Here is a 72,089-nt window from a genome sequence, read left to right on the forward strand (position 1 = left end):
AACCCTAAAGACTCATCCACAAAGCTCCTAGATTTGATAAATGAATTCAGCAAATTTCCGGGATACAAAATCAGTGTACACATATCAGTAGCACTGCTATATGCCAACAACCAAGCTGAGAATAAAATCGAGTACTCAACCCATTTCATAACAGCTGCAAAAAAATAAAATAAAATATTTAGGAATATACTTTACCAAGGAGGCAAAAGAATTCTGCAAGGAAAACTACAAAACGTTGCTGAAAGAAATCATCCGTGACACAAACAGATGGAAACACATCCCATGTTCATGGATGGGTAGAATCAAAATTGTGAAAATGACCATACTGCCAAAAACAGTCTATAAATTCAATACAATTCCCATCAAAATACCATCATCATTCCTCACAGAACTAGAACAAAAAATACTAAAATTCATATGGAACCAACACAGAGCCCACGTAGCCAAAGCCTGACTAAGCGAAAAGAACAAATCTGATGGCATCACATTACCCGACTTCAAACTATACTACAAGCCTATCATTACCAGAACAGCATGGTACCGGTATGAAAATAAGCAGGTAGACCAATGGAACAGAATAGAGAACCCTGAAATAAAGCCAAATACTTACAGCCAACTGATCTTTGACAAAGCAAACAAAAACATAAAGTGAGGAAAGGACACCCTATTCAACAAATGGTGCTGGGATAATTGGCAAGCCACATGTAGAAGAATGAAGCTGGATCCTCATCTCTCACCTTATACACAAATCAACTAAAGATGAATCAAATACTTAAATCTAAGACCTGAAACTATAAAAATTCTAGAAAATAACATTGGAAAAACTCTTCTAGACATTGGCTTAGGCAAAGAGTACATGACCAAGAACCCAAAAGCAAATGCAACAAAAACAAAAAATAAATAGAGGGGACCTGATTAAACTGAAAACCTTCTGCACAGCAGAATAAATAAACAGCAGAGTAAAAAGACAACCCGCAGAGTAAAAAGACAACCCACAGAGTGGGAGAAAATATTCACAAACTATGCATCTGACAAGGGACTAACATCCAGAATCTACAAGGAACTTATAGGAATCAGCAAGAAAAAAAACAAATAATCCCATCAAGAAGTGGGCAAAGGACTTGAATAGACAATTTTCAAAAGCAGATATACAAATGGCCAATGAGCATATGAAAAAATACTTAACATCCCTAATTATCAGGGAAATACAAATTAAAACCACGATGAGATACCACCTTCCTCCTGCAAGAATAACCATAATTAAAAAATTGAAAAATAACAGATGATGGCATGGATGTGAGGAAAAAGGAACACTTTTACATGGCTGAAGGGAATTTGAAGTAGTACAACCACTATGGGAAACAGTATGGAGATTCCAAATAGAACTACTATTTGATCCAGCAATCCCATATATATATATATGGCATTCCTATATATACCATGGAATACTACACAGCCATAAAAAGGAATGAAATAATAGCATTCACAGCAACCTGAATGGAGTTGGAGACCATTATTCTAAGTGAAATAACTCAAGAACGGAAAACCAAGCATCGTATATTCTCACTTATAAGTGGGAGCTAAGCTGTGAGGATGCAAAGGCATAAGAATGATATAATGGACTTTGAGGACTTAGGGGGAAGGGTGGAAGTGAGGTGAGGGATAAAAGACTACACATTGGGTACAGTGTACACTGCTTAGGTGATGGGTGCACCAAAATCTCAGAATAACCACTAAAGAACTTTTCCATGTAACCAAACACCACCTGGTCCCCCAAAACTATTGAAATGAAAATAAAAAGTCTAAACAACAACAACAAATCCTCACTTTTTTTTTTTTGAGATGGAATCTCACTCTGTCCCCCAGGCTGGAGTGTCATTGTGCAATCTCGGCTCACTGCAACTTTCGCCTCCCGGGTTCAAGCGATTCTCCTGCCTCAGCCTCCTGAGTAGCTGGGATTACAGGTGCATGCCACCACACCCGGCTAATTTTTGTATTTTTAGTAGAGGCGAGGTTTTACCATGTTGATCAGGCTGGTCTCGAACTCCTGATCTTGTGATCCACCTGCCTTGGCCTCCCAAAGTGCTGGGATAACGGGCGTGAGCCACCGCGCCCGGCCCTTCGCGTATTTTTGAGGGCACAATTCAATCCACAGTAGAAGGCATCAAGAAGGAGGAACTTGTAAACAGTGTAATATTCCATTAAAAGGGAAAATATATAAGGACTGCGAAATGTCTGTTGTGTTTGGCAACAGTGGGGCCATTAGGACTTTAAGAAAACTGATTTGAATGGAGTAGGTTACTCCTGGGACACTGAGAACACTATGACACAGTCTGTACTTGGCAGAGCTCAATCTAATGAAGAAACCAAGCAAAGAGTTAGAGAAAGGCTTCACACTTTGCCTTCAAGGGTCACAGAAAGCTTCCTGGAAGAGACACAATGGAAATAGGTTTTAAAGCAAAAATAAGTCATTCAAAAGGGAGGGGGAAGCATATCAACCTAGAGGAACAGGGTGGTCAAAGACAAAAAGGGTGGAGAATCCAGGCATGGTGGCTCACACCTGTAATCCCAACACTTTGGGAGGCCAAGGCAGGCAGATTGCTTGAATTCAAGAGTTCGAGACCAGCCTAGCCAAAATGGTAAAACCTTGTCTCTACAAAAAATACAAAAACTAGCCAGGGGTGATGGCACACACCTGTGAACCCAGGTACTCCGGAGGCTGAGGTAAGAGAATGACTTGAACCTGGCAGGAATAAGTTGTAATGAGCCAAAATTGCACCACTGCACTCCAACCTGGGCAAAAGAGCAAGACCCTGTCTAAAAAAAAAAACAAAAAACAAAAAACAAACAAACAAAAAAAAACAAAAACAAACGGAGGGTGGCGGGAGGTAGGACAGATAAACCACAGTTTGTGAAGAGCCATAAAATAATTCAGCATGGCTAAAGAGTAGAGAGAGCAGTTAGTAGAGAGCAGAAGGTAAGGTAGAAAAAGATTAATCCAGAGAAGGCATGAGCAACCAGGTTTCAAATGCAGGACTTATGAATTCTGCCTTCCCACTACTAAGCTTCTTAGCATTTTTTTGTCCTGGCCCAATTTAGAAAACCATTTTGTGGGGGTCCCATTAGGTTCAGCTTTCAGTTGCTGGAAGAGCATGGACTGACATATGCCACAAAGCAGGTCAGAAAATGACTTTCTGTCAACATTCATCCCTACTCCATGCTCCCCACCCCTACAACATTAACAAGAAAATGAGAACGCCTGCCCAGATGTCCTGTTGGATGTCACTGGGTAAATTATCTTTTATTAAGAATCTGTAATTGTTCTTCACTGAGCCGTGACCTAAATTTAGCGGTGCTGAAGAGTGAGCCCCAGCCAACAGGATTTCCCTGAGAACACGATGAAGTTCCTGTATCAATTCGATTCATTAACTAGAAAGAGAGAACAAGCAGCCAGCTTTTTTTTTCTGCCCCCATTCTTTAGTGAATCATTTGTTAGTTTGACCAGAATTTTTCTGGGATCCAGTCTACAATTCTGTAAGAAAAAAAAGACAGCAAAGCTCATTCAAATACTTCTTGTGACATTAATTCTCAGGCAGAAACCAAATTACATTAAGCGGATCTGATTGTCTTGCTATTAAAGACCTTGGGTTTACTCACTGAGTGTTTTCAGCCTGAGGAGAAGAAATGCTCTCAATTTGGGCAGGGTGTTTGGTAACTCGGGATAAAATGAATAAGAGCCAACTTGGCTCACAAGTGGATTTAAAAACAGGAAGAAAGAGAGAAAAAAATAAGAAAAAGGCAAATACAATACAAACCTAATACAAACTTCCAGTGGAAATCTGCGTGTTGTAATAAAGCTTATAAGAAGGAAGAGAACCAATATAAATGTTTGCTATGTCTAAGAACGCCTATAATTATGACAGCCCAGTTGAGGTCCAGAGAGGGACACACCGTTTCTAAAGAACTGAATCAAAATTTAAAGCTACATCTTCTGACTTAAACTCCAATGTTCTTTTACCCTAACAGTAATTTTTGAATTTTGACAGTGTGAACTGCTGACTAGTGATCAAGCATGTCTTGGAATCTTATAGGCTGATACCTGCACAGGTAGAAAGCAAACAGACCTCAACTCGAGTATCATTCCTCATTTTTTGACAGCAATCCCCAAAAAAGAATCATTTCATGGCTCCATCTCCTGCTTCCCTGGCTGGAACCACCTGATGGCTAAGGTCTTATTGTTTACGCATTTCATGCGTCCTTATGTGAGAAGTACAAAAGCACCTGGAATAGAGAAGACAGTCTACAACATACCCTCCTGAAGCTCAGTCTTTAGTCAGGAGGCTAAGAGACATACACATTCTGATATTAATGTATAGTGACATCATGCTTTCACTGACTTCATCTCAATGGAGTCTCACAGCAAATTTGTAAGGTAGTCTGAACAGGTGACATTATCCCTATTGTATAAGTGAAGAAACTGAGGTTTAATGGGTTGAGTCACTGGCCCAATGTCACAAAGATAGTGAGTGGCAAAACCTAGCATGAAGCCCAGAGTATGTGGCTCTGCGCTAGTATTTCTCACAGCCCACTGTAATGAATGTCAGGTTGCTTTTAAGATTATGAAAGTCCTATATTGAATTATGATTCGAATTGAGACCTTGAAGTCTGAAGACGGAATTACTTGGGAAGAAGCATCACAGTATCTTAGAAGAGTGTCCCTCCCTGAAGCAGATTTGGGGTCTCATTCCGTTTCTGTACTTACATTAATGGACCATGTTAGGCAAGTCATTTAACACATTTGGACCCCAGCTTCCAAATCTATACAATGGAAGGTATAATTGGAGAGAGTATAAAGCCTTTAGTGCCCACTTTACTTGAGAGATTTTCAGAGCAGTCAATGAGACTTTAGAAATAAAAGTGAACTTAAAACATAAAGTGCTTTATAAACCCCAGCATTGCCTGAAACCCTGAGATTGCTTGATGGCCCATTGCGTATATTCACAGGCACTGCCCCAACTGACCCTTACTACAACTCTAGAAATGACAGGCATTCATTCTCCCAATCCACAGATGAGGCAACTATGAAGTGTTATTTTTAACCCCTCATTTTTTAAGGAGAAAAACTGAGCTTGAGCACATTAAAAAATGTGGCCCAGAGTCAATATGGTATATGTTGACCTTGGAATTCGAGAAAAATCTTCTGTCACAAGAGCAGAAGCCACAAACTCAAATACTTTTAGGGTTATGTTACCAATTGTGGAACACATGTGCATGAAATGAGCTGAGTAAGATGCCAAATGACCTGGTATTGGAGAGGCAATAGGGAGTGGTGGGGCCTGTAGCAAACTAGAGAGAGCATGGCTCAGTTAAAAGAGAGTGGCAGCAACTCAACTCCAGCCAATTGTTGCCATACAATATTAAGCCCAGGGATTTCAGAACTTCTAGCTAGAAAAATAGAGGCTAGATATGTATATTCCTGTTCAAAATTGCCTCAATTAGAAGATATTAGCAAGTAATTCAAATGAAATACATTTTTGTATTATCACTATACTGGTCCACCTAATAAGGGGACAGTTTGCTTCCTGCTCTCACAAAGTGTTTCAGACTAAGTTATGACCACTTAAGTATGCAAAGACAAAACAGTGTATCAGTAATGCAGTGATTGTGAGCATGTACTTCAGAAACAAATGATCTGGGTTCAAATCCTGGTGTTGACATTAAGTAGTTTAATAACCTCGGGCAAGTCACTTGACTTCTGTATACCTCAGTTTCCCTATCTGTAAAATGGAAGTGATAAGAGTACTTACTCCTTTCAGTGGTTGTGACTATCAAATGAATTGACATAGGTAAAACAATTAGAACAGTTCCTGACACACAGTAAGAGTCATGTAAATATCAATGCTTATGAAAGCTCTCATCCCAGGATAAGCATCTCCTAGAAAACATCTTCGTCCATGTACCAGATTAATCATATTTATTCTGCAGTTGATATTTATGCCACATGTTCTTTCTGAGTAGAGAAGCCTGAAGTTATTCTGTTTATCCTGACCTTGGAAAAGACAAAGCAGCTCATGTCCCCAGGGATCTAAAAATTTCACTGGGAATGATCACCCAGTGTCTCCAAAACCTCAGCCAGCATTTCTCTATTCACAGCTGCACTGAAGAGCTTCCTTCCTGGCTTGTGTCTCCAAAAAGGGATACGATGGCAAGGTCTGTAAGAGGAAGGAAAGGGGACCTTTTTAATTAGCTTTCTCTTTTGAATGACGCCATCACAGATCTGATTCATTTCCATGAATTGAAAAAAAAAAAAAGCAGGGTAGGTGGTAAGCACTCTGTAAGGAATGAATGAAACTGTCAGGAGAGCACAGATTAGAGGAAAGCTGAAGCTGGAGAAAACAGCCATGTGAACTTGGCCCTCCACCATGACCCACGTTTAGGCCAGGAGATGATGTCAAAATCTAAATTTAAAATGGAGGTGGCAAAAGGTTTGCTTCCATGATTGGCAAGGAGAGGCCAAAAGAGAGATGGAAATGTTGGTCTGATTCTCTGTGTTGTAGAAAGTACCAAATGGGCTATCTGGAAACTTTTATGAAAGGGTCTCCTGTTTGCAGATCTAGTTCTGTGATATTCCACAGGAAGATTTTCTGCTTTCAGGTCACCTTATGGGGTGTGTGTGTGTGTGTGTGTGTGTGTGTGCACATAATACATTTACATGAAAGTTCACAAGCCTGAGGCAGCCTACTAATTGCATGGCATGGTCTTTCCTGCAGACATTTACTCGATGATAAGCCAATGTGCCTCTTTGGAGACTGAAGAACAGGACTCAGATCTATGGAATCTGGAGACAGCACCATTTCTCCACTAGTTTTCATGTTGTGGGCTCAGTATTAATGTCCTTATTACATGACCTCATCTTTCCTCATGTCAGTCCTTGGAAGTAGATATTAATTCTACACGATAGATGGAGAAACAGGCCCATAGAAGTCTACTAACTTGCCATAGCTACATAGCTACTGAGTGGGATTTTGGTTAGGTCTGACTTCTTCAAAAGCCTATGCTCTTTTTACTGCCCCCATGCGATCTTCAAAAGAATTACTTGATAAACAAGAGGTTTTTGCACACAAGGCTATTAACCATTCTCCAAACCATCACTTCCCTCCATGCCATTGAGTTTCTTTACTTCTGCTGGGAAACTTCTACTGTCATTTTAAGACCTAATTCAAAAATCCTGTCCTCAGTGAAGGTTTCACTGACCTACCATTCCCTCAGCCAGATACCATCTTTGTCATTTCTGGGATGTCACAGCCTATAGTATAGGGTTCAGCTGTGTCAGTGATTATACCAGATAATGGGCAGGAATGGCTTTCTGAAATTTGATGAACCTCGTCATGTCTAGGCCAAGTCATGCTCATCATCGACGTCCAGTCCAGTGCCTGACTCATGGTGTCAACAAACCTATCTTGTATGTGTTTGTAGAAGGAAGAAAGGAAGGAAGGAAGGAAAAACCAAAGGAAGGGAGGGAGGGAGAGAGGCAGCAGGCATACAGATATGATTTCATTTTCATAAGCAAAAGAGACTTAAGTAAGAATCATTACTCTTTTTACTGAAGTAAAAAGTCTTTTAGATTTTGATTCAACAAATTGATTCCTGGTCTAGGCTCCACTACTATATAATAGCTCATACAGAGCATGTATGTATGTATGTATGGACCTCAGTTTCCCTCAACTGACCAGAGTACATTGCTTGTCTCCAAATGTTCATTAAATATCCTGCAAAGCCTCGCACTCATCAATTCTGCTAACATTTTATTGTATCCTGGCTAAAGTTAACTCAACTCTGGCAGCAAGGAAACCAACTCAGATGGGAGCAGATGGCTTTCATATACATTATTTGCTCTGTTGTCAATTTGAATTCTTGCTGTTTGTATTTGTTTAGTTCTAAAGCCTTCCCCAACCCCACCTGAAAAAAAAATGTTTCTATCTGGGTCAACAGGTGTCACTGTTGAGCAATACAACTATGCCCCCCTACACCCCAACATTTTGGTGCTGAAAACCCTGGCTGCTTACAAGGCCCACCCTCTGCTCAGTCCTGATGTTATCAAGTGAGTGAAATCTATAGTCACTGTGTCAGTTGCCTGAACAGACCTCCAAGGAGCACCAGTATAGATTTTTCTTAATGATCTAATTTCTGAATGCAGCTGTAGACCTTACTACCCAGAAAAGGAGGCAACTAGGAAGAAGAAATTATAACTGTTTCCATTTGCAAGAGGTAGCATTAGTGGAGGAGTCTTGTTGCTCCATTTAGAACGTCTAAACTTTAGTGCTTGCACTATCCCAACCAGCTGCCTCTGGTATAATGGGCTCAAGCCAGAGGAGCCCCCACAGCAAGTTGGCACAGGAGTGAGATAGGTTGCAGATCACCAAACAGACCAGATTATTAGTTTAGATCATAGATCTTCCAGGACACCCAGAGTTATTCAGGAAGAATTTAAGGGGAATGTATTCACAGAAAGTAGGTGGGGATAGAGCAAAAGAAATGCGTCAATTGCTACCTGTTTATTACTCTCAGGCTGATGTGGCCGGGGAGATGTGGAATTGTGTAGAATGGAATGCGATGGAATATGAAATGGTGTGGAATACACTATAGGAATGCAAACAGAATGAAATCAAATGAAATGGACCAGAACAGACCAGGACATAAAACAGATTATTGTGTCAAAATTATGAAATGAAATACAGAATGCAACAGAATTAGATGGACTTTTTCATTAAATGCTTTGAGACATGTAGAGATGTGTTTAATTGGCTTGAAAGTCATTAGCAAATTCAGGAAATTGTCATTATAGTTCCAGGCCAGATGATTTAGCTACATAGGGACCTAAAAGTCTGGTGCTTTTCTTGAGTTATTCTACTTTAAAATTAGCACAAGTGGTCACCTGTCATGGCCCACAACTGGCACTCTGTTGTCACAACTAACATTTATTGCCTCTTTGCTGGACCCTTTGTATGTATTATTTCATTCAATTATTCTGTCATTCAAATGGCTGAGGTCCTATTTTGATCTCCATTTTATAGATGGGGAAATCGAGGCACCAGAAGGTTAAGACAATTGCCCAAGACCACACGGCTGGAAAGTAGTGGAATCAGAATTCAAACATCAGGCAGTTTGGCTTGAGCTCCTACATGCTAAACCACCACACACACTGCCTCTTATCATGCCAGGGGCTCATATCCTATGACACTTAAATATAGAAATATTAAGATCTGCGTATTCTGTTTTAGCCACAAAATATTACCTGCCAAAAGGCTGGAAAACTTGGGAGAGTCACTGCTCTGATACAGAAACGATAACACAGCAGCACTTAACTCTTCTGCCATACTCAACGCAACCAACACCACACTGGTCCCTTCTATTTTTAAACAAGGTTTCATTGGAGGCTTCCCTGATCCTATTAAACATTCCTAATCCTGATACTCATTTGCTCAGCAAACATTTCCTAAGGGTCTGCAATGAATGCAGGCAATCCAATCATTCATTTACTCATTTAACATTTGAACACCTATTCTTTCTCCTTAGGTTTCCTTTTTCTCTCTCTCTCTTTTTTTTTTTTTTTTTTTTTTTTTTTTTTGAGATGGAGTATCTCTCTGTCACCCAGACTGGAGTGCAATGGCATGATCTCAGCTCATTGCACCCTCCTCCTCCTGGGTTCAAGTGATTCTCCTGCCTCAGCCTCCCAAGTAGCTGGGACTACAGCCGTGCACCACCATGCCTGGCTAATTTTTGTATTTTTAGTAGAGACAGGGTTTGCCATATTGGCCAGGCTAGTCTTGAACTTCTGACCTCAGGTGATCCACCTGCCTCGGCCTCCCAAAGTGCTGGGATTACAGGCGTGAGCCACCGCGCCCGGCCCTCCCTTAGGTTTCTAAGAAAGTGGATTCAGTTATTGTAAAAGATTCTCAGCAATAATTTTTAAAAAGACAATGCAAGAAAAATATAGAATTAATAATTAAGTAACTAGGATCTCCCCTAACTGAGATCCTAGAATGCCCATTTTTTAAAACGCCCCACTGAGGCTACTGATAGCTGCCTTAGTTAAGTGTTTACTACTTGAGAGAGGCTGTACAGTCTGCTCACTGAGAGAGACTGCCTGAGCTCAAACCCTGGCTCTAACACCAAATAGCCTTGTCTCCTTGCGTGAGCTACTAAAGCACTCTGTACCTCAGTTTCCTCATCTATTAGATGGAGTTAATAGTATAGCTTGAAAGATAAAACAAGTTAATGTACCTGAAGCACTTTACAGCTTAATACAAATTAAGAATTTCATAATGTCAGCTATTATTATTTTCCAGGCCTTGCATCATGTACTTAGTAGATATTATCTCTTTCTTTTAACACTGAGTAACAAGGAGTTTTTAAAAAATAAACTTACTTTTAGGGAATATTTAGATTCACAGTCAAATTGATCAGAAGTTACAGTATTCCAAAATACCCCCTGCCTCCATTCACGCATAGCCTCCCCCATTCTCAATATCCCCTACCAGAGGGGTGCGTTGGTTACAGTCAATGAATCTATATTGACACATCATTATCACCCAAATTCCATGGCTTACGTTAGGTTTCACTCTTGTACATTCTGTGGGTCTGGACAAATGGATAATGATATGTATCCTTATTATAGCAGCATACAGAATAGTTTCACTGCCATGAAAATCCTCTGTGTTCCTCATATTTATCCCTCTCTCTCCCCAACCACTAGCAATCCCTAATCTTTTTTACTGTCTCTATAGTTTTGCTTTTTAAAAATTGTAACATAGTTGGAATCATACGGTGTGTAGCCTTTTCCTGTTCAGATTGGCTACTTTCACTTAGTAAGATGCATTTAAGGTTCCTCCATGCTTTTTCATGAGGCTTTATAGCTCACTTCTTTTCAGTGCTGTATAGTATTCCATTGTCCACCATACCACAGTTTATTTATCCATTCACCTACTGAAGGACATTTTGGTTGCTTTCAAGTTTTGGCAATTATGGTTAAAACTGCTATAAACATCCATGTGCAGGTTTTTGTGTGCACATAACTTTTCAACTCCTTTGGGCAAATACCAAGGAGCACGATTGGTGGATTGTATGGCAAGTGTATGTTTAGTTTCATAAGACACGGCCAAACTGCCCTCTAAAGTGGCTGTACCATTTTGAATCCCCACCAGCAACAAATGAGAGTTTCTCTTGCTCCACATCCTTGCCGGCATTGGTGTTGTCAGTATTCTGCATTTTGGCCATTCTAATAGGTGTGTACTGGTATCTTATTGTTGCTTTAATTTGTATTTATCTGAAGACATATGATATGGTGCATCATTTCACATGCTTATTTGCTATCTTATATCTTCTTTGGTGCAGTGTCTATTAAGATTGCAGGTCCGTTTATAAGTAGGATTGCTGGTTGTATTATTGTTGAGTTCTTTGCATATTGTGAATAATAGTTCTTTGTCAGATGTGTCTTTTGCAAATATTTTCTTCCAGTCTGGCTTTTCTGCAAATTCCTTGACATTGCCTTTCATGGGGCAGACATGATTAATGTTAATGAAGTCCAGTTTGTTAATTATTTATTTCACAGTTTGTACCTTTGGTGTTGCATATAAAAAATTATCACTATACCCAAGGTCATCTAAGTTTTCTTTATGTTATCTTCTAGGTGTTTTATACTTTTATATTTTAATTTAGGTTTACGTTCATTTTGAGTTAATTTTTGTAAAGGGTATAAGGTCTATGTCTAGATTGAGTTATTGCATGTGAATTTTCAGTTGTTCCAGCACCATTTGTTGAAAAGATTATCTTTGCTCCATTGTAGTGCCTTTGCTCATTTGTTGATTATCAGTTGACTGTATTTATGTAGGTCTGTTTCTAGGCCATCTATTCTGTTCCATCTATCTATTTTCCTATTCTTTTGCTAATATCATGCAGTCTTTGTAGTAAGTTTTGAAGTTCAGTAGTAATAGTCCTGCAACTCCATTCTTCTTCATTATGGCTATTCTGTGTATTTTGCCACTCCATATAAACTTTAGCATTAGTTTGTGGATATCCACAGAATAATTTTTTGAAATTTTTATTGGGATTGCATTGCATCTATAGATCAAGTTGAGAAGAACTGACATCTTGGCAATATTGAGTCTTCTTATCCATGAGCATTGAATATCTCTCCATTTATTTAGTTCTTCTTTGATTCCTTTCATTAGAGTTTTATAGTTTTTCTCATATGTATCTTGTACATATTTTGTTAAGTTTATACATAAGGATTTCATTTTGGGGGTACTAATGTAAATAGTTTCGTTTTTAATTTCAAATCCCTCTTGTTCATTGCTTGTATATATGAAAGTAATTGACCTTTGTATATAAATCTCATATCCTGAAATCTTGCTATAATCATTTACTAGTTTCAGGATTTTTTTTGTTGCTGATTATTTTGAATTTTTTGCATAGAAAATCATGTCATCTGCAAACAAACACAGTTTTTGTTCTTATTAACATAACTTTTTTTTTTTTTTTTTTTTTTTTGCTTATTGCACTAGCTAGGACTTCCAATATATGATGTTGAAAAGCATTGGTGAGAGCATACATCTTTGCCTTGTTCTTACTCTTACTGGGAAGGCTTCTAGTTTTCTACCATTAAGTATGATTTTAGTTGTAGGTTTTTAGAGATATTCCTTATCAATTTGAGGAAGTTACCTTCTATTTCTAATTTACTGGGCATTTTCATTGTGAATGGGTGCTGGATTTTGTTAAATTTTTTTTTCTACATCTACTGATATGATAATGTGGTTTTTTTTCTTGAGTCTGCTAATGTGATGGATCACATGAATTGATTTTCAGATGTTCAGCATGGTTTGTATACCTGAGATAAATTCCAATTAGTCATGGCATGTAATAATTTTCATACATTGTTGAATTCAATTTGCTAATACTTTGTTGAGGTTTTTGCATCTAATTCATCAGATACTGAACTCTGATGTGTCTGTACCTCTGGACTGTGAACTTCATGCCTGCTTCTCAGGTTTCTTCCACTTCCCCTTTATGTGGGACAAGATAGCTGAAGTGGGCTGGAGTTGGGTTTTCTTCTCCTCCATTTGGAAGGCTGGAGCTTGCTGGAGTTGAATATTTCTTTTCCTCAGGTCAGTTAGGTTCTGATAAAACCCTAGTGGGTTAGGCTCTGGTTAGACAGCTTCCCCTGAGGGCAGACCCTGTTTAAAAAAAAAAAAAGAATGCATTGCTCTATTTCAAAATGCTTCCTTTTTTTCTCCTCTTGTCAAAGCATGAGGAAATTTTTCTCAGATATTCAATGTAAGAATGTATTAGAGCTCCCAGAGGTAAAACTCATACAAGTATGGTACCCCTTATTTCTGGATCCTCTGGGAGATTTATCTCTGACTTGTTGACACTGAGCCTCCAGAAATAAATCAATGTATAGTTCAGGTTTTCCTACCCTGGCACTGGTTCCAATGGATGTTTCAGCCCATAGGTTTCTGCTCCAGTAAGTTGTGATTCTCTTTATCTGCCTATCTGTCCCTCCAATTCTGGGGGCAGTAGTTTCCCTTGTGATCTTCCTTCACTTATGTATCTAAGAAGAGTAGAAGAGTTGTTGATTTTTTTTTTTTTTTTTTACCATTTCTTCAGATATTTACTTGTTTTTACGATGGAGTGGGGACCTTCAAGCTGCTTCTATGTCAAACTAGAAACAAGAAATCCCTGGCATTTTTAATCATGATAACCATCTTATGAAGTAGATGTTATCATAATTTCTACCAGTTTACAGGTATGAAAAATCAGGTACCAAGAAATTAAGTAATCAGCCCAAAGCCTCGAAGTTAGTAGGTAATAGAACTGAGTTTCAAATCCAAGCCAGTCCAACTCAGAAGCCAGTGCTCTTAACCATTATGCAATAATATCTCCTTTTCAAGCTGTTTGGAGGTCTAATAGAGTATAGGGAAGAACATCCAGAAGTTGGGCAGAAATGAAGGGTTTCAAATGGTCCTGAAAGAAGGAGGGTCATGAAAACAGGAGAGGAGTACATGGGTAGAAAGTGGTGAACTTCAGGCAGAAAAATATAAAAACCACTAGGCCATCAAAGAAATGTGCCAGCTCTTCCTGGAAATAGCTCATAGCTTCCTGAGGGCCCCACCCAGAAAACCACATTTAACTTCCTCCTCTACTTAATCTATACCTGCTGTTGCCTCCTGTCTTTCTCCTACCACAGCTCAATTTAGCCTTTTCTGATTTACCAACTACCGCCATGCCTACATGACAACTAGGTACTAAGGAAGATCATAGAAATTAGTGCTTCCAGAATGGCCCTGCAATATTGGCCTATCTAATGTGATGACACCCTGGTCCAAGCCACTGTCTTCTCATTCCTGATCTCTATAGTCATTTCCTAGCTAGTTCCCCTCATTTACACTACTCCTCCCCAATCTGTTATCCAACCTATAGACAAAGTGAGCTTCCAAATCATAAATCTATTTATCTCACTGTGTTGTATAATGTAATGCTTGCTTTTAATCATTCTTAGATCACATCCAAATCCTTAACAGGAGGCATCTTGTGCAAGGTCTTTGTGGGGAGAGGTGACGTGGTTAGCAGGAGAATAGAAAACAAAAGGGACAGTGGAGGATATGAAATTGGAAAGTTACAGGGTCCAGCATCTTTCGACATTAGCACTCATCCAGATTTGTAATTTTAGCCTCCATTGAGAAATTCTTTGATTCATGTCAGTAAGGGACAACCTCATTCATTCTGAGGTTCATATGAAAGCTTTGGAGTCATCTTTGAATTCTCTCTTCCTCTTACACTCAGAATTTGATCTTTCTGTATATGTGACTGCTTAACCTTCACAATATCTTAACCAACATTGCTGTCAGCAGCCTGGTCCAAACCACCTACTTCTTACATGGAAAATCATCACAGAGGCCTTTCTAATGATATTGCTGCTTCCCGCTGGCCTCATACAGTCTGGTCTCCATATGCTAGACAAAGCAAATCTTTTAACACCTAAGTCAGACCACATGACTCCTCTGTCCAGAACTTTCTAGTATATTATCATCTCACTCAGAGTAAAATTGAAAATCTTCACCAGGGCACACAGGGCTCTACTCAAAGCTGCCCACTGCTCTCTGCTCCATACCTTGTCTGATGTCACTTCCCTTTTTCTCTCCACTCCAGTGCACTGCTCTCTTTCTTGCTTCTCAAACACTTTAAACATAATCTTGTCGGCACCAGGTGGCACAGCACTCCGTCTGTAGGTGTCTCTGTCAGCTTCCCCTCTTGTGAGTCTCGCAGGTCGCTCACCCTCCAGACCTTTAGGCCGAGGCCTGCCAGTCTCTGGACGGCTACGGCGTAGGGTGGCAGGCACAATCTCCGGGGGCAGATGAAGGTAATCAAGGAGATACTGGATACCCTCATTGGTAAGGTACCAGTAGAAATGTCTCCAGGCAAACTGTTCCTTCACGTAGCCTCGGGACTTGAGAGACTGCATGGCCTTCATGACATGAAGGTTGGGCACATTCTTGTATGCCAGCTCCGGGTGCTTAGGCATGTGGACATCCTTCTTGGCCACCATGACTCCCTCCTTAAAAAGGAGTTCATAAATGGCAATCCAGTTCTTCTTAGGCATCAACATAATCTTACCTTCAGGTTTATATCCTTGCTGTTCCTTCTCAGAATATCCTTGCTGTTCCTTCTCAGAATATCCTGTTCCCAGATATCCACACAACTTTCTTTCCAGTTTCCTTCAAGTCTCAGTTCAAACGTCACTTTATCAAAGAAAACATCCCTGATCATCCCGCCTAAAATCATCCCCCTCATTGCTCCTTTTCCCATTTTTCTGCTTTAATTTTCCCATTGTCATATCCTACCACCTGGCACATCATTATTTTGTGTCTGTTGCATACCTCCCCAACCTACCCCAGTACGATGTAAGCTGTAGAAGTCAGGGACTGTATCTGCTCATTCTCTACTGTATCCTTCATTTTAAGAATCATCCCTATTATGACCAGGTGTGGTGGCTCTGGCCTGTAATCCCAGCACTTTGGGAGGCCAAGGCGGGTGGATCACGAGGTCAGGAGATCGAGACCATCCTGGCCAACATGGTAAAACCCCGTCTCTACTAAAAATACGAATATTAGCTGGGTGTGGCGGCGTGTGCCTGTAATCCCAGCTACTCAGGAGGCTGAGGCAGGAAAATCACTTGAACCAGGGAGCTGGAGGTTGCAGTGAGCCAAGATCACACCACTGCACTCCAGCCTGGCAACAGAGCGAGACTCTGTCTCAAAAAAAAAAAAAAAAAAAGTCCCTATTACATAGAGGGTGCTTAATAAATATTTGTTGTCAATAAGTGAACATCTGTCAACTTTAAGAAGCTACAGCTTCATAAGACTAGTGTTGTTCTCCATTAGTTCCCAGTGCATGGCAGAGTCTGGCTCATAAAAGACACTTAAAATATTAATAGAAGAGTGAATGAACAAACAATTAGGGTAGCTTATTGACTGTGAGATGAGGATCCTAAAACATGTAGTGAAAGGGTCTGGAAATGTGAGGCAGGGTGATCTGCCACCTATGGAGGTCATTTGAGAAGAACAAGTCAATACCCCATTTTCAGAGGCCCAAGGTTAGATTCTGGGCTGGAGGATAGACACAGGGTTGAGGGAACATCCTGGAAGTCAGAAGTGTGGCAAAGTTGGGCCTGTAGGAGTGAGCACTTGATGCTTTATCCCAGGGCATTAGAGCCTATGAGCTCTCTCTGGCCTCTGTTGAGGATTAACATTAGAAACAGGTAGGAGGAAGTCTCCATTGAAGTGTCAAGGGCTTCCATGCAGCTGGAGAAGCTGAGCAGTGCAGAGGCTGGGAAGGGCAGTGTCTATGCATGAGGCATTTCAAAGGTAGATTTTTGTTTTCCCAGGGAAGTTTTTCCTTGGGTGGTCAGGGGGACTGTTAGTCCATGGAGAGTTTCCTGGCTTGAACTGAATGTGGATCCAATCCTTCTAAAGAGGCACTGTGCCTTCCAACATGTTTTATTTCAGTCAGTGCAGGCACAACTGTAGTGCCACATTTTGCTGACCCACCTGAAATGCAAATAGGAAGAGCCTGCTTTGCTTCAGAGGCTGCCTCCCCTCCTACTCTGTAAGAAGCCAATCAATAATAATTTTACTGGAGACACTAGGTTCCAAGGGACTGAATCTGAAGAGATGTCTTGATATAATGAGGAAAAGTAAATGGAGGGTGGAGGAGATGCCATTCAAATTTAAAAGAACATAAACAATGAGTTATCTGTGCTCCATATCTGAGAGGCAGCATGATGGGAAGGAAAGAAAGCGAGCTGAGCACTCCAGACCAAGCCTTACTCCAGAACCTACAGAATGTGGGGCTTTGAAATGGCACTTAAGATTTCTGAGCCTTTTTGATCCAAAAAATATTGTTTCCTATATGCTTCTTAAAACTCAATCAAGAGGTTAATAATATTTGCGTAGTCTTTTTTGAAATACTCACATGAATTTGTTAATGTAATCTTCTCATTCATTCTACAGAGTAGAAATTAGTGTCATTCTCATTTTATAGAGGAGGAAAGTGAAGATTTAAAAGTTGCAGGAGCCTACCCCAGCCCTGGTGGTATTGTGGCAACCTAGCCACTCAGCTGTCCTCCTCTCAGAGTTTTCTGCTGTGGAAACCATGCCCCAGGGAGCATTAACTATATAGAAAATAAACTAATACCATAAATAACCAGAGAAACTCCAAATATCTCTAAATGTGGAACTCTCTAGTAAGAAACTGGGATTGCAGGAATGTCTGAATCCTACCCCGTTTCTCAACAACCCCTCTATGAGACATCTGGGAAAATTCATGCTTGAAGATGAAGGAGAAAAGATAAACAAAGGTCTGGAGTTTTCTGAGCTAGATTGATGCCCCAAACTCTTAGTAAACTGAACATAAATGGTCCAACTAATAGACTAGAGGGGCTCTCCAATTCTCAGTTTTCTACCCAAACCACAGAAGAGTTGCAAAATTGTAGAAGAACACACACACATGCACGCACACACAGAGAGAGAGAAAACACATACACACACAGAGACACACACAGAGAGAGAGAGAGAGAGAGAGAGAGACTTCTAGAGGGGATTTTGTCGTAAAGAATGGAGGGAGAGAGCAGAGATGCCCACAGGTAGATAACATTTCAACAACTGTTGCTCCCATTTAATAGTCAAATTGAGCACTCCACAGGGCAAGGTTAGGGTGAGGCGAGCAAGGCCCCTCAGGTGAAAATTTTACAGAGGCATGGATTCTCAGATTTGTGACACCTGCAGGGTCAGCACCTGCGAGTGGGTGCTTCTGGAAATGTTGCACCCTGTGAGCCGCACTTACATTACCCTAGTCCCAGGTCTGCAATCAGTATCCTAAAATCAAAACAATTTATCAGTAAATTCTGCTCTTATGGAGGGTCTAGGTGAGAAGAAGTGTGGGAACCTGTATCTCCCCACAACCCTAAGCATGGACCTTCCTATTGCCTTGCATCTGCCATTCCTCTAGACTCTCAGTCCTTCTCAAACTATACTGCACCTGGGGATCTTGTTAAATTGTATTCTGATTCAGTAAGTCGGGTAGGGCCTAAGATTCTAAATTCTAACAAGCTTCCAGGTAATGTTGATTTGAGATGGTCTACTTACCACTCTGAGCAGCAATGCCTAGAAATGATGGTTCTTCAAATCCAAGTGATAACCCATAGTAACTAACTCATCAGCTTAGTTCTGCCGTAAAGTCAGAACAAAGCAAGGAGAAACAGAACCTCTGCAGTGAATGGGGGAATTTCTGAGGGTCACTTGAAAGCAGAAACTCAAGAGCCTGAAAGAATAATAAATACATAAGCTTCTGGATATTTGCAGAAATGTAATAAAGTTGTAAGATTCAGGGGCTTATAATAAGGTTGGCTTAAACCAAGAAAATTATGCTTGTTTCATACTGCTTCCATTCCAAACGGCTTCTTTCCAGATAGATAGACCTGTCCTCCTAAAAAAATCTAGTCATCTCATAGGAAGAATCAAATGGCAAATTGAAGCTTTTAGGTACTGTCTTGGATCATTTTGTGTTGTGAGAAAAGAATACCTGAAGTTGAATAATTTATAAAGAAACGAGGTTTCTTTGGTTCACAGTTCTACAAACTATAAGAAGCCTGGCACCAACATCTGCTTCTGATGACACCCTCAGGCTGCTTCCACTCACAGTACAAGGCAAGGAAAGGCTGGTGTGAACTGACCACATGGTGAGAGAGGAAGCAAAAGGGAGGGGGGACAGGTGCCAGGCTCTTTTTAACCACCAGTTCACTTGAAAACTAATGAGTGAGAACTCACTCACTTCTCCTCCCACTCCAGGGAAGGCATTAATCTATTCACGAGGAATCTGCCCCCACGACCTGAACACCTCCCATTAGGCCCCCATCTTCAAAATTAGGATCCAATTTCAACATGAGGTTTAGGGGGACAAACATCCAAACTATAACAGACACCTTTGCACATGCATCAACTCTGCATAATTCCTGATATCTTATGGGTGCAAATAAAGTGACTCAACATTGATTTAGCTACCGTTTTCAAAAGTGTCCATAACATTAAGCACAAAAATTTATACCATTACAGAAATAATTTATATTGCATGTATATCTTCTTATTCAAAATTCCTTATTTTCACATGGTGTTGTGCTTGGCAACCTAGAAGGACATGCAAAACACACACACACACACCACACACACACACATATACACATGTACAAACACATGCACACACACATACCACATACACACAGCACATACTCACATACACACACACACACCCATACACACACACACATATTCACACACATATACCACACACATACACACACACCCCCCACACACAAAAGCATATCTACAGCCAGAGGAAATCCTTGACAAATTGATAAGACATTTAAAGTTTTTGAAAACAATTTTATATTGACAAATAGAACAAAAGAGGATTGAGTAGCTGCTACGTAAGAAATATCATGTGAAACATGGTAAATCATGTTAGATCAAAAGTATCATTTACTTCTATATCCCCAATTCCCAGGAAAATGTTTCATATACAGCATGTAGTTCATTGCTATTTTAATGTATATAAATAAATTGTTGAAAAAAAAACCAGAGAAATGGAAATGCCATGGTAATGATTCCATCTTAAAGCAGTATTTTAGCCAGGATTAGGGGAGGAAAGACCAGGAACAATCTCTACCAGTGGGACCTGGAAAGAGCAGATCAGGGAACAAGTTTTCAAGTAAAGCTTGAACATTTAAGGCAAAACTTTAGTCTTGGTGAAATAAAATCTGGGGCAGGAAGTGAGAGAAGAGTCCAATTATTTTGGCCAGGCCAGTTTGAAGGGCATCAAGGAAAACCTTCAGAGCAGTCAACATTCCACCATTCAGTGTTGACACCAGATACAGCAGGAACTAGCCATGGGCAGGAAACCATTCTTGATTTGGCCATTGCTGGCTAGGGTTCCATGCAGACAGCTTAAGCTTGCCAAATAGACCTGGAGCTGCTAATTTTCTGCCTTGTGCTATCTAGGTTTCCTATATATTTTGCCTCCTTGATCCACTAGAACATGGGCTCCATGAGGGCAAGAATGCCTCTTTTATTATACCAGCATCAAGAAAAGTGCCTGGCAATGGAATATTATGCAGCCATAAAAAACAATGAACTCCTGTAATTTTCAGTAACATGGGTAAGCTTGGGGGACATTATGTTAAGTGAAATAAGCCAGGCATAGAAAGATGAATATTGCACGTTCTCACTCATATATGGGAGCTAAAAAAGCTGATCTCATGGAAGTAGAAAGTGGAATGGTGCTTACCAAAGGCTGATAGGGGAGGCGATAAAGAGGCTTGTTAGTTACAAAAATACTGTTAGAAAAAATAAGTTTTATGGTTCAATAGCACACTAGGGTGATTATAGTTAATAATAATTTATTGTATATTTCAAAATACCTGGAAGAGAAGACTTGGAATGTTTTCCATACAAAGAAATGATAAATATTTGAGATGATGGATATCCTAGTTACCCCTATTTGATTATTATATATTATATGCATGCATCAAAATATCACACGAACTTCATAAATATGCAGTTATTATGTATCAACAAAAAGAAGAGTGAAACAAAATACGTACTCAATAAATATTTATTGCATGAATAAATAAATGAAGTAGAAAAATTAATGAACGCATGAATGAACTGAATGGACAGAAGCTTTGTGGGAGGCTTAGAGTACTTCACTTTGAATCAGGAATGATGATGCAGAGTATCAATATATGAAGTCCGGCTTCAGAAGAAATTAAAAATAATTGAGAAAACATTGCAGAAACATAAGAAAGATTAAATAAAGATATGAGAATTAACTAGCTAAGTAATAATTTCAGGAAATGATAAACATTTTTTGCATTTGAAGTCATGTCATTTGATTGGGAAATGAATGTAGAAAAAGAAAGGACAGAGACATGTGGAGTGGCCACCACAACATTTTTAGAGATGAGGTTTGATAATACTTTTTAAAAAATTTCATGGATCATCAAGATCTTTTCCAAAGAGTCAAAATCATGAAGATTAAAACCACAAGTGTTTATTGTCTGATAATGCTATCAACCTTGATTTAAAATTTGCATGGAAATGCCATCAAAAAGGCTATCTTAAAGACGTATGTCTGGGCCAGCCTAGCTGAAGATATTCCTGAGATGTATAGATTCTTTAAAGTCAAGGCAAACTATTCCAAGATACAAAGAAGCTTAAGAGAGAAGGAGAAATGATATCTCAGCAGCACTCTCTCTCTGAGCCCAGGTCTCCTTACTTCTGGCTCTATAGGCATCAGAAGTTATCTAGAAAGTTGCTCAGCTTTGCTCTGTGTAAACACCTTGGGCTAAGTGACCCTCCCAAATCTTTGTTTTACATTTATACAAGAGAGGGTGTGATTAGTTTTTGTAGGCAGCAATTGGCAGAAAGTGGGTCAGTTGGTAAGAATTCTAATCAGTCACCCCAGAGGCAGTGAAAATGTCTCATGCTCAACCCAAAGATGGGAACTTTCTTTGATAACACAAAATTTAATTTGTTGTGGCCCCTTACGATGTCTCCAGGCATGTGTGGTATCAACTTGGAAGAGGGGGTGAATTACTGGGACTTTTTCTTTAAAAAGGCACAGGGAAGCACAAAGACATTATCAATTTTTCTTTATGGGTAACGGTATGTTTTTAAAATAATTTCTTAGTTGCTTCTTACTAAATCCTTTATGTTGATCTGTTAAAACTTAAGATGATATAGAAGTCATATTCATCTGATAGAGGAGAATTATTGCACATAACTTTCAGGTCATACATAGCTAATGACTACATCATCCTGATGTTTCCCTCTTCTATGGACAAGAGAAAGTTTCTTTCTTCTGATTAGGAGAAATTGGTCATGAGGACTCAATAAACACAATAATAAAACAAAGCTATGTTATTGTCCTCTCGGTTCTTCAATGTGAAAGAAATAAAAGATAACTTATTAGGAGCTAATGTTGATAGAAATCACTTCATTACCAAGATATGGAAAAGCAAATATATTAATAATTCCTTAATTAGAATTACGCATTGCTAGAAAGTTTGAGAATCCTGTGATTGAATTTTAACATCAAGTTGGTCTGAAATTACACAATAGTACTCAATCTCATAAAGATAATAGTACAATAGTGCTCAATAGTACAGTAGTATTCAATCTCATAATTTCAGACCAACAACCATCAGGTTGGTCTAAAATTACACAACAGTACTCAACTCATAAAGATACTAACAGCAAAACTTGGCTACAGAAGAATAGAAATAAGCATGTATGGTTTTGCTGTGACTAGTAATTAATAAGGGATAGTGAAGAAGATACATACTTTTTTCTTTAATTTCTCTAAAACCATTCATACATGTAGACATGTAGAGTTTCACATACATATGCAGCTATTCCTGCACACCTGTATATATAATCTTTAAAATTATTAAAACTATAATTAGCTATAGACGTTCAGTTTTAGTATTAAAGTTTACATTTTGAATTTTAAGAGATAGCAAGTAAAAAGGCATATCAACCTTTTCAAGTTGCCATGAAAAACGAATGAATGTATGAATGAACAACTATTATTCAAAGATAGCGACCACAAGTGAGGCCCTCATTGCCACCTGGTGGCAGCATACCCTAATTGAAGAATTAGTTTTTAAGTGAAATTGAGAAGCCTACACACATCAAGTGACGAAAGCCACATCACGTGAGATACATGACACACATGAGATAGTAGAGGGTCACAACCCCTGGTAATTTGAATGCAATACTTCTATTTTTATTTTCTACCTCAAGTAAAGGGGAGTAACACAACTCCCTGGTCACCACGGAGCATACTTTGGTTCCAGGCTGGATTCCCCACAGGCGATATCTAAGAGTGCTCATTTAATGAGCCACAAAGCTATTTTACCCATAAGGTCGCCTGAAGCCTATTCAGTTGCCATATTGACTAAAAATGTTTTTTAAAAGTTTTATTATGTCATTCTATAGGCAGAGTGTAGTGAAAATAACGTTGGTTATCTATCTAGATCAGCAGCGTGTTCTAGGAATACCTATCCTTTACTTCTCAAAAATTCTCTGTAGTTCAATGAATTTGTGCACAAAATTATTTACAAAAGATTATTTTATTAAATTAATCCCAATACCCAGGCCACAATTCAGACCAATTATACTAGAATCTTTGGGAATGAAAATAGGCATTGATATTTTTGTTAACATTCCAATTTCCAGCCAGTGTTGAAATCATTGAACTGGAGTAAAGGCTGAAACATAGGCCAAGGAAAGATAATTTTCCTATTTAAAATTAAGCAAATTTACAGCAAAGATCAATATAAAATCCAAGCATATATAAAATATACGAAACAAAAAAATGCCATCAGTGTCTATCCTTCAGTAATGAAAAATTACTCTTTCCGTTATTGAAGAGCAGTGGAAAGTAAACTAGCTTTAGCTGATAGCTTACTGTGGAGGAGCTTTCTATTTACAATTTCATGTAAGAACAATGTATTTAATCTTCCCCCACATCTTCACCCATATGGTAAGCAGACTGTATTATCCCTGTGCCCCTTACCGTTTCAGAAACTGAAGCAAAAATTGCAAGTTTTAAATAGCATAGCATGGATTTAAACTTGACTGTGTGACTCCATATCTTCAGTGATGGCTTGCTGAATTCAAATTGTTTGAGAAACAGAATAGCAGCCATCAGACATCCAAGGATCTCCCTTGATTCATGAACTGGATTCAAGAACTGGAATAAAGAGATACTTTACTTCTTTACAAGCCTTACAAACCACTAAGGCCAAGGGCCAAAGTCTTAACAGTAGCACTGTACCCTGATTCTAAGCTTGCAGTTGTAATTGATTCGACAGTAGGAATTTTCACTAGTACTTTACAGGTTTAGAGAGAGAAACTCGGTTCAATGATGCATCTGACTTTCCCTGTGTGTTTTCTCCTTGTTTACCCGCTGGCCTACTAAAAGAAATCTACTTCAAATGCAAAAAAGGTAGAAGGTCAGCTGATTAGAAGTTAAATAAGTCAAAGGCAAATTTTCAATGGAAAATCTTGGTAGAAAGAATGAATTTTTCAGCCATAATACAGACTACCCCAGTAGTTTCAAACTGAGGTCAGTCATGGTAGCTGGTTCACAGTGTCCTCTACTTTGGACTTCCCCTAGACACCTGAGCTGTTTCAGTTTTGCCTCCTGGGTATCTTCGTGATTTAATCAGTCAAATAGTAAAATAGGATTTACTCAGCTTCTACTCAGCCTCTACTTTTTTTTTTTTTTTTTTTTTTTTGAAACAGACTCTGTCACCCAGGCTGCAGTGCAGTGGCGCGATCTCGGCCCACTGCAAACTCCGCCTCCCGGGTTCAAGCCGTTCTTCTGCCTTAGCCTCCCGAGTAGCTGGGAGTATAGGCGCCCCCCACCATACCTGGCTAATTTTTTTTTGTATTTTTGGTAGAGACGGGGTTTCACCGTGTTAGCCAGGATGGTCTCGATCTCCTGACCTCGTGATCCACCAGTCTCGGCCTCCCAAAGTGCTGGGATTACAGGCATGAGCCACCATGCCTGGCCAGCTTCTACTTATGTGTGCTTAATGTAGGTCCCTTCCACCATAAGTTTGCGCCTGGTGAAAAAAAAAAAAAAACAATATATGCACATGTGCAAGTCTATTCATGACACTTCTGAGCTCAAAATCTCTACAGTGACTTTCTCTTGCTTTTAAAGAAAAAAATTGAACTCACAGCCGAGCATGCTAGCTCATGCCTATAATCCAAACACTTTGGGAGGCTGAGGCAGGAGGATTGCTTGAGCCCAGAAGTTTGAGACCAGCCTGAGCAACATGGTAAGACCCTGTTTCTACAAAAAAAAAAAAAAAAAAAAAAAAAAAAAAAAATAGCTGGGTATAGTCATCCACACCTGTAGTCCCAGCTAGTCAGGAGGCTGATTGCTTGAGCTCAGGAGGTCGAGGCTGAAGTGAGCTTTAATTGTGCCACTGCATGACTGCAGCCTAGGCAATAAAGAAAGACTTTGTTCCAAACAACAATAAAAAGATGAGATTTTTGACAGATTCTAAGACACTGCTTTTAGACTTGGGCCTTGCCTAGCCCTCTGAAGTCTTCTATCTCATCATCTTTCTTTCAGTTCTCTAAAAGTTTATTCTTCCCTCCTCAGGACCTTTGCCTATATCTTTCCCTCTTCCTAGAATTCAGTCCCAGCTTCCATACTTCTCTCAGGGTATCAATAACTGACTGCCATGTAACATGCCAACCCCAAACTCAATATATTATAACCACAGCTGTCTTATTAGCTCATGGTTCTATGGCCAGCAATTTGGGCTAGGATCAGCAGGATGGTTCTTCTGTTATTGCCTGGAATCACTTTTACAGCTGCAGATATTTGGCATCTTTAGTGGGGCTGAATAATCTAAGATGGCCTCACACAGTCGCTGCAGGCTGTCAACTGGTTGGACTCAGGGGACTCAGCTGCAACAGTTTTTCTCTTTTCTACCAGCTTCTCATCCACTAATAAACTAGACTAGACTAGACTTCTTCAGCTGGCAGTCTCAGAACAATATTCCAAGGGAGCAAGAGCAGAAACTTCCACTTTATCTGTTGGACACTGCAAGTCAAAGGCCAGTCCAGATTTAATGCATGGGGAAAGCAATTCTACCTCTTGGTGGATAAGTTGGTCATCTTTTATATACCACACCTGGCTAACTAACACTGACACTTCAGATGTCAGTTCCCACATCTCTTCTATAGGAGAACATTACTCTGAATCATCAGATACGATAAAATCCTATTATATGCTCTCAAATCACCCTGTTCATTTTCCTTATAGCATTGGTTTCATTTTACGAGCAAATTTTTGTGTGGTTATTTGATTAAATCTGGTTTCCCTCCTGAACTGTGAACTCCATGAGGGCAGGGACAAAGTCTGTATCTTCAGTGTCTACCATAAAGTAGGGCCCAGCATCAGGATTCCATAAGTGCTTGTTGACTGAACACATGAATGTGAAACTAAACTGGGAGGAAAGTGGTTTAGAAAGTTACTCTACCACTTCCTAGTTGTGGGACCTTCATTAAGTTACATAACCACTTTGTTATTCAGTTTTCACATAAGCAAGCTGAGTGTATTCACACATAGTAGGTGCCAATAAATGCCTTTGAAAGCAGTATGAGGTTAATCACTTAATAGTGAATGAAAATTGTATATTTTATCTTAATATATTTTTGGTGCATGAGAAATCACAGAAAAACAGGGAATCGTTAACTCCTATGTTGATTAACATTGGCACATTTATAAATGCTGTTCTAACTACTCTTGTATCATTGTTTTAGTCCATTTTCACACTGCTGATAAAGACATACCTGAGACGGGGCAATTTACAAAAGAAAGATGTTTAATTGGACTTACAGTTTCACGTGGCTGAGGAAGCCCCACAATCATGGCAGAAGGCAAGGAGGAGTAAGTCATGCCTTACATGGATGGCAGCAGGCAAAGAGAATTTGTGCAGGGGAACTCCTCTTTTTAAAACCGTCAGATCTCATGAGACTTATTCACTATCACAAGAACAGCGTGGCAAAGACTTGCCCCATGATCAATTGCCTCCCTCCAGGTTCCTCCCACAACATGTGGGAATTCAAGATGAGATTTGGGCAGGGACACAGCCAAACCATATCAGTCATATATGTATAAACAGGGGCAGAGCAAAGTAATGTATAGATTCAATGCTACTCCCATCAAGCTAACATTGACTTTTTTTGCAGCATTAGAAAAAAACTACTTTAAATTTCATCTGGAACCAAAAAAGAGCCCAGATAGCCAAGACAATCCTAAGCCAAAAGAACAAAGCTGGAGGCATCATACTACCTGACTTCAAACTATACTACAAGGCTACAGTAACCAAAACAGCATGGTACTGGTACCAAAACAGATATATAGACCAATGAAACAGAGACCTCAGAAATAACACCACACATCTACAACCATCTGACCTTTGACAAACCTGACAAAAACAAGCAATGGGGAAAGGACTTTCTATTTAATAAATGGTGCTGGGAAAACTGGCTAGCCATATGCAGTAAACAGAAACTGAACCCCTTCCTTATACCTTATACAAAAATTAACTCAAGATGGATTAAAGCCTTGAATGTAAAACCCCAAACCATAAAAACCCTAGAAGAAAACCCAGGCAATACCATTCAGGACACAGGCATGGGCAAAGACTTCATGACTAAAGCATCAAAAGCAATGGCAACAAAAGCCAAAATTGACAAATGGGATCTAATTAACTAAAGAGCTTCTGTTCAGCAAAAGAAATTATCACCATAGTGAACAGGCAACCTATAGAATGGGAGAAAATTTTTGCAGTCTACCCATCTGACAAAGGTCTAATATCTAGAATTTACAAGGAACTGAAAACAAATTTACAAGAAAAAAATCAAGCAACCCCATCAATAAATGGGCAAAGGATATGAACAGATACTTCTCAAAAGAAGACATTTATTTGGCCAACAAACATATGAAAAAAACTCATCATCACTGGTCATTAGAAAAATGCAAATCAAAACCATGATGAGATACCATCTCACACCAGTTAGAATGGCAATTATTAAGAAGTCAGGAAACAACAGATGCTGGTGATGCTGTGGAGAAATAGGAACACTTTTACACTGTTTGTGGGAGTGTAAATTAGTTCAACCATTGTGGAAGACAGTGTGATGATTCCTCAAGCATCTAGAACCAGAAATACCATTTGACCCAGCAATCCCATTACTGGGTATATACCCAAAGGATTATAAATCATTCTACTATAAAGACACATGCACATGTATGCTTATTGCAGCACTAATTACAATAGAAAAGACCTGGAACCAACCCAAATGCCCATCAATGATAAAGCAAACATGGCACATGGCATATACCATGGAATACTATGCAGCCACAAAAAATAATGGGTTCATGTCCTTTACAGGGACATGGATGAAGCTGCAAGCCATAATTCTCAGCCAACTAACACAGGAACAGAAAACCGAACACTGTGTGTTCTCACTCATAAGTGGGAGCTGAACAGTGAGAACACAAGGACACACAGAGAGGAACATCACACCCTGGGGCCTGTTGAGGGGTGGGGCCCATTGAGGGGTGGGGCCCAAGGGGAGGGAGAGCATTACGACAAATACCTAATGCACGTGGGACTTAAAACCTAGATGACGGGTTGATAGGTGCAGCAAACCACCATGGCACATGTAACAAACCCACAGTTCTGCACATGTATCCCAGAACTTAAAGTAAAATAATAATAATTTAAAAAAACAGGGCAGAGGTAAAATGGTAAAAAAAATAAAATAAAATAAAAGACAGGAGCCTGAGGTCAGCCACCAACAGTCTTTGTAACCCTCAGGTGGCACATGTCTTTTTTTCTCATAGATGGAGAAAATTTCCAGGGTTAATCTACTATCTTGCCAAAAATACCCATGATTTGTCAGTTAATCCCCTGATATTCTTTGTGCTGGAAAATCTGTCAGAATGACCAAAAAGGCTTACATTCTACAGTCTATGAGAAACAAAACCACTGGGGTAGACTGAAATGAAATACAGTCATTAGTAGTAAGTTTGAGGTTGACTGCTCTTTAAAAAAAGAAACAGTTTTTTTTTTTCTTCTGTTTTTCCAGTAGTGTCACTCTTCAGGGGCCCCTCTTTACTTTGTACTCTTTGACAGTCAGAAATATACCTACCCATTTCCGATTTCCTGCTATTGTGCTTGAAATATGGATTTCACATATTTGGGGTAATCACTTCATCAGTAAAGTTGGCCTTCGTAAGTTAAAAACACTCAAATTTTAGAAACTCAATGTTCTGTGGGTTACAAATGACTGCCCACCATGCTGTGGGGCATGACACCCTTTTGTAATTTCTGAAATACGAAGTACTATTTTTTCTTTAATGCATTCTCTCTCTTTAGTTTCTCCATCCTGTGATATGTCTGTCCAAAAGGACTTCCCAAAAACCACTGTATGGCAGAAAAGGTTTTCAAAATGCATGAGAGAATTACAGCAAAGAGAAATAACTCACACTAAAGTTTTTAAAATATCTCCGGACTGTGGCTAGGAACTATTACTATGGCTAACAAGTGTAATTTCAGCATTTTGGGAGGCCAAGGCGGGCAGATCCCTTAAGTCTAGGAGTTTGAGACCAGCTTGGGCAATGTGGTGAAACCCCCCTCTGCAAAAAATACAAAATAATTAGCGGGGTGTGGTGGTGCACACCTGTGGTCCCAGCTACTCATGGAGGCTAAGGAGGGAGGATCACTTGAGCCCAGGAGGTGGAGGTTGCAGTGAGCTAAGATTATGCCACTGCACCCCGGCCTGGGAGACAGTGAGATTCTGTCTCAAAAAAAAAAAAAAAAAAAAATCTCTGGACTATAAACTCGCATGAATCTAGCATTATTTGGATCAGAAATATATTCAGAGGATAGACTGTGATGACAAATAGATCAAATTTGGGATGCCTCAACACAAGAAATATTTTTATGTATCATTATGTAACAGTCCAGGGAGGCTGAAAATAGAGTGTATGTTGCGGGTAAGAAATTTTGCTCTGCAGTCATTCAGGAATTGAAGCTGATAGTGATTCTGCCATCTTGAACATGTGGCATCGCTGTCTGTCTGGAGGGTGCCATCACAGTCAGCTAGAAGGGGAAAGGACACAGAGAAACACATATGGAGTGGCCACATCACTTCCATTCACATTCCACTGCCCAAAGCTCATGGCCACAATTAATTGCAAGAGAAGCTAGGAAATGCTATCTCTATATATACACGAAGGAAGAAGTGGAAGGTGGACTTTGGTGAACCGTATCTCATGTAAGAAAAATTAGGCTGGGCATGGTGGCTCATGCCTGTATTCCCAGCACTTTGGGAGGCTGAGGAGGGTGGATCAACTGAGGTCAGGAGTTCAAGACCAGCCTGACCAACATGGTGAAACCCTGTCTCTCCTAAAAATACAAAATTAGCCAGGCATGGTGGTGCATGCCTGTAGTCCCAGCTACTGGGGAGGCTGAGGCAGGAGAATTGCTTGAACCCGAAAGACGGAGGTTGCAGTGAGCCAAGATTGTGCCATTCCACTCCAGCCTGGGCAGTAAGAGTGAAACTCTGTCTCAAAAAAAAAAGAAAAGAAAAAAGAAAGAAACAAAAATTAAAACTTTCAATAAGAGAATATTATTCTTCAGTATTATTTTCCATCACTTCCCAAAGTGATGCTTAACTTCCTGCTAGACTAGCTTTCATGCTGATCTCAAAACACAGTGTTCTTCCAGTCTGTCTCATGCTCTCCCATATCTGCAATCTTTGCTCTGCACAGTGGTAAGGACCATTTTTCTAATTCTATATTCTTGAATCACTCCCAGTTATTCCCTGGATAGAGTAATATGAGGCGTGGTGTCTCTCTGAATTTCTTTCTTTATCTCTAAAATGGGAATACTACTAATATCAACCTCATTGTTGATACGTATTAAATGTAGTTGACTTCATATATGTAAAGCACTTAGTATAGTGAACATGTCTGAATTATTGTTCTATAACCTTACCTTCCATGATTCTATCTAATACACATCCCAACTCAGTGATACACAGTGTCAATGACAGAAACATAATCAGCAAGAATAACAATCACTTATGCAGTGCTTCCTATGTGCCAGAAACTGTGAGATAATAAATGTTTGTTTTTGTTGTTTTAAGACACTAAAGTTTAGGGTGATTTGTTACATAGTAGCAGATAAAGTGGTAAGAGGTTATGTCTACTCTGTTTAACTGTTCTGGGCCTAGTTTCCTACAGTCTCTAATGTTTCATCTGTAAAATGACGACAATTCCCCTTTTATCCATTTGTTACAATTACATTAAAGTATTACCTTAGACTAAGACACATGTTACAAGGGATATGAAAGTGTTTCACTCAATGCCCAGCACATAGAAGATATTTAGTAAATATTTCCATAATACTTCTGCTGCAACAAAACACACAGCTCTCTCCTCACTACCAGCTTGGATTTCTAGCAATGGAGAGAGTTTCTTTAATGAATTCCTACACATAATTATAAGATCCTATATAGGTTGCAATCCAAGAAAATTAAGGAAAAAATCATCTCTACACTAATTCTCAGCATGCCTGAGCAGCTTACAAAGGAAGCTCTTTCCACGTCTCAGTGTCACACTCCAGGATTTTAATGTCCCCTTTCTGAGAAACCATTCCAAACTGCAGTAAATGCAGTCCAAATGTATAAGGACTTGGTACATTGGTAACAAAGCAGATGCAAGAAAAATATGCAAACTCAGGAAAAATGCAAATTTGAAACAGTAAGTGATTTCACTTGGTCATGAAATACCCCAGGGAGTGCACCAGGGCAGTGATTTATTAAGAGAACTTTTAGAAGTAAGTGTACAACCCCAAGCGCTCTGTGGGTTTCTATAAGACCCCACTTTTACAATTGGGAGAGACTAAATTCTCTTGGGCCTTTAATTATCTGTTCTTAAAAACCTAAATAATAAACATTGCAAGCACTCAGCCAGTTCATAATTATTTTCATGACAGTGACCCTCTTGGGGTTTTGCTGATTGGTCCTTACTTAGAAGGTGTAAATAGAGTAGGCAAGTAAGAAAAACAAAGCATAAAAGAGGCAGTGCATCTCTCTGCTTGAGGAAAACTCACTTTGGACAGCACCTTGAATGCTATCAGGGAAGCTAGAGTGTTCTCCTGTTCTTTGCTGTCCTTGCCAGTGTCTTCTCCTGAACTCACATCAGAAGCATGCCTTCAAGGGGAAAATGCAACAATAGTAATATTAATAATAATGAGTGAAGTGTATTAAGCACTTTTGTGCCAGTACTGTTCTCAGACAGGCAAACAGACTATTTTTCACAATATTTCACAAATGAGGAACAGAAAAGTTAATAACTTGACCAAAGTCTTACAGTAAGCAGGTGGTACCAGCAGGGTTCTAACCCAGGCACTCCAATTCTAAGGTCAACTTTGTTAGTGTTATCTAAAAAAGAAAAGCAATAATAAATTATTCACAAGAAAATTTTACAACTCAAGTTTTTCATACTCTTTAAAAAGGCATTTTTTCACATGTACTCTCATGTTCTATGATTAGACCTAATCATTGTCACTTCACAGCTAGAGAAACTAAGACCAGAAGAGCTTCCAGATCTTGACTAGCACCACTCAATGAGTGGGACGACCAGAACCCTGTACTGATCATGCAAACTTCACCACATAACAGCTTGTGATATTGAGTGAGTTGTTTCACCTATACGACCCCTCTAAACCAATTTATTAATCTAGAAAATGAGAATAATAGCAATTTCCATGTAATAGGTTGTTGGAGCACAAGATAAAGTTATATGTATAAAACATTTAGCACAGTTCATGGTGCATAACAGGTCTGTAGTAAATATTTGTTGTAATTATCAGCAAAATCATCTCCCTCATTACTGCAGTTGATTTTCCTTTTTATTGGAAAGAAATTTCTCAACTGAGTTTCAGTTGAATACAGTATTAGATTATTCCTTAACTGAGTTTCAGCATTTTAAATGTATACTCCCTACTCAAAACCACCTACTAAATCATGCCTGTAATCCCAGCACTCTGGGAGGCCAAGGTGGGTGGATCATGAGGTCAGGAGATCAAGACCATCCTGGTTAACACGATGAAACCCCATCTCTACTAAAAAATGCAAAAAAATTAGCCAGGCGTGGTGGCTGGCACCTGTAGTCCCAGCTACTCGGGAGGCTGAGGCAGGAGAATGGTGTGAACCCGGGAGGCAGAGCTTGCAGTGGGCCGAGATCGTGCCACTGCACCACAGCCTGGGCGGCAGAGTGAGACTCCGTCTCAAAAACAAACAAAAAAACACAAAAATCTACCTACTAAAAAGAAGTTCTTCAATGCTTAGACTTTGAGCAAAGAAAAAGTCTGCTCTAACAGGAAGCTGGTGACGTACAAAGGTAAAGTTTCACTTCACAGGCACTTTGATTTCCCTTCGAGGTGGATACTGAATGATTTGTGTGTGCGCACATTTTTCTATGCATTATTCAAAATTAAAATTCCTTAGAGGAAACCACTGAAAGCCAATCATTTACAAAACTTTAAAAATGACATCTTGAAGAGTTCTTTGGTGCTCATTCATCAAACTTAGCAATGATTTAACTGTAATTCTTTATTCAGATTCATCTCCCACAAAATAGAAATGCCATAAAGCTTTACAGTACTGTATCCTAATGAATAGAGAAACTAAAGAATAAGTAAGATGAGCAAGTGAGAGGAAAACCCGAAAATGAGCCTGCCCTGGCATGTTTCTAAAAAGAAAGAAACAAACAAACAAGCAGCCCCTCCTCTCAGCTCTTGGGAAAGAAATATTGAATCTTGACTATATCTGCACTTCATAGTTGATTCATAGCATGACCTATCTCAAACAATTTAAGATTCAAATGAAGTTTGCAAGTAATCTTTCAATATCACTTTGCAAAACATTCTCATAACCTTATCCAGCCCTTTTACAAATCAATCCTGTGAGGTGAACATCACTGTGTTCCCATTTTACAGAGAAAGGCACTGAGCCACAGAGAGGTTATATACTCATGATCAATAAGCTGGTAAGACTAAGAACCAGGAATGATACTGTCTTCCTTCTCCAAATATCCTGTTCTTTATTATGAGTACCTAAACAGTATTAAAAATTAATTACAGCTCAACAATAGTAAGTAAATGTCCTCATGTGAAATCCACCGTTTAAAACTTAAGGTTATCTATTTATCAAATAAATTAAATCCTAATCACTTAACAATATTCATTGAGCTCTTTCTGTAAACAACCATTAGGCCAGGGGCAGATATGAAATATGAGGCTCAATCTGTGATCACAGAGATGAAAGATACAATTTAGAGAGAGAAAGATAAGCATGATGACAAATAAATAATGTAAGAAAATCAGCCATTATCTTAGGCCAACTTTTTCTAAGCTGTAAGCTGTCTGCCTACTTCTGCCAGGTGTTAGTAATTGTTTTAAAAAGTGGGGGAAGAAGAGTACTTCATGGTAGGAAGATATTCATTGAGGACATAAGCATCTTCCTCTTAGAAATTAACAATGCACAGTGGCCTATTGCAAGTTTTGAAAGCCCTGCAAACAATAAAAGCCTGATTAGTTTTTATTGAATCAGTATCTCCTAAACACTTTTTCATGAAACAAGGTTACTCACAAATCTTGTCGAGGAACTAATGTCCTAGGAAAGTGGTTTTCAAGCTTGAGCATGTACATAAGTATCATTGGAAAGGTTGCAAAAATACAAATGTGTGGGCTCCACTCCAGAAATTCTGATTCAAGTGGTCTCATCTGTCATCTGAGAACTTGCATTTTTGTCAGATTCCTAGCTGATCTGATGTTTCAGGACTGAGAACTTAATTTGAGTAGTATCTCTACAGAACAGTTTTTAAAATGTTCTCCTGGAGTAGGATGATTATACTTAACAAAAATGTAATACACTCAGGTGATGGACACCCTTAGTATCCTGATTGGATCACTACACATTATATACATGTAACACATTTTCTCAAGTACCCCATAAATTTGCACAAATAAATAAATAAATAAAATTATACTTTTCTCAAATAAAAAAATAAAATAAATGTTCCTCTAGAATGGTAGAATCTTTCTGTTTTTTTGTGATAATCATAAATACATATAAATATTCTCATCATTACATGCATGTAGTTACCTTCCTTTACATGATGCACCAGAAAGAATACCCACTCTAAGAAGGAAAGAATGAAGAGAAGAAGGCATTGTTTAAAAGACCTATTATTAGAATAATTCAAATTCTATGTCTACCATTATTAAGCTGTTTGACTTTGAGCAGGGATTGGAAGGCATTTTAAATTGAGGTGGAGATATGCACAAAGCCACGTGGGAAATGTCATGTGTCCCTGCATAAAGAGAACAAGCTATTTTGCTTGGTTGGAGATGAGGAGACAGAGGCTGTACATAAGAATGTGTTCAATTTAAAGCAACAAAATATATCGACCAAACTACTTTGAGCAATCAAGGGGATATATTGGCTCACATCACTGAACTATATACTGGCACAGCAGATTTCCAGTTAGGTCTGATCTGCTAGCTCTGTCCCCTCCAGAATATAGGCTCCAGGCAGGCAGGAAGGAAGAGGACATCAGTTCTCTTGGTGTCTAGCACGCTGCCTATATTAAGGTAGGTCCTCAATAAATTCATGTTGTAGGAAATGAATGCATGTTCTCAAAGATGTGGTTACTTTCAGTATCACTGCTTTCCTCATGGTTTCCACTTCAATATTAGTCTAACTTGCCTTAGGGACACAAGATGGCTGCTATTCACTTCAATTAGCTAAAGACTTCTCTTTTCATGGCTGTGAGAGACTAGCTACCTCTTCCATAAATGAATTTTCTCTTCTTTCTGGGCACAATAGTCTCTATTTCTCAGCCTCTTTTACAATTAGGTGTATCCATGCAACTCAGTTCTAGCCAATGGCGTGTGAGTAGTAGTGATATCCACCACTTGCAGACCTACACATAAAGGCTCCCAGACATATCTTCTGTGCTCTTTCCTGGAACACTTGCTTGATTCCAATAAATACAGCAACCTTAGCAGCTACATATTGCAGTTGGCAGAGCTTTCATGTTTCAGCCTCTTCATATTTTTTAGTTTTGTTGTCAATGTTTTTTTTTTAATTGATTCAGGAGATGACCTAATAAAAAACTGAAGAAAAATAAAGCATTTTGTTCTGGATTTCTCATTAGGAACATGAGGTTTACTCTATTGCAACTGGCTTAGTTCATATGATCATCCCCTGAGGTGAGGGAAAAAGATGTGTGAATTGATTAAGCCAAGGTCACATGGTCGAAATGTAGAATTGGGTTTTGAGGTCAATTTCCCTAAATCACCCAGATATCCAAGTGGAAATCAGGCTCCATTGACAAAAGGGAACAGTTCTTAGAAATGCAACTACAAATGTCCAATCCAAGTTGGCAAGTTCGAAGCAAGGAAGGGCTTTCCATTAAAGAATGTGGATGCTACCTGGTGGGCAACTGGAGGCCACTGGCATATATTTTTTTTGGGGGGGGTTTCATAAACTATTGTTTTTTTTTATTATTATACTTTAAGTTTTAGGGTACATGTGCACAATGTGCAGGTTAGTTACATATGTATACGTGTGCTATGCTGGTGTGCTGCACCCATTAACTCATCATTTAGCATTAGGTATATCTCCTAATGCTATCCCTCCCACCTCCCCCCACCCCACAACAGTCCCCAGAGTGTGATGTTCCCCTCCCTGTGTCCATGTATTCTCATTGTTCAGTTCCCACCTATGAGTGAGAACATGCAGTGTTTGGTTTTTGTCCTTGTGATAGTTTACTGAGAATGATGATTTCCAATTTCATCCATGTCCATACAAAGGACATGAACTCATCATTTTTTATGGCTGCATAGTATTCCATGGTGTATATGTGCCACATTTTCTTAATCCAGTCTATCATTGTTGGACATTTGGCTTGGTTCCAAGTCTTTGCTATTGTGAATAGTGCCACAATAAACATACGTGTGCATGTGTCTTTATAGCAGCATGATTTATAGTCCTTTGGGTATATACCCAGTAATGGGATGGCTGTGTCAAATGGTATTTCTAGTTCTAGATCCCTGAGGAATCGCCACACTGACTTCCACAATGGTTGAACTAGTTTACAGTCCCACCAACAGTGTAAAAGTGTTCCTGTTTCTCCACATCCTCTCCAGCACCTGTTGTTTCCTGACTTTTTAATGATTGCCATTCTAACTGGTATGAGATGGTATCTCATTGTGGTTTTGATTTGCATTTCTCTGATGGCCAGTGATGGTGAGTATTTTTTCACGTGTTTTTTGGCTGCATAAATGTCTTCTTTTGAGAAGTGTCTGTTCATGTCCTTTGCCTACTTTTTGATGGGGTTGTTTGTTTTTTTCTTGTAAATTTGTTTGAGTTCATTGTAGATTCTGGATATTACCCCTTTGTCAGATGAGTAGGTTGCGAAAATTTTCTTCCATTTTGTAGGTTGCCTGTTCACTCTGATGGTAGTTTCTTTTGCTGTGCAGAAGCTCTTTAGTTTAATTAGATCCCATTTGTCAATTTTGGCTTTGGTTGCCATTGCTTTTGGTGTTTTAGACATGAAGTCCTTGCCCATGCCTATGTCCTGAATGGTAATGCCTAGGTTTTCTTCTAGGGTTTTTATGGTTTTAGGTCTAACATTTAAGTCTTTAATCCATCTTGAATTAATTTTTGTATAAGGTGTAAGGAAGGGATCCAGTTTCAGCTTTCTCCATATGGCTAGCCAGTTTTCCCAGCACCATTTATTAAATAGGGAATCCTTTCCCCATTGCTTGTTTTTCTCAGGTTTGTCAAAGATCAGATAGTTGTAGATATGTAGCGTTATTTCTGAGGGCTCTATTCTGTTCCATTGATCTATATCTCTGTTTTGGTACCAGTACCATGCTGTTTGGGTTACTGTAGCCTTGTAGTAGAGTTTGAAGTCAGGTAGCGTGATGCCTCCAGCTTTGTTCTTTTGGCTTAGGATTGACTTGGTGATGCGGGCTCTTTTTTGGTGCCATATGAACTTTAAAGTAGTTTTTTCCAATTCTGTGAAGAAAGACATTGGTAGCTTGATGGGGATGGCATTGAATCTGTAAATTACCTTGGGCAGTATGGCCATTTTCACGATATTGATTCTTCCTACCCATGAGCATGGAATGTTCTTCCATTTGTTTGTATCCTCTTTTATTTCATTGAGCAGTGGTTTGTGGTTCTCCTTGAAGAGGTCCTTCATGTCCCTTGTAAGATGGATTCCTAGGTATTTTATTCTCTTTGAAGCAATTGTGAATGGGAGTTCACTCATGATTTGGCTCTCTGTTTGTCTGTTGTTGGTGTAGAAGAATGCTTGTGATTTTTGTACATTGATTTTGTATCCTGAGACTTTGCTGAAGTTGCTTATCAGCTTAAGGAGATTTGGGGCTGAGACAATGGGGTTTTCTAGATATACATGTCATCTGCAAACAGGGACAATTTGATTTCCTCTTTTCCTAATTGAATACCCTTTATTTCCTTCTCCTGCCTAATTGCCCTGGCCAGAACTTCCAACACCATGTCGAACAGGAGTGGTGAGAGAGGGCATCCCTGTCTTGTGCCAGTTTTCAAAGGGAATGCTTCCAGTTTTTGCCCATTCAGTATGATATTGGCTGTGGGTTTGTCATAGATAGCTCTTATTATTTTGAGATACATCCCATCAATACCTAATTTATTGAGAGTTTTTAGCATGAAGAGTTGTTGAATTTTGTCAAAGGCCTTTTCTGCATCTATTGAGATAATCGTGTGGTTTTTGTCTTTGGTTCTGTTTATATGCTGGATTGCATTTATTGATTTGCGTATATTGAACCAGCCTTGCATCCCAGGGATGAAGCCCACTTGATCATGGTGGATAAGCTTTTTGATGTGCTGCTGGATTCGGTTTGACCACTGGCATATTTTAAGCATGGGAGTAACACTGTCAGGTTTTTTTAAATTACAAAATGCTTTAGCATAGAGAAAATTATAAAGAACAATATAAGTAACAGATATGCACTCACTGTCCTGCTTAATCAAATGTCACACTTTGCCAAGCTTGATTCAAATTTTTTAAAGCAAAGAAACATTACAGATATGGCTGCAACATCCTATGTGCCCCACCGCTGATACATACCTCTCTTCCCAAGGGTAACCACTTTCTGACTTTGATACTTATCATTCCCAGGCATGATTAAATGCTATTGCTGAATTTGCATATATACATAAATAATATATACAGTTGTTTGCATGTTTTAAAACTTTGCATTAAATAATATCAAATAATTAAAAATTTTCACAAATTGCGTTTTTAACTCAGTCTTTTATAAGATTGCCAATAATGATATCTCTTCAGATCATTCATTTTGACTATTATATTATTTTTCATTGTATGACTATGCCATGGCTCATTTATCCATTCTGTTATTGATAAACATTTGTGCTGTTTCCACAATTTTGCTATTAAAATAATGGCATTGTGAACATTCTTGTGTGTATATCACTGTGTACACATGCTAGAGTTTCTCTAATGTATTGTGGTGTATATTGCTGGGCCAAAGGCTATGTAAGTCTTCAACTTCCCTAGATGTCATACCAACTCATACATATATGACCAGTGTGAGCATTCTCAGTGCTCTACATTGTCCAGATTCTACATGAAGCACTGGTGGCCTATTGGTCAGGTTGACTGATATAAGAAGGTTTTTGCCAAAGTCTATGTGAGAGAGACTGAGGGTCTGAAATACCTAGATGTAAGGGAGATAAAGTGAGAGAGGAAAGAAGTTAACATATTTAGGAGCAAAATCCACATGACTTTGTGATTGATTATGGAGAAAATAAGGAGAAGGGAACAAGAAGACTCTCAAGTCTCCAGATTGAACACAAGAGGAAGCTTATGTGCCGTGAGACTGATGACAAATTCCTTTTGAACATAGTGCCTTTGAGGGCTTGGTAGTAAAAAAGAAAGCACTATCCATCAGGCATTTGGATATTTAGGTCTGGAAGACTGAAAAGAGATCAAAACAGAAAATACAAATTATAGAATCATCGAGATGGGTAAAATCAGAAGAGTTGGATCAAGAAAAGTACCTAGAATCAGTAGAGAAGTGAGTTAAGAAAATATCTCTGGGAAACATTAATATTTAAAGGTATATAAAAGGAAGAGAAGACTGTGGCGAAGACAGAGACTGAAGAAGGAGACAAAGTGTGTCATATTGTAGTAGCCAGAGGAATAGAGCTTCAAAGAATGAGGGGTCAACCACATTAAATGCAGCTAGAAAACCAAGAAGGTAAAAAAAATGAAAATTAAACATTAACATACAATGAAGTTATTGAGTCCATGTTAAAATGGTTTCAGTGGAATAGCATTGATGGAAATAATTGCAATTAGTAAAAGAATTTTAGAAAAAGAAAAAATTAATACAGCTAACTTTCTCAAATTAAATTTTTTGAAAATAAAACAGTGAGATGGAATTCGAGTGCAAGATGTTTGTTGAAAATCAACACACATGAAAGGAAAGAGAATGAACCTAAGAAAATTGGCTCCAGAGTCTATTAATGTAAAGACTATGTTATATTGTCTCTCTATCTTTAGGGAAACATATACCCAATTCATCTTGTGTCACCAGAATCAGATTCATCAAACCCATTCTGGACCACTCTGATCACTAGTTTCACCCTCACAGTCATAGTAAAGAAACTAAAGCAAAAGACTGCAAGAGTAAAGGACAGAAAGGGAAATGTTATTTTCTCCCCTCACCTTTGCCCTCTTTGATTTTCTCCATTGTTGCTAAAAGGAACACTTAGAAAACTATGAAAGAAACTTCTGCCTGTAAATGCAGCTCCATGATTATGAATTCTGAATCCTTGTAACAGAAGAACCAATAGGACTGATCCATGACTTCTATTAGTAGAGACTGGGAAGGTAGGTGACTTTAGCTCACTAAGCCTGATCACAGCAAAATAGAAAATGATCACAGTGTCCCCTTTTTATCTTGGGGTAACAATAAACATTCAGTGGGAGCCAACTACTGTATTAAAGTCCTGGTTGCAGCTCCTGTCACATGACATGGCCCACAAGGTTGTAGTTCTGAGTACCCTTGCCCATCAGTGGTGCTGGGGGGAGAAGGGAGGGCAGCCTGCTCACTAGGGAGAGCAGGAATGAGGCTAGGAAGGATAGGGACCTGGCAAAGATGTCTCCTGTTTGAGAGAGACTTCAGTTAATGTTCAGTCAACTTCCTGTGGTGCTAAGAAGTGAAAGTTGAACTTGACTATCAAGGAACAGAGGCAGGTTGTTAGCTGGGCCCCTGGGAGGAAGTCAACAAGCTCCACCACATCTGACGACACCTACTGCTTGCAGCCCTTCCCCCAGGTCAGGCAGCTGCACACCTCATGCTTCCAACTGAGGGGGAATGAATGGGTACCAAGAGTAGATGAGTTTACTTCTTTCCCAGGGGTGAGTAGCGGGTGAAGAAATCAGCATGTAGTGGACATTTACATGTGCCAGATACCTCATATATGCAGTGTGGTATCATTATCCCTACTGTGCAGATGAAGACACTGAGGCTCAGGGACTTGTTCAAGACACACATCTGGTCAATAGGGAGCCAGGATTCAAAATCACGTCAGTCTGGTACTCAAGTCCTCTGTTCTTTCCATGACTACATTAGATGTATCCCTAGATAGTCTAGGTGTAACAGCATGAGTCTCCCATGAAAGGAAGTGGGGGCTCTTGGAACATACCTCTTTAGGAAGCCTTCCATCATTGTGCTGCCTTCCTCCTCTGTGCAGCCTCAGCACTCACTGTTGAGCCCTTCTCTAGGAGTTTGCAATCTACGGGGAGTGATGGGCACATAAGGAAATAATTTCAATGTAGTATGGCAAATGCTGAGCTAGATAAATGCGCGAATGACTATGAAGAACAGAGGATTGGGGTCACCTAACTCAACATGAGACTCATGGAAGTCTCCTGAGGAGAAACCTCTGAGTCCTAGAGAGTGAGAATTGGCCAGAAAAATTAAGAAGAGGCAGGGAATTCCAGAGAGAAGTAACAGGTAAACAAAAGCAAAGAGGCATAAGATAGTCTGGAGTCTGGTCAAATTACAATCAGTTGGAAGTAGTAGAGAATAAAATACAAAGTGGAGAGAGGGGAGAAGTAAAGCTGAATAGATAAACAGGGTCAGCTTACAGAGGGTCCTATGCAGGCTAAATTCCAGATGCTGCTATAAAAATACGGGAAAGAAAACTCATGAAATATTTTAAGATTTTTGTGGAATATTTTAAGACCTTTTGTGAACATCTCATGAAGCACTCCTGTGTTTGGAGGCAGCACTGGCAGCAAATCAAACATAATAAAAGGTCTGTACATCAAACATTGACACATTTATTCAACAAGCACATATTGAGCACCTACTATGTGGCAGGAACTCTCTTCATCAGCAAGTATTTTGGCACTAAATAAAACACAGAACACACCGCCCTCTTTGAAATGACAATGAAGAAAATAAGTGAATTATATATTATCTCAGCAGATATTGCATGGTATATGGAAAGCATATCAGGGAAGGGGGTGTAAAGTGTCATGAGAGGAATTACAATATTAATAGGATGTTAAGACAGCTCCTACTGAAGCCATGTTTAAACAGACACTTGGAGGAGAGGAGGGAGTTGGCTAAGTTGATATTTGGGGAAAGGCATTCCAGGAAGGGGGATCAGCCAGTTCAAAGCCCTGGGGTGTGGGGGCTGTGCTTGGCATATTTGAGGAGTGGTAAGGAGGCCAGTGTGGCTGGAACAGAATGATCAAAGAAAAAGGTGGTAGTAAATGAGGTCAGATAAACAGTAAGAGACAAGGGCTTTTTAGGTCATCTAGAATTTAGATTTTTTCCTGAGAGGGCAGAGGAGCCACGAGAAAGCTCTGAGATGAGGATGAGATGATCTAATTCAGGTTTTAACTGGATAGTTCAGAGCAAGAGTGGGGGCAGGGAACCAATGAGGAGACTGTGGCAATAATCACGAAAAGTGGTGCAGCGGCTTGAACCAGGGGGTTAGCAGTGGAAGCAGAGAGAAGTGACAACACTCTGCATATGGGAAAGGGTGGGCAGGAGAGAACAGCACCCAAGATGATCCCGGATTTTGGCCTGAGAAGCTGGGGAAAAAGAAAAAACAACAACAACATCAGTGGAAGGGGTTTCAGGGAGACCAGGTGTTCTGGTTGCAGCTTTGTTTTGCCTTAAAAATATTTGAGTACATAACCAGTAATGGGATTGCTGGGTTGAATGGTAATTCCGTTTTTAGTCCTTTGAGAAATTGCCACACTGCTTTCCTTAGCAAACTAAGGCAGGAACAGAAAACCAAATACCACATGTTGTCACTTGTAAGTGGGAGCTAAATGATAAGAACTCATGAACACATAGAGGGGAACAAGAGATACTGAGGCCTACCTGAGGGTGGAGGTTGGGAGGAGGGAGAGGATCAGGAAAAATAACTAATGAGCACTAGGCTTAATACCTGGGTGATGAAAGTATCTGTATAACAAAGTCCTGTGACATGAGTTTCCCTACGTAACAAACTTGCACATGTACCCCTGAACTTAAAACTATATACATATATATACATATTAGAAAGAATTATACTTTTGAGTTTTAATAGCACATTTTATGTAAGATTTTGCAATTTAAACTTCACTATACTTTATATAAACAATTAAGAGTTGAGTTGACCTTGATATTACATATTACAGATATTAACATCTATTAATTTTTAATTATTTGATTTTTTTCAAAATTTCAAATAATATACCTATTTTTCAGATTTCAGGCAGGCCATTGAAAAGCTCCTAGTTCTAATTACTGTTCCTGTAATGCTTTATGAATAAAACAGTCCGACCTGTCCTCTTAGAGTTTGCAGTCTAAGGTAGAGAAATATAATAAAAGAAAATGCATGAATTATTAACTAATATGGTGTGGGTTCTAAAGCTCAGATAAATTATTTCATTTAGTTCTCACAACAACCCTCTGATGCAGGCACTATTATTTCCCCCATTTTAATAATGAGGAAACTGAAGCACGGAGAGCTTGGTTGACTTGCCCAATATTACCAAACTCTGTGTGGCTAAGCTGGGATTTGAACCAAGAAAACTCTCTTCCCATAGGTCGTTGAAAAATTATGAAAGGTTAAGCCAGCTCTCTGCTTGTGTTGCCTATTTCCACCATGTGAGTCCAATGTGTGGTGACAGAGAAGGGTAGATGTTTGGCATCTGTGAATTCTGTGGATTGTGTGTCATGATTCTTTATTTCTGTCCTCTGTATCCTGAATTGCCACTACCCAGAGCAGGTGATAAGAGTAAAATTCCATTACATTGGTCTTGAGGGGATGGGCAAACACTTTGGACTCTCTTGATATTCTAGTTATTAAATATTGCTCAGCGTAAGTTAGACAATGAATGAGACTTCTTGATGTTTTCATTTCAATTTGTCTTATAATGATCTGTGCTCAACATGTAAAACCAATAGATGTAACATCTTTGGAATATTTCTGAATAAACATGGGGCACCAACTCAAAGAGCAAGAGGTAAAAATGCCTAGTGTGGATCAAAATCTACTCTATGATAGGGAATATCATGGGCTCTGAAGGATTCTGGTCACATAGGGAGTAAATAGCAGACTCTCAATTCAGTGTCAGATGTGAGTTCACAGGCAATGTTTTGGGACTTCATCCTGTCTTTTCCCTGCTCTGGGAGTCATAAGAATTAAGTTCTAATCCTAATTCTGTTGTTATCTACCTGAGTGACACTAATTAGATATATAACTTCTCTGAGGCTCGACATTTACATCTACAAATAAAGAAGGCTAGAATACTAAGGCCTCTTCTATTTCTTCCAATCATTGATTGTATAGGCTCTTACTCTATAAATGGTTTCTTCTTTTAGGGAAATTAATTATTTTGTTCTTATGGTGTTGCTGGACCTGTTGCTTTTCATTGCTGTAACTACTACTCTTTGTTGAAGACCTTTGCCAGACGAAATGTGATGGGTGTATAAGGCTCTGGCATTTTTCCCAGGTCTGTAGCACATAGAATTCCACTAATGGGTCTGCTGGGCATCTGAGACCACAGAGCCATTTGTCATGACATGACAATTCCAGTTGGGCAGGGATAAATGTTAGCTTTAACGATTTTGGACCAGAGTTTGTCTAGAGAGAGAGCAGAGTACAAAGCCAAAAGCATCATCTTTAGAGCTAAGCAGGCATGAGTTCAAATCCCAACTCAGCCACTTACTAGATATGTAGCCACAGCCACCGCCAAGTCTCAATTTAAATGTCACTTTCTCAAACAGGCCTCCTAGGGTCTCCCAGGTTGGCTTAGTCCAGAATACTGGTTTATCCTTACGGTATAAAATTTATTCCATCATTATGCACTAGTATTTAATAAATGCTGAGGAATGTGGAACAAATATTTGTTAAATAAAAAGTGACTTAATCCTTCTCTGTCTCAGTCCTCACTTCAGTGAAGTGGGCAAAAGGGTAGAACAAGTTTCCTGTGCAAAAAGAATCAGGTCAAAGCGCCCTATAAATAGCAAAACACTGTCACAACCCTAGATAGCATGATTGCAATCTGAAATAAACTAGTTCAAAAAGCAAATCTCAGACTCAAGTGGGGCTTTTTCTAGTTTAGAACTTGGAGTTAGAGGAAGAAAGAAGGGGGCTAAAGTGTGCTGCATGTCTAGATGTGCCAGGCACTGTACGTAATAGAATGTCACACATTTAATATTTGTCTAAAAGTGTGAAAGTGTGAATTTCCATAAGAGGGACACAGGGTCTTGGTAAAAGCAAGGTTTGCTCTAACTTTTCACACGCTTTGGCAGACGGTTTTGCCTTTTTCTCCTAAGTTGGAACTTTTGAGGCCATTACTGCTAGAAGGGAAAAGCTAGTGATGCTTATCTATGTTCAGAACTAGCAAATGGCCTCTTCTGGTCCCCAGTTTGTTCCCATTGTTATTCACATGCTGCCTATAAAAAGACAACACCTCCAGAAGGTGGAAAAGATGAATGTGCAGAATGCTACACATAGATACTTATCTAGGTGAGATGGCGAACACAGCAGATTTAGGTCTACCAATAAGATACTACCCCATTTGGGATGACACACCTTCCTTAGAAGTGACAGTGGCAGAACATAGACAAAGGGACTAACTAAAAGTATGTGGGTTCTGCAGATTGCATCTAGAGTAAGAGTCCAGTGATCTAAATTGTAGCCCAAGGCCTCTTGCTTGCTAACATCCTCTGTCTGCCTCAAATTTCTTACCTGCAAAATGGATCACTGAACATCACATTTCTCTTTATTAATTTATTCATTCACTGAAGAAGCAAGCTGTCAAAAAGCAACTGCTACATGTGTCAAGAAAGATGCCAGATGCTAAAATAAAATACAAAAATTTGATTACTACAAATTGCTACCATCGAGGAGTCATAGTCTAATGAAAGAGAAAAACATGAGAGTGAATAATGAAGTCAGCAAAAAGTTCAAAAGAAAAATAAATAAAAGGCATAGATATTAAAAATGAAGAAGTAAAACTATCTTATTCAGAAAGGATATGATTATGTACGGAGAAAATCCCAAAGAATCTACAACATCAGACTCATCAGTGAATCTAGCAAGATCACTGGATACAGTTTATATATAAATGTTATCAATAATTGTATTTCTGTGCCTGACAACAAAAAATTGAAGACAACTTTTAAAACAACAATGTTTATAATGACACCGAAAAATATCAAATTAGAAGTTCATGTAAATTGTAGTTTCCAAGAGCTCCTGCTGGAAATTGGAAGCCATTGTTGAAATAAATTAAAGAAGATTTAAGCAAATGGAGAGACTTACCACGGTTATGGTTCGAAAGACTCTGCATTGCTAAGATGCAATTTACTCCAAAATTGTCTACAGATTCAATACAATTTCAGTTAAAGTTTCTGAAACTTTCATTTGTTGTTGTTGTTTTTGGAATAGACAAGCTGATTCTGAAGTTTATATACAAATGCAAAGGACGTAAAACAGCTAAAGAAAATTTGCAGAAGAAAGAAACTAAAAGAATTACACTGTCAGATTTCGAGACCTACTACAAAGCTACGATTATTAACACAGTGCATATTGGTACAAGAATAGGCAAATAGACTAAAGAAACAGAGGACAGAGTCCAGAAACTGAACTACATATACACGATCATCTGATTTATTACAAAAGTGCCAAGGCAATTGAGTGGGAAGAGAACGATGTTCTACATAAATGGCAATATTGAGTATCTGTATGGCAAAAAATAAATCTTGGCTATATGTCATATAATATGGACAAATTAATTACAAATGTAGTATACACCAAATGTGAAAGGTAAAACAAAATAACATGTTTAAAAAAGTATAGTATCTTACCTTGGGATAGTAGATATTTCTTAAACAGGACACAAGAAGTGAAAAGGCAAGCCACAGCTTGGAATAATAATTTTATCATAATATATGTATATGTTTCTATCTGAGAAAGTACTCATACCCAGAATACATTAAGAACTCTTACCAATTAATAACAAAAATGTGTTATTAATATATACATATTATGTATACATTTTGTGTATCATATGTGTATGTATCATATGTATATGTATCATTTACATATGATAAAAGCACACACACACACAAAAACTTTGATCAGGCACTTCACACAGATTGCTCATTAAGAAGATGCAAATTGAACTACTCTGAGTTACCAATACATACTCATCAGCATGGCTAAAATTTTAAAAAGACTAATACAATCAAATATTGGTAAATTTTGGGAGTAATTGGAACTTTTATACATTGTTATCTATTGTGTGTGAATTGCCTCAACCCCTTTCAAAAACAGTTGGTTGTGTCAATTAAAGCTGAACATCTGCCTGCCTATACTATATGACCAGTAATCCCATGACTAAGTATATATTTAAGAGAAACAAAATAGACTAAAAACATGTGTAAAACTCTTCATAACCAAACTATTCATAACCATGTTGATTCATAACAAGAACATGAAAACAATTCAAATGTTCATTAACATGAATTATAAATATGGTCCATTTATACAAGGGAACACTGCTACTTAACAAAAACAAACTGCTGATATACACAACATGGACTAAACCAACAAGTACGTTGGGTGAAAGAAATCAGACACAAAAGAGCATATACAGTATAATTACATTTATATTAAGTTCAAGGACAGGTAAAACAACTCTGCTGATAGCTGTAAGGAGAGTGGGCTCATCAGCAGGTATTGGTGGGAAGAGACACAGGAAATCTTTTAAGATGATTAAAATGTTCTCTATCTTGACTTAGGTAGTGGTTACACAGGTGTACACAGGTATACATGTACATAAAAAAATCACATAAGATTTGAGTTATTGACATACCTTACTACATGTATTTTATACCTCAATAAAAAAATGAAAAAAAATATTCTTTAAAAAATTATTATATGTCACATTTCCTTGGTTTCTCTCTCCTCTCTCTTTCCCCTCTCCTGTTTCTCCCCTCTTTCTGTGTTTCTCTCTTTTGGCAGATAAGTCAAACCTCAGAGAAACAAAGAAATCCACGTGCCCAAATTTGAATTGAAGTTGTCTCCATTAACCACCACAATGGAGAGACAGTAAAGTCAAGCTGGGTCTTCAATTGCCTGCTTTGGATATCTGTAACAAAGTCTTGATGGATAATTGTCCTGAATTCCACTTTACTTTGTGGCACATACCTTCCTGGTTTCTGGCTTGAGTATTAAGCAGGGAATGCAGCAGCAGAGGAGAACAGATTTCCAATTGCAATAGTCTTGACTCATCAAGTTCACTAGATTCTGGAAATTAAGGCTTCCGTTCTGCTAATTGTTAGCAGAGTGGGCTCCAGGATGATAGCATAGCCCTCTGGGTATCTGAACCCTCATTGAAACATGAAGGGGTTGAACTGCATGTTGTTCTAATGAAAATGCAGCCTTCGTTCATGCAACTAATATTTCCTGAGTGCCTGCCACAAACCAGGTGTGTTACATAAGGGACTGGAACTCAGGAGTTCATTTTTACTTTATTCAATATTAATTATAATTTTACTTTGTGTCAAAGAAAAAAAAAACACAATATCACTTATTTAATCCAGGGATGACCTGTAAACCCTAGCAGTGGCGGGCGGGGGCCGGGGGGGTGCAGGGGGATGGTAAGCAGGGGCACAACAGCAATGGCGACAGTAACCAGAAATGCCCTGCTTCCCTCAAAAGAGAAAAAAACCCAGACCTATTTCCATGACGGGGTTCTTACGTGTCCATTGGGAATCTGAATGTTTTGGGTCTTTTCATTTCCCTCCTCCCACGAAGAGAAAAAGCTAATTCCATATGTGTGTGCGCACACGCGCATGTACATTTGTATGTGTGTAAGGGTGTTTACATGTATAGTGAAAGTGCCATAGCTATGTATTTAATTTTGTGTACATGTATGTTTGTGTATGCGTGTGTTTCTTAGTGTTTGCGCATAAGGATGTGGACATGTGTGGTCTGTGTTTGTATTATGTATGTATATGTGTGTGGGAGGGAGGGTGTATATAAAGTCTGTTCTAGATTTTACCTTACTCTAAGAGCTGATTAATAACATGAAAAATGTGAGTCAGAAAGCTGAAGGGTTAACTGTTTAATGAACATAAAGTTCATTCAGAAAACCGTGGTTTGTAACTGGTGAGAGGAAGTATTGAGCAATTTCTTGTAAAGTTACAATAGCCAGATCTGCAAAGGAAACCCTTCCCAGCCTGGAATTCCAGAGTATTTCCTAGAGCTTGAAAGGCAGCCAAAAAATGAGCAGGCATTTAAAAGGGAAGGGAATGGGGGGAAACCTGGAGTGAAGGACATGAATCCATCTGTCTTTCCCATCCACTACCCCATCCCCCTCTTTCATAAATAGTTTTAAGAGGAACTAATAGACCTCTACTTAATATCTTCTCTCGTACCTTCTCACTTTTGTCTTCCTCATGCCTTCTCTTCTAGTGTGGCTCAGTGCTTAGTGCAGGAGAAACCAGTAACCCTGAATTCCAGCTCTTCCTTTCTCACTACATGAATTCAATTTCCTCATCTGTCAAATGAGTATACCAATTAATATCTCGAAAGCTGTTGCTGTGAGAATCAGATAAGCATAACCTCACAGCTTATGTCTATTAGAACAGCACTTGGCACATGGTAAACACTCCAAAGTATTTGTTAAATGAATGAATAGATTAAAAGGTGGCATGTTTTGTACTAAACTGTTCAATGATAGTGTAAAACCATTTGGTCATAATGCGGAAAGGGAAGTAAGGCGGAATTCCTTTAATCTGTGTTTTACGCAGGTTCCAAAGGAGCGTGGTGGAGAGAAGGATGCAGATAGTCTGGGTGAGAGCTAGAGGCTGGAGTCAGCAGGAAGGACTGAGGCCGTTGGTGCTTGGGGAGCGAGGGCTCCTTTCTGCTCTGTCCTAGGCTAAGTTCCCCACCCATTCCTTCTTGAGATCTACCTCAAACACAAATCCCTCAATTGACCACAGGGGGCGCCCCTTCTATGAATTTGGCGCTGATAGCTGTGATCTGCCCAGCACAGTGGGGAAAACACAAAATTTACACATCAGGCATGTCCGGGCTCAGATTCCTACTCCAGCACCTGGTAGCCAAGGGACCCCAACTGTTAAATAGGCATGGTGATGCCTGCTTTCCAAGCCTGTTGGGAAAGAGAGAGGGGAGTGGGGAGGAATGGGAGAGAGAGAGAGACTGAGCAAGCATGCCAAGACTTAATATACTTATATTTATATTAAAAGAAATAAATATCAGATGATTACAATTTGGTTGAACTAAGATACACAGTAGAATATGGAACTAATATCCAATATCACAAAGTATTCTAGCGAGCCTTCCTACAGAAAGAATTGTGGGTGGATGGGGAGTAGGCATTAGCTACTATGTGAGTGCAGAGAATACTCAGCCTTCTTCCAGATGATGAGCTAAAGTTCAAAGATCAAGTCACGTACACACCTTCTTTCTCATCCCAGGTCCTATTCTGCTTGAATGCAAATGGCCATCCACACCTTGACTGAAATACTTGCAATAATTAAGATACAGCTTTCTCCCTGCTTAGGGTTTGGTCCACAATTCCCTTAAGTGGCCTCATTTCAATTAGGACTCACACATCCCTTCAACAGTAATTTTGTGTCAGGCTTGGTTAGCAACTCAAGGCTCAAGCATAAATGGGACAGAATTCTTTTCCTTTTGAAACTCACCAATATAGTGATTGTAGCAACTAGCTACATTGTTTTTGTTTTTTTTTTCCCCCCTCAATTCTAAGCACTGTGCAAAGCCTTTAAAGCAGTGGTCCCAAGCCTTTTTGGCACCAGGGACCAGTTTTGTGGAAGACAATTTTGTAAAAAGACAAAATGTGGAAGACCATGGACTAGGATGGTTTGGGGATGATTCAAGCACATTACGTTTGTTGTGCACTGTGTTTCTATTATTATTACATTGTATTATATAATGAAATAATTATACAACTCACCATAATGTAGAATCAGTGGAAGCCCTGAGCTTGTTTCCTGCAACTAGACACTCCCATCTAGGGGTGATGGGAGACTGTGACAGGTCATTAGGCATTAGATTCTCATAAGGAGCGCACAACCTAGATCCCTCGCATGCGCAGTTCATGACAGGGTTTGTGCTCCTATGAGAATTTAATGCCACTGCTGATCTGACAGGAGGTGGAGCTCAGGCAGTAGGTGATCAATGGGGAGCAGCTGTAAATGATGCTGATCTCACTCACCCACTGCTCACCTCCTGCTGTGTGGCCCAGTTCCTAACAGGCCACAAAATGGTACCTGTCTGTGTCCCCAGGGTTGGGGACCAATGCCTTAAAGGCCTTCATCTCATTTAGTTTTCATCAAAATTCTGTGTGGTAGGTACTCTCAGTAGACCCATTTTATGGGTAAGGAACTGAGAGTAAAATTGGTTATATAACTTGCCTAAAATAAGTCAAGTCTCTGATGAGAGGGCCAGGATTCAAGTTCAAGCAGTCTGACTCCAAAACCTCAAAGCACTTCTGTGGTAGGAAAGAGAAATGAATGGAATGGCATAGAGTCATCTAAATGACTACAGTAGAAAGGGAGCATTTCCCGTGTGCAGTGTTATTTTTTCAGGGCTTTGAAAGATAAATAGGAGCATGCAGTTAAAAAAGAGAGGAGAAGGCATTCTAGGCAGAAAGGCCAGTGCTTACACAGAATCTCAGAATTGTAACAGTTCCTATTACACCCTGGCAGAGTGATGCCAAGGCTGTTATTGTCAAGCACCCTCCTGCCTCCCAGTGGGGTTGAGAAGGGGTGAAGGGACACTGGCAGAAGTGAAGCTGGGAAGTTTGCACTTGCTAGTTGGGACTTGCATAGCCATCTTCTCAATGCCAAAGGGGACCTCAGTCTCTGTGTGCGCTTTGTTTTTTGTTGTTGTTGTTGTTGTTGATTTGTGGCCCAGGCTAGAGTGCAGTGGTGTGATCTCTGCTCACTGCAACCTCCATCTCCCAGGTTCAAGGGATTCTCCTGCCTCAGACTCCCAAGTAGCTTGGATTACAGGCGCCCACCACCACACCTGGATAATTTTTATACTTTTAGTAGGGGTGGAGTTTCACCGCGTTGGCCAGGCTGGTCTGTGTGTGCTTTGGATTTGAGACACTCTGATGATTTAGAGTTGAAAATGGGAGTAGATTGGGTGATTCTCTAGTTATCATGTTTAGTCAAATCAGATCTGTGCATTCAAAATCATAAGGCAAGTTTTCCTGTGTGGCTCTGTAACATCTTTAAAGAAATAGTTCTGATGTCCATCCGGTGTTTTTTCAGAAAGAGCGTCAGGGTTGACAGTAGCTGTGATGCTCCAGATGGAGCTGCGGATAACAGCATATAAGTTTCAGGGCAGTGGTTGAGGGGCTGTGGGAGGGTGGGGAGGGAAGATGGATGACTTTTCTCAACCATCTGTATTTGACTGGAATATTGTGTGACTTGTGAAATAGAATTAAAGATATGATCTTCTTATGGTCTTCTCACAGTTTTCAAGGGATTTTAGGAGAAAACTCTTAGCCATACAGAGCTGTGGACAAGAAAATCACCTATCAGAACATATTTATCTAGAAAAGGAAAATTTAAACAGTCAAATAGAAGAGTTATTAGCTTTCTTTTTCCTTCTCTCTAAGAAGGTTAGTTAGAATCAGCTTTCTTACTCACTACATCCTGTACTTAGAAAGGAATAACCTGCACATGACACGTTCAAAAAATCACCTTTGCATTCTGAACCTAGCTGGGAAATTATGACAACAATGAAGAGATATGTGGGCGTCCTCACATTTTGTGTCTTAAAATGTCCAGCTCTCAGGGTGAAATATTTTCCCCCATGAAATCCCCATTGAAAACAGAAACCAGAACTATGATCTAAAAGAAAAATATCTATTTGAATATTTCTACTTGTGAACTGACATTTTTAGCTATTTTAGTACCTTTTTTTGGGTGACTGAAGCATAGCAAATAGAGTCTTGTTTCCTTCCCACAGATACCAGATTTCTTCAAACAGTACATAGAATGGTGCACATTACAAGGCATTTACCACACAAAAAAACAAAGGCACTGGAGGAAATAAGGGTTGGGGGAGAGGGAGGAAATGGTAGGTACCATCTCACATGGGGATATAGTTCTCACAGATCACCAGGTAGGGTCATGTGATCTGCGTGAGTTTCCTAAGGGAGAGAGGGGCTCTCCTTTTGTTCGTGTTGGCTGCATCACTGCATTTCATTAATTCTGAACGGCAAGTGAGCAAGACCCTCGCTGCTGAAATCTGATCAGATGTTATTGATGAATCATGGAATTCCAGAGTTAGGAGCCGGAAAGAAGGTCAAGAGGACATCTGAGTCAGTGTCTGACTAGTAGCAGGTGATGGGTTATGATGTCAGTTTTGGAACTGGACAACTAAGGCCCAAAGGTGTTCAGGCATCCTCTTCTGGTCCAAAGGTCAGCTCCAGGGACCAGGCTGCAGGTCTCTGACAGCAGAGGATAATTCTCTTTCTATATTACACATGCCGCCTCAACTAACCAGCATGAACATAAAATCTGCATTGTAGCCAAGTCTATAGCTGTGGAAAACACAGAGTTCCTTCTTCCCACACCCACTTTTGAAGAGTTTACTATAAATGTGTGGCAGATCATCACCCCTGGGGCTTAGCTTTGGGATTTCCTAAATCTCAGAGCAACGTAAGCACAACGGCCCCACTTTGCATACCTGAACTCAAAACTGAACAAAATCATACTGGGCATTTTGTTTTCGTTTGCAGCCAGATATTTTTAAATAGCCTTTTCTTATGCAATATAAAAATAATACATACCCATTAAGAAAATAAAAGATAAATATAACAACGCTTTTTCAAAAATATCATTCTGCAATTACAAAATTGGCACACAGCACAGTCAGCAAACTTTTTCTCTAAAGAGCTAGATGGCAGATATTTTGGACTTTGAGGACTTAGGGTATCCATTGCACATATTCAATTCTGCTGCTGTAATGCAAAAACAACCATAAACAATACATAAAGAATGAGTGTGGCCATGTTCCAATTATTTACAAAAACAGGTGGCAGGACAGATTTGGCCTGTGGGCCATAGTTTGCCAGCACCTGGCATATAGAATTGAGAATTTTTTTCCTATGTTTATCACATCAGATATCCAACTGTGTATACTGTTCTTTTCACTTCATATTGTATTATAAATACTTTCTTGGATTATTGAATAATCTTTATGTAGTATTTTGCACAAAATGGTTGTTTATTATCTCATTTTATGAATGAAGCAATATTTGCATGACCATTGACATTTAGATGCTTTCCAGTTTTCTTACTATTTTGCGTATTGTGATAAACATCAGTATACCTTAGATTTTTGTCTTCATTTCGGGTAATTTCCATAGGGTATATTTTGGGATGTTGAATTAAAAAAAAATACTCTTAGGAAAAAACTGCTAATTCTTTATCTCAAAAGGCTTCACCCATTTACTCCTAGAGCTGTGGATGAAATTGCTCATTTCTCCCTAACCAGACCAACACAGAATATTAGACTTTGTAAAGCATTGCTTATTTGATAAGAACAAGGATGTCTCAGGCAAGTGAGGAATTGAGCAAATATGATGCTCAGGTCACTAAGCCTCCTCATCCTTTACTCAGTAGGCCAGATGACCCTCCTCACTCAACTCCCCCAAACCCCACCCATGGCCCCAGACAGAGGGCAGAGAATGAAACCTATTATCTTTCTGAACGTTCCTTCCCTCTTCCTGTCCACCTCACATCTGGATGAAATACAAATCCCCTGACTTCCTGTTTCTCTCCCTACAATAGGTCCCAAATGTCAATTTCAAATTAACCCTTTTTTTGCTTTTTGCTTCTCCCACTTCAACCCCAAACTCTCTTTTTTTGAGACAGGGTTTCACTCTGTTGCCCAAGCTGGAGTGCAGTGGTGTCATTACGGCTCACTGCAACCTTGATCTCTCAGGCTCAAGCAATCCTCTTGCCTCAGCCTCACAAGTATCCGGGACTAAAGGCTTGTACCACCAAGTCCTGCTAATTGTTTATATTTTTGTAGAGATAGGGTCTCACCAAGTTACCCAGGCTTGTCTGGAACTCCTGGGCTCAAGCAATCCTCCCTCTTCAGCCTCCCAAAGTGCTGAGATTACAGGTGTGAGCCACCATACCCAGCACAAACTCTTTATTGTTGTATTTTCTCAAAATGAGTTTCATAGAGCTTTGCCTATTTAAGAGTCTCCATTTGGCCATTCTTTGTTAATTTCTTTCACTAAGGCAGGCAGTTCACAGGAGTATGTGAAAAGACCCTATGAGCAATAGGGAATAGTGAGGTGTGTGGTACAGAGAGTCAAATGCAAACACTTTCAACAATGTTCCAGGAAAAAAAGATAAGTCTATTGATTAGATTAGGCCTATAAGGTCTTTCATTTACGATCCTGGTTCTAGATAATTCACTTCTACCTTTTATCGTTCACTAGCCAGGCACACAAACCTTCACAACCTGCCCTGCCCAACGTTACACTGCTTCCTTCCTCCACACCCCACAGCCCACCCCCCGACTGCATGGGTAACCCATAACCAGCTAAACTGAACTATTCCAACACACATTTCAGCCTGTCTAGTCTTTTGCTCATAATGATCCCTTCTTCCTCAAATACTCATTCCTTTTCTATAGTTTTTATCAGTAAAGGCTCAAAATCACTACTCTGATACTACCTGTCTTTCAAATGTCCACCCACTGGGGCATATCAGTCTTCTAACAAATATTTATTGGGCATCTAGTATATGCCACTACCTGTGCTAGGCACTGGGAATATAGCTGGAGCAAGACAGACCCTGCCATTCTCATGCAACTTACAATGTAGCTTCTGCATATTGATCTTTCTATTACTTGGAAGCCAGGGGCTCCCCACTCCCAGACTGGGAGCCCCCTGAGGACAAGGGTGGTGTTCCATTTATCACTAAGCTCTATGCCAGGGACAGAGTAGGTGCTAAGAGGATGTTTATGAAATGACTAAATGCTGTGTTGCTAACAGGAAGCAGGGACATCCTTGAGGACAAGATAGTGTCTGATTCACTTCTGTATCCCCCACAAGCAGCTAGCACAGAACCTGGCACCATAAATCCTAAGTCAATAAGCATGGGAGGAAATGAGTGACTGGCTTTAGTTTACCTCTTTACTCCTTTCCCTATAATATCGCCAAAGAAAACAAAATCCTGCAAAAAAGCAACCAGCAGATGGTGGGAAAACTGGTTTCTAAACCTGAATATCACTATATATGAGAAATACTCTTTTATTTTTGGGAAAATATGAGTTTTGCATCTTATTAAGATGATGTGTTTTAGCTATAATTAATAATCATCGTCATTGCTGATGGCTGGTTCACATATTCACCACTTGTTGGCCGAGGGAGCTTGGGTGAGGGAGTGATCTCCTCTGAGCCTCAGTTTTCTTTTGTATAAGATGGAGATATGAAAGCATATCTATCTAGAGTGTTGAAGGACAAGTTAATCAATGAGGTAAGTATGTTTTAGTGCCCAGTACTAACACGTACCCCTGCTATGTTTTACTAGGGGTATGTTTTACTCCTAGTACAGAGTAGGTATTTAAGAAGTTGTAGATTTTTTTCCTTCTCATTATTATTCCAATAATCTAGTGTGACAGCAAAAATTAAGCTTCTATTTTAATAAAAGTGTCTCCTATTTTTTCTCCAATCAAAACCGCAGGTTCTTATTTTAAGGGAATCATGTCTATTGGTTGACCCCAGAGAATTCTGAATTGTCTCAGTGTGCAGTGTGATGTCATATTAAGGAACTATAGGGCAGTGGTTGAGAGGGTTAAGGTTAACAAGTCAGTGTTAAGTGTGCCTGGATTGAATTCATTCATTTATTCAACACATATTTATGGAGGACCGATCATGTGCTAGACAATATACTAGGTGTGGGATACAGTGAAACCAAATCCTTGCCCTCATGAAGTTGACATTCTACTGACAGAAGACATTCAAGCAATACATGTATACAATTTATACTGAATTTGTATTATATGAAGTGAGAATGAGGGTGATGGAGGAAAATCGAAAAGGGAAAGAGGCAAGGGTATGCTGTGGGGGAGATTGAATCTCTGTTTTTAAACTCATAAGATGCATGGCCATAGGCAGGATGACCTCCACAATTTGTAAAACGCAGTGCAAAATGAAAATGTAGCACCCACCGTTCAAAATTTTGAGTCGATGACTGCAGAAAATTGAACCAAGCACAGGTCCTTTTAAGTACACGCAGGACCTGTGCAATCCCACAGAGCAGACACCCGTGAAGCTGATCCTGAACTTGAGCAAGTTGTTTGATTTTTCTCAGCCTCAGTTTTTAATTGGGAAAGGACTTGGAAATATTGAAACATGTGATAAGAGAAAGTGAATCTAAAGCTTTTTCCTCTAGGTACAGTGTTAGACAGTACAAAGGGCATTTTTACCTCCAACACATCTTTCATGAAGAGTTTTTTATCTACGTTTCACGGAGCCCTACGGTAAATAAATTTGCCCAAGTTCTAACAAGATTCTGGAATCTCATATGTGGGTATGTTCGTGTTGGGGTGTGTGTGTGCGTATGTGTGTGTGTATGTGGGGTGTATGGGTGTCTGTGTTTTTCCTCTGAAAAGCACCATAGTCTCTGCCACATTTTTAAAAAGGTGCATAACCCTTTAAACAGGAACCATTTACTTTAAATGGAATCAGAAATCTCACTATAAAAAAGCAATAATATTAATTTCTACTGTGTGTGTCTCTTACCATTTATTCCATGTTCACAATTCGTCTTATTTTCATTTAAGACAACCAACTGGGCTAGTTAGAGCCGAGATTTGAGCCCAGTTTTTCTCACTGACTCTAAAACCTATCCATGCTCCTAAACCTCCTCACCATTGGAGGGCATTGCTGTTTACCCTTTCAGTTTCAGCTGTACTATCAAAAGCAGCAAATCAAGGGCAGGGACCACAGCTTGACCTTAAACTATTCAACTGCACTTAATTACCCATTGTAGTGGAAGCACATAAATACAGGATGTCCCCTCACTCTGCCATTCTGCTTTGCATCATTATCAAAAAGACAAAGGTAATTCATGTCTAATTACTCACTCACCGCAAGGTCAGAATATTTATTTTTATCATACTTGTGATTTTTAGGATTAGTGATATCAGTATTTATTCATGGCTAACCTAAATCAAACATCCTGTTGATATCTGTAAAGAGCCATATAGTTATTGTCGCAGGTATGCTGAGTCACAAAGCAAATACAAAGTTTATGAGTTGACAGGGAAAAGGCTGCAGAGAGGTAGAGATAAGTGTGCCTGGGTAATCACAAGTGTCTTGTGAAATATACACATTGTTTATTTATATTGTCCATTTATCAAGCTCAATGGGGGCTTGGGAAACTGAAAATAATCAAAATAGGAAAAATTATTGGTATTATTTTCTAAATTTGCTGCTGGCGCTGACTTTTTGGTTCAATTTATTAAATACTTATTTTAGAAATTATTCTCTGTTTTTAGTGGAATAGAGCTTTGACCAGCTTGAGAAAGACAAAAGGAGAAGTAGAAGAGAAGGGGAAATAAATGAGGCTCATGTGACTGGGATTAATTTACTCAGAGATCTGGAGTAGCAATAATTTGTGTCTTTCCAAAACCCCTGCAGTCAATTAATGAGATCAATTTAAAGTGGCAGTATTGAAAGGGAAAACCCAAACACTTAGATATAGCAGTATGCAATTGACCTATTCCTTTTCCCATTCAGATTCAGTCAGTCAAATATATCTTATTGACTTTGACTACTGTCATCATAACTGTGTTAGCTAATTGTCTGAAGTTTTCATTCATTCTCTGTCTTTGCAGATGTCACTGCTATTCAATCTGTATTTCCTTGCTCTGTCTCGCTGTCTATCTGCACTAAGAGGATATACACATGTGTGTGTACACATTTTTTTTTCTTAATCTATCCCATTGTTTCTCTTGATGTCCTTGGACAGATCAGCAGTCTGAAAATCAGGCTTCTAATAGAGAGTCTTACTAGAAGTAACTAGCTGTGAAACTTGGGCAAGTATTTGACCTCTCCCTTCCCCCATCTATGAAAGGAAGATGTGAAAACAAATGGTTCTGTGGGTCCTCTCCCACTTATTCACTCGATATTTCTATAATTTTCTATCTAGTTTCCATGGAGCACAAGGTCATTAGTAATGTGCCCCATGACTCTCAGATTAATCAGACAAGCCAACATTGGGGGAGATGTGAACAAAGTCTTAGGGTCTAGTTGATAGTAAGAATATGAAATGAATATGACTCACTGATGTGATATAGTCTTCAAAAAACTAAATTTGGTGTTTGAATGCGTAGAAATATATTAGGTGTTACAACATAAAATTTCCATTTTGGTAGATGGAAAATGTTGAATAAAGGCAATTTCATAAGGTTCATAGTCTGTAGAGTGAGATGGAAGTGGAAAAACCTCACTTTGCTCTGTTCTGCTCTACTTAGCTCATACTTGAAGTAATCATTCAGTTCTTGATGCCATACAGACAAAGAAGGTAGTGGACAAAAAGAGACATACATATTCAGTAGATAGCAACCAAGCTGGGAGGGGAACTTTAAGGCATGTCTGGTTAATGGGGAAAAAAATAGAGGCTCTTTAACTTGGAGGTGTTAGCAGTCTTTTAGTCTTTAAAAGACAGGTGCAAAAGACTAAATTTTTCTGTGTGTATATATATATATATATATGTACATATATTTAATGCAATATATGACTGAGTAGTTCATATAAGTGACAGTAGTAATAGTGACTAAGAAGTTCAGTAAAGATTCAGATCCGTGTAAGGAGGAACTTTTTGAATGGAGCTGTCCAAAATTTAAATGTGCCATGTCAGCTGGTTGCAGTGTGCCATTGCCAGGGTTGTTTAAGTTCAACTCAAGCAGTGCCAGGTGGTAGGTCTAGGACACCGGCTATCTACCTGGGGTGAGTTTGTCTCCCAGGGGGCATTTGATAATGCTTGAAAATATGTTTGATTGTCACAATTTTGGGGGTTGGTGGGAGGGTGCTATTGGCATCTAATGAATAGAAGTCTGAGATGTTTCTAAACGTCCAACGATGCACAGAACAGTGCCCTCGCTATAAAGAATTACCCAAGCCAAAATGTGCCAAGGTTGAGAAATCCTAGTCTAAACAGTTTGATACAGATGTTTAATTCCTAACATCCCTGTAGCTGGGGAGAAAAAAGTGAAATTGATCTATCGGACCAGCGGTTATGTAGGCAATTGTTTATAATGACATTTAAAAAAGAATGTTAATCACATGCAGACATGCAAATTTTAAAACATATAACATTAAACATAAAACATTAAAAAAACTCTATTTTATAAATATATCAAAATATTGACTGGTTAATTTTGATCAGTGAGGTTATTCATGCTTTTGTTTTTCTTTTTTCTGTTTTCCAAGTAGCTATAATATACCAGTCCTGCTTTTAAATTCAGAAGAAGAAAAAAAGAATCTAAGTTGAATTTTTAAAACCTGATATGTCCCTGAGGACTGAATGGCACATGGTAATAAGAATAACCCTAATAGTAACTTCAATTTAGCTAGCAGCATACGAGGAGACAGGCCCACTCATTCACTCCCAGTCAGAATGTAAATTGTTATAACCCCTTTGGAAGACAATTTGGCAATATGACTGCAGAACCTCAAAAATATTCATATGCTATGACCCAGTCATTCCAATTTTGGGAAGCTAGCCTAAGGAAATAATCGAAAATAGGCACAAAGATGTTCATTTAAGCATGATTTATAATAATGAAAAATTGGATTTATAATGGCTACAAATTGAAAACAGTCTTAATTACTAGAAATAGGTGAATGTTTAACTAAATTGTAATAAATCCATGTGATGTAACACATAGCCATTGAAAACAATATTTACAGTTACTGATGATGGGGGAAGAAATTTAAGATGCAGAAATAACTGTAAAGAGTAAGGGTCCAAAATAAATAAAAAGGATAACCCCCAAAATGTAAGTATACAAAGAAACCATGATGTTTGAAAGTATATGTGTTAAAGTGTTAACAGAAAGTAAAGATCTTTAGGACATGAGATATGAGTGTTTTAAAAAATTTTTTTTCTTTACAATTAGAAAAGGTCATAAAAATATACACAATGAAAAACATAAATTTTATAACCAGACAAAAACTTTAATAATATTTGTCAAATGCCAAATCGGAGTCCAAAGCCATTGTCCATTTTAAGAAAATCATCTGACTTAACATCACTACTGCTTTTCAAGAGAGCATCATGCCCATTTCACAGAAGAGAAAATTTGGCCTCATACTCCTCAGTCTCCATGTTTTAGCTTAGATATTGTTTCCTCCAGGTGGCCCTCCTTGACCTTCCAATTCTGGTTAAATTACTCTTTTTCTGATTTCTCATTACTTTACTGATTTTATATATGTGTTTATATATATATACACACACACACACACACACACACATATATACACACACATATATATATGTTGTGCCTAGCAAGTGTATGACACAAAATATCCATAAATTGAATGAATTAATTAATTAATAAAGAAATGAATAACTTACCCAACCTGGTAAGTGGCAGGGCTGGCCAGGTCAGTGCAACTTCAAAGTCGATGTTGTCACTGAATGCTCCAGATGGATTGCAGAGAAGACCAAAGTTCATGTCTCGGCACCTTTCCCAATGTACAGGGCTTATTGTTGGGACAGAGTAGTGCCTGGCCTAGAAGTTAAACATTCATCCAGCTAGCTATTAAGGCTTGAATGCCTTCAAAGAACAGCATGGATTTTTCTGTGAATCGTGAGCGTTTTCGCAATGCTTAACACGGCAGCTGGTAATGATTATTGCTCCTGTTTCCCTTTGAATTTCATGTTCATTTACTTAACAGGGAATTGCTAATCTAGAAGAAGGGGGTGGGTGAAGAATCCCATTTGTAAAGAGGATAGCAGGTTAATGAAAAGAAGCAGAGGTATGCGTAGGTGATAGGGTTTCTACAGGGCTCAGTTCAATTGGTATGATTTAAAGGCAAGCCTTGGCTGGCTGGTCATAATAAGGGCCACATTATGGAAGGGATTTACGTGGCAATTACCATGGTCCTTGCTAGTGGGATACAATGTTTTAGGGCTCCCTGGGTACTTAAGATTAATGTCTGAATCAGTAGTGTTATTGTTGCAAGATCTTAGTGTGATGGGAGCCATGTGAGGCACGAATTTTTATCCCTTATCAGAATGTAAAATATCTCATAGTCTGCAAGAACACCAGTGACTATGGCCTGAAGTAGCCCTAAGACAGTTTAAACATCCTGTTGATTGTTTTTTTTTTTTTTCCTTTTCCTTGGCAACCAGAATGCATAAATGAGTCTAGCGCTACTTTTGTTCATCCAGGTAATATGATTGAAATGGGAATTATACATGTTCAACCATTTAGAGAAGAAGGACTAAAAATCATAGACCTAAAGCAAATTAAATGATTATAGAGAATCTACCATGTAAATGACTGCAATTAAGGACTTCTTCATGTACCCCGGGCCAGATTCACAGCATCTGGGACAAACTCACCATGGTTTTTCCCTAGTGTATTTATTAAGAATGATGATCCTGAACTTCAAGGAGACTTGGGGAATTTTTGGATTCCTGCCAGGTATGTACCTGGCCAAGATTAATTTGGTGAATCAGAAGTTCCCAGGAACCATATCATGAGTACTAAGAGAACAAATTGATTTATCTAGTAGTATGTTTCTCCAACCTAGATATCTGTGCAAAAAAAGTGCAGCGGACATGGTGCACATTCCAAGAAGTTCTCCTTCAAGGAAGTGGTCAAAATATGTAATGCCTATTTATTATCCATTTTGAGACCCAAATTATCTGGTCAATGGGATCAATACCTTATTCCTCTTCCCCAGAAGCCTCACAAATAAAGACTTAACACCATCTCAACAAAAATAAGATAGGGACCTAGACATGGAGAATATGGCTGTCTCATGGATTCTAAGCCATCAGGTAGAGTATTGAGAAATGCTATTGAAACAGGAAGTTCCTGCTAAAGGTGTTGGTGGGATTGGGATGCCAGTGCAGAGTGATGCAGTATTTGGACAAGAACACATAACACGAAAGTGTCTGAATCCTGTTCTTGTCTATAATGACATCTTGCCATTAAATCCTTGAGAACAAAGAAAAATAATATATATTAGCTGAATTGTTTGCTAAACCCAAATGTAGACCTCAGTAGAACAGACAGGACTACATGGAAGATTCCTTTTTCCTGGACAGGGTATTGCCAACTAGCCTCAAATTAAATCAGGGCAGAGCCATAAAACTATTATAATCCAGGGGAACCTGGATTTGGGGCCTTTTCATTTTGAAAGCAATATCCAAATCTACCCAGAAAGTCTAATTAAATCCTTATGGATCTACTTCTAATTGGTTGCTATCCAATTAGCATTCTGAAACCTGAGTGCTCAGATCAGCCCCCCTTCCCATCTTGGTGGAGGGGCAGGGGGAGTACATTAGAGGAACAAAAGAACAAAAAAGAGGCTTTAAGCTTCTGCTAGAAGCCAGTATCACAAATCTAGAAGGACAAGCCAAAGCCAAGATATAGTAGGCCAGGGGCAGCCAGTATCCTTCATTTTCTTATTCATTCATTAATTCACCCATTTATCAGGTGGACATTTGCAGGGCACCAGTGATGCTGTCAGGCACCATGTTTGGTGATGAGTTACCAGATGGTCCTAGCAGGTGAAAAGACTGGGAACCCACTGGGAAGGATACAAAAATTATTACACAGCTATCAGAGCAAGAGGGAGGTTAGTAAAAGCTGGTGGACCTTAAAGTTTCTCTACTTTTGCAAGTGTAAAAACTGGGGTCAAGATAGAGTTTGGGATAACGGATGCAGCCATAGCCAAAGAATGAGTCTAGTGTCTATAGAGAAGTTGTGATATTTGGAATTTTCCATGTGCAAACACACACGCACATGCACGTGCACATGCACACACACCACACACTCCTCACCTTTGCCATTTTCATAGGGAAACATGAAGAAATAACTATATGGATTTTGGAATTGGACAGTGTTTTATTTCAGCCCCATGTTCGCTTGCTAGCTATGTGATATGTGACTTTGGGCAACTTGTTTATCTTTTCTGGGAAAACATATACCTCTAGGGGTGCAGTAAGGGATAACTGGAAACAGTGGAGTGTGTGCCTGGCACAAAGCCTGCGGTGTAGATGCCATTTAATAAATGATGGTTTTCTCTATCCTGCATCTTGAGAGTAGATCCAATCTATTGTTTATTCTTTACAGTAGGCATGGTAGAGTAAAAGGAACAAAGGAATCGAGGGAGGAAGGGAAGAAAAAAAGAGAAAAACCATAAGGCCAGGCGCGGTAGCTCACGCCAGTAATCCTAACACTTTGGGAAGCTGAGGCGGGTGGGCGGACCACGAAGTCAGGAGTTCGAGACCAGCCTGACCAATATGGCAAAACCCCATCTCTACTAAAAATACAAAAAAAAAAAAAAAAAGTTAGCTGGGTATGGTGGCACGTGCCTGTAATCCCAGCTACTGGGGAGGCTGAAGCAGGAGAATTGCTTGAAACCGGGAGGTGGAGGTTGCAGTGAGCTGGGATCACACCATTGCACTCCAGCCTGGGTGACAGAGTGAGACTCCCTCTCAAAAAAAAAAAAAAAAAGAAAAAAAGAAAAAGAAAAAGAAAAAGAAAAAAAAAAGCAACCATGAGACGAGCAAGAAGCTAAGTTTACAAATAAATGTGATCCACACTTCTCAACATCAGGACAGGTCCTTCATGCTTAGATTCCAGGTCTCTTCTTGCGAATGGGAACAGTCAACACTTATCCAATGATGCATTTAAGAGCACCAAGTTTTAAAAAGAGACAAATGTCGAAAAGAAATGCCATTTATCATCAAGCACCATTATTAAACACTAGCTTGTTGGCATATCTGTAAGTCTGGTTGTCATTTTGCTAGGTGGAGAGGGCAGAATTTTGGAAAGTATCTAGGCCACACCCATGTTTCAGAATAGTAATTACAAAAGCCACAATGTATTGATCACTTAGACTCATCATATATTTGTCCTTTTATTTTAAATACCCCAAGGATGGAGGTCTTTCTAGCCTAATTTTCCAGCTAAGAAAATCAAGGATAAAAAATTTTCTTGTGTTGTTACTTTATCCTTAGTACCCCCACTGGGAAGTAGGTATAATTAGCCTCATCTTAGAGACGAGAAAACTGAGGTTCAGAGAGGACTGTCCTGTAACCAGAAAGAGGATGTGTTAGGATCTGAACCCATCTGATGAAAGGCTATGCTCTTAATTGGTAACATTTCCCTGCCTTGCAAGGACACATGGAGGTCACAGGATACCCAGGGAAGGTAAATGCTCTGTCCTTTTCTCACCAGTACTACAACTTAGTAACAGCCTCTGGCCCAAAATGAGACTGGACATTGACTTTAATGGATGGAAGTACACATTCCTAACATGGATTCATTCAGAAGCACCCAGATTTCACAAGAGGAAATGATGAGGCATTTTTCTGAGGTGTTGAAATTGTGCCCTTTGTCAGTCACAAACAAACCAAAAAAAAAAAAAAAAAAGGCTTTGATAATTCCTCAAAGGTAAAAGGTAGCCTTTCTTCTCTCATAGTTCTGATATAGTCCCAAAAGGAAACAAAAGCTTGCATAATTCTAGCCCCCGTGATTCTTCTTTCCTTCTTATTAACTACAAATCTTCACCACATTTTTTCTTACTAATTAGTCAAATGCTTAAGCTTCTGAGTCACAGAGTTGTCTACTGGTTATAGCTTGTTCTAGCTCTTCCACCCTCAAATGGAACTTGCAAGGAATTAGGCCCTCTGAAGATCCCACATTCAAGTCATGAAAACAAGCCAACAATGAAATCAATCACTGCCGAGAAGGGTGGACAAGCACAAGCATTAAGACCCACTACTGTTGAGTCAGGGCCTTCAGATATGCTGCCAATGGGAAGAAGAGAGAAAAATTATGTTTATTCATTTACAAATATGTGCATTCTTGCCTCCAAAGGTCCCAATTTCACACTGGTCCAGTTGGGTTCTCTTTCCTTTGCTGCATTCAGGAGCACAGTTGTATTTCATCTACTGCTTGAGAATGCAGTGGAGGTTGTCGCCAGCAGTGATGGAGCCAAACATAAAGCCAATTACCTTTCCCTGGGTGGCTAATGGAGGCTCCAAGAAGCCAGAGTTTGCCCACAGCCATATGGTCCGAGAGAATAGACCATGCATTTCTGGAGGCTTTACCTGACTTTCGCCAAAAGCATGCACAGAACGTGGAACTTGGCCTCCTGAAGAAAAGGCGTGTCTTCAGCTTAGGTTATTCCTTTCTCGATGCTCACCATGATGTCAGGCTCCTAGTAGGAGAGCCATTAACAACTGTCATGTAAACCACAGGAAAAAAAGCTATGAGTGGGATTCTTTAGCTATACTTATTGAAACAAACCCTTTAGTATGAATGTATGACCTTCTACTGATTGGCCCTAAACACTTTTCCAAAGCTTCCCTCCACTTTACTCATCAGCAATGCAGCTGCCAGAATTCTCACCGTTCCCAAGCAGCCATATTCTCCCAGGCTTCTCTAGTTTACATTCTCCACCCTTCCTTTGTCACCAGGTATCATCTAAAAGTCATACCGGATTATGTCACCTACGTGCACATGCACATACAAGGACACACACACACCCCTCATTAGTCCGGATCTCCCTGTTTGCATATAGAATGAAGTCTAGGCCTGTTAACATAGCATGTAAGACCCTCCTCAGTTGGCCTCCAAAACTGCCCATCCAGCCTCATTTCTACTCTCCCTCCTTCATCTTTTTCCTTACTGATGTTACCACAAAATTCTCTTATACTCCTCCTCATTTCCAAAGGAGACCAGGCCTGGACTCAGTACCTTTGTGTACTGCTGCTTTGCTACCTGCTGTTATCCTCTCCTTTATCTCTATGAAGCAAACTCTTTCTCATCCTTCAAGAGCTAGTTCAAATATCCTCCTCTGGGAAGCCCTTTCTGAAGCCCACAGATGGAGTTAGTTATACCCTTTACTGTGAGCACACCAAGGAAAAACAGCTTTACTCGTGTGCATATCTCACTGTGTTGTAATAGCTTACCTGCCTATCTCACCATTAGACTGTGTACTTCTAGAAGGCAGAAATCTTTTTCCAATGATTTCTTATTTCCCAGAACCTAGAACAACACATATTAGAAAGGGTTGCTTAGTGGATATTTTCAGAATAAATGAGTGCCTTCGGTGACTTGGCACTTGATGGGCAATCTTGGCCATCCTAAAGCATTCCATGCCATCAGATATACCCTGCGTTGCCATGAGCTTTATCATTGGCTTTTAGAACATCATCCTCCCACTTTGAATAAATGGTCTAGCAGACAATACAGTCCTAAGGAACAGAAAACCTAAGTGTTAGCTCCAGGATTCACCAGCATCTTATACTTGCTCAGGACAATAGAGGATGCGATTAGGAGCTGAAATGATTATCTAATTTCCCATGCATGGTAGATCCTAAGTAATGTGCTCAGCAAATCATATTTATCCTTTGAAGTTGAGAACTAACTGTACAGCAGAAACAGGACCAGGTACTCTCTAGATCTTGTTTCTGTTTGGAGAATCCTGGTCAAAGAATGCCAAGGCTAAAAAGACTGCCAATATCAATCACTCTATTTTAGAGATGACAACATTGAGGCTTGAAGAGGAAAAGAACCAGGAACATGAATAAAGGCAACCAATTAACAAATATGCCACAGATAATGGTAGAAAACTGTCCACTGCATAGAAGAAAGAGGGTGTTTGTTGAAGGTTCTGGATTTTCTCTATTTGCCCAATAAACAGGTGCAACTCTGAGCCACTCCACTGTGCAGTAGATCCTAGACCCTTCTGTGAGGCAGAGCAGATCTAAAAAGCTGCCTTGGGCCTTGGCAGCTCTCACTGTGCTTATAGAACATTGACATTTTTGTTAGGGGTGACTAAGAGAGAAGATTTGCATTGGTTAGAAATTAGTCAGATGGCATTTCCTTAGGCTTTGCTTTCATTTCTCAGTGAAAGGTTGTGTAGGAAGCATTTGATTTTCCTGTTATATTACTTTATTAATAATCTATAGTTATTGGCTAGTTTCCAGAAGCCTAAAGCAAGAGAACTTGATAATGAAGGATACCCTAAAAACCAGAGACCTTTGGGCAGACACTGACTTGGGGCATTAGGAGAACTCATTACAAGTCCTGGATCTTGATTTTCCCCTTTGTAAAATGAAGGACTTTAACCAGGTACTCTCTGGGTCCTGTTTCTGCTTGGAGAATTTTTAAGACCTCAGAGTCTATCTATGAACTGTTTTTTACTGAGCACAGTTCTCTCATGCATCCTGTGTGTGCTCATTTCTCAGGACACAGTGATAACAAGATGGGCTTCATTCCTGCCATCATGGAGTTTTAGCCTAGTGGAGAAAACAGATAATACCATTGGAAAACCCACAATGAAGAAAGATTGTTACCAATCCTTATGAATGCAGTGAAAAAAACAATGAGGCTCTGAGGGTTACAACTACACAGTGTAATGAATTACACAGAGGGGGTGTTCAACTTAGACTGAGGGCCGGGGTGTCTTAGGAGGAGGTTTATAATCTGAAACTTAAAGGACAACAATATCTAGTCATGGCCTAGATCATGGCTCATGGCCTGTAATCCCAGCACTTTGGGAGGCCAAGGTGAGAAGATCACTTTAGCATAGAAATTCTAGACAAACCTGGGCAAGATGGTGACACCCTGTCTCTAAAAAAATAATTAAAATTAGCTGGGCATGGTGGTGCATGCCTGTGGTCCCACCAACGTGAGAGGCTGAGGAAGGAGGATTGGTTGAACCCAGGAGGTCAAGGCTGCAGTGAACCTTGATCATGCCATTGCACTCCAGCCTGGGAGACAGAGCAAGACCCCGTCAAAAAAAAAAAAAAAAAAAATGTTAAGACTTAAACATTTCATGGAGAAGGAAAAGAGTGTGCAGGAGACTGAGGTTGAGAAAAGTTTGGGCTGTCTGAGAAACCAAAAGGAGAAAAGGACAGAAGTGTCAGTAGAGTTCAGTGAGTGAGGGTGCAGATGGGGGATTATAAAATATGAGATATGAAAGAGGGGCAGGTGCAGAAAGATTGAAATTGAGGTTTCAGTATTATGTGGGGAGGTAACCTAATTTGGTTTACATCTTAACTCCATTATTCCAATGGCCATTTGGGGAATAACCCAAATTAGGGCCAGCACAGAGGCAGGGAGAAAATTTAGGAGGCTTCCACAGTAGACCCAGTCAGAGATAATGGTGATCAGATGGAGATGGAAAGAGGTAGACGTGTTTGGTTGGTATTTTGGAAAAGACTCTGATAGAATTCCTTGATGGACTCATACTTGGGTAATCATTGAAGAGCAAGTCACTGTGTTAGGGACTGGGTGAGATGAGTATACAAAAGTAAAGAGAACATGACCCTCTGGCCAAGACCTTCAGAAGCTCAGAGTTCACGTAATTTTCATAAAATTCAAGTGAGTAAGGGCTACAGCAGCAATGAGATGTTATTTTGCTTTCACAACAGATGAGGCCTCCATGAATGGGGAGTAAGAAGAAAAGGTTTCACAAAGGAGTAGGCCTGTGAGCTGGGCCATGAAGGGTGGGTTCTGATCTATCAAGCAGAGCAGGGGGAAAGCCCTCAAAGCAGAAAGAGCAAAGCTGCATGGTGTGAAGACTGCATGTGATTCAGAAAGTGTGAGCAATGGTAGACTCGTGCCAAAGCACAGTGTGTAAGGAAGTCAAGGCTGGAAACGTATGCTGAGGTCTGACTGTGAGAGTTTGAAGCCCCACTGAGAGGTCTGCACGAATTAAGAATTTCAGAGAAACATGATTAGTTCTACAATTGGAAAAATAATTCTGGTGCTAAGAACTAGTAAGGTATAAGATAAGCCTAATCATGGAGTGATTTGAAGTTGAAAAGAGTTTATAAGTTATTCTTTAAGAAATCTCTGTTATTGAGGTGTGAGGCAGAGCCAGTACGTAATGTCTATGTTCTGAACCAACTGAACGGGGAAACAAAAGGCTAACAATAATATCAGACATTTGTAGAGCATTTACTTTGTGCCAGGCAACATTCTGGATGCTTTATGTACATTAGCTCATTGAATCATTTCAATTCAATCATTCAACGCAGGGGTTTGAATCTTAGCTGTTTGAGGTCATTGTCCATGCATTCACCTATAACATTGTTCTGTCTCTTTCTGCAAACGTAAGATAAAAATATTACCTTCATTCTAGAAAACACCCCTTTGTAGAATAGGTTTATACCTTCAGGAATGTGGACTTTCCAATCCAAACTCCAGGAGTAGACAGATACCCACCAGGACTAGGCAATGCAGGAAAATCTCAGGCTTCAGCTAGGACTGTTTCATACAATTTCCTGCATGGCCAGGAACAAGGGTGAAGGCATGCACTCTGTGAGCAGCCCATTTGTGGACAGTGGGTCATGGGACTGAAGGAACCATGTTACACATGCCTGAGTTTTCTTTCCAAGCTCAGAAACCATATCGAACACCCCTCCCTTGGGGAGAAGTGAGTGAGCAGGTGGAGAGACGATAGTAATGTTAGTATGGTGGAACTTCTTCCCCATAGATGGAAACACTGAGGGCTAAGAAGAAGGGCCTCTCCTCCAACATGTGTTATCTAGCAAGGCTGCTTCTATTTAAGAATGATATATAGTCTAGTGTAATAGAATACAATATGCCTAGCTCTAAAATTATGTTGGAAAAAAATCAACATTGTGATGTGCTATATTCAGTCAATGAGTAAATATTTCTGTGCCTGCCACATGCTCAGCATTATAATTAGAGCCACCGTGAAAAATACTTATCCGTGATCCTTTGTGCTGTCAAAGCCTAAATTCCCCACTTAACAGAGAATCCTGGATAATTCCCAAAAAACAAATTTATTATGTGTTTCTATGGTTGTGTGTTTGTCAAAAATTGAAGCATTAATAGGAATAAGAACAATTTAGACTATAAAAGCCATAGGCTTATAAAAATGCTAGCATCAGCACATTCCAAAACTGCCTGCCCCATCCCTTGATGGTATGTGTGATTGCT

The 72,089-nt window shown here is 39.4% G+C and overlaps 1 long non-coding RNA gene across 1 annotated transcript; it reads right to left on the minus strand.

Annotated features, from left to right (window-relative positions):
• Positions 1–19,778: 19,778 nt before the first annotated feature.
• LOC104007753 (uncharacterized) lies at positions 19,779–48,280 on the minus strand. The gene is made up of 6 exons (XR_682035.4): positions 47,690–48,280; positions 46,569–46,679; positions 42,012–42,101; positions 32,590–32,660; positions 32,330–32,429; positions 19,779–30,313 (listed from the first exon to the last, which is right to left on the minus strand). It is a non-coding gene; the product is annotated as an uncharacterized LOC104007753 (long non-coding RNA).
• Between the last annotated feature and the right edge of the window lie 23,809 nt (positions 48,281–72,089).

This window comes from Pan troglodytes, chromosome 7 (assembly GCF_028858775.2).
Source record: "Pan troglodytes isolate AG18354 chromosome 7, NHGRI_mPanTro3-v2.0_pri, whole genome shotgun sequence".
Classification (NCBI taxonomy): domain Eukaryota; kingdom Metazoa; phylum Chordata; class Mammalia; order Primates; family Hominidae; genus Pan; species Pan troglodytes.